We start from the raw sequence: 72089 nt of genomic DNA on the forward strand, positions 1-72089 counted from the left end.
ATTCCCTTGGCTGCTTTCCTGTCTCTGTCTCCTGTCTCTGCAGCTCCTGACCCTTTGCCCTCATCACCTCACCCTCACCCCGTGGTTTTAGCCTGCAGTGGGGGGGACCAAGGACCCCTGTCTGCAGTTTCTGTCTTCCTCCCTTCCCTACCCCCTAGAGTCACAGGGTCCAGGCTCTAACCAGAGCTCTGCCACGTTTTAGCTTGTGTGACCCTGGCCAAATGGCTCAGCCTGTTTTTCAGTAAGAGAGTAGCTGAAGCTCGAGAGAAACATCTTTCTGAGAAGGTAACACTCAAGTGTCGTGCTATATGAAAACAATTGTCAGACTAGGTGGTCCACTGCCAGGAGAGGGGGGCATAGTTTCCTTCCCTTTGTCGACAGCATCCAAAACATACCTTCCACTTGTGTTCAAGGATGTATGATGCTTCTTTAATGCAGAACAATGGTTGTCTTTTGTTGCATTTCACAGCAGATTTTTTTTTTTTTTTAAATAGACCATTGGTGTTGCAGTATGAGGTATGAGGAGAGGGGAAGCATTTTTTTAAAGATTTTTTAAAAAAATTTATTTATTGGACAGAGAGAGATCCCAAGTAGGCAGAGAGGCAGGCAGAGAGAGAGGAGGAAGCAGGCTCCCCGCTGAGCCGAGAGCCTGAAGTGGGGCTCCATCCCAGCACCCTGGGATCATGACCTGAGCCGAAGGCAGAGGCTTAACCCACTGAGCCACCCAGGTGCCCCTCACAGCAGATTTTTAAAAAGCACACTGAGGGGTGCTTGGGTGGCCCAGTGGGTTAAAGCCTTTGCTTTCGGCCCAGGTCATGATCTCAGGGTCCCGGGATGGAGCCCCACATCAGGCTCTCTGCTCCGTGGAGAGCCTGCTTCTTCCTCTCTCTTCCTGCCTGCCTCTCTGCCTACTTGTAATCTGTGTGTGTCAATTACATAAATAAAATCTTTAAAAAAAAATAAAAAGCACACTGAAATTCAGGTCTAAATGACTCAAGAGCAGGTCCATTTATAAACGTGGAGCTGGACTAAGAGGGTAAGGGCCAGGACAGCAATTGCCAGAGACTTGGGCAGCAGGGGCGCGAGGAATGCCAAAGTCGGTCACTTTCGCCAGCACTTGCGGCTGGGAAGCTGCAGGTAGAGTTGGACGAGTCCTGTTTGCCAGCATCTGCTCTGTGCTTTGCAGGTTTGGCAGCAGGCTTCCCAGAAGAGAGGTGTCTCCTTCCCAGATTCTCACCCCCCACACCCAGCACCACCAGGTCAGGGTGGATGAGCAAGGTGCCACCGGAGCGCTGCGTCCTGGGTGAAACTTAAGTCCTGTTGTTGCAGACACAGCATGGGCAGAGCTAAGGGGAACTTAGTAAGGCTAAGACCCAGTAAGGCTCTGGGCCTGGTTCGTCTGAGCAGAGATGTGCCAAAGGCCACAGAGTAGAGAGATGTTCTGTGTTCTGGGTCTTTCCACTAAGTTCCTAAAACCTGAAAAACTTATTTAAAGTGCTCCAATGTTTTTCCATTAAAAAAAAAAATTGCTTAGGGGCGGCTGTAATTGACGAAGATACAGAACACCCCAGTTTTCTACCAAATACCCGTTGGTTTTTTTTTCTGCTGCTTAGAACTAACAGTGAAAATCTTGGCATAGTCTCCAACTTCTTTGTAGATGACTCCTCTACTGAAATGCTGTAGTGAGCGATCTCCCTCGTTTCTGAGGCACCCAGTACGGTCAGGGAGACCTTTTGTGAGCACACACAGTCACAAACACATTTGGTTTGCAAGCAGAGAAGGCTGAGGGCTCAGCAAAGCCACGCAGGATTCCTCCCGATGCTGCACACGGGGGCTGCCCAAGCACTCCCCCTTTTCACAGAGGTGAGGAGCCCCCTCCAGCCCTCAGCCCTGTGCTGGGGTGTGTGGACACTTACATTCCTGTGGGCACTCACACAACTGCCCCCTTTCTCCGAACTCCCGGAACAATTAGCCTGGATATGTTTTTGAAGTTTCTAGAAAATGACCTCACAATTACCTTGGGTCATTATTTGCTATTTCTCATATTTTATCTACATGGTACCTAATAGAGGGCCCAATAAGCATTTGTTGACTTGATTGCTTAATAACAGTGACTTGTGTGCTGCCTGGGTGGCTCAGTGGGTTAAGCCTCTGCCTTTGGCTCAGGTCATGATTTCGGGGTCCTGGGATCGAGCCCCGTGTTGGGCTCTCTGCTCAGCGGGGAGCCTGCTTCCTCCTCTCTCTGCCTGCTTATGATCTCTGTCAAATGAAGAAATAAAATCTTAAAAAGAAAAAAAAAAAAGTGACTTGTATTTGGGCCCTAAGTTCCCCCACCTGCAGTTAAGGCCTTCGGCCTGCAGCATTCACTGCTCAAAGGCCAGCAGGACTCCCAACCTTCGCTCACCATCAATCCCTCCCGGCTGCCACACACTGCCTCTGCCCAGCAGATGCTGTTTTATAGACTTTCAAGCCCGGCTGTGATGTTCATCCTTGTTTCTCCCCACAGTTGGTGCTGAGTTAATTCCTCCTGAGTAGCAAACTGAACAAACCTGTCAAATCCCTTACTCTGTTAACAGATCACATCAAACCACCAATGCTTTCCCTCTCAACTTCTACTGATTCCCCTGTTTGGAATCATTCTGCATTGCTGGGAAATCAGTCCCTTTAACCTCCATGGTGCACATAACTGGGTAGGGCTAAGTTTGTACTGTCTTGTAGAGGATTCCCCTATGAATCATCAGTAAAAGTTCCTACAATTAGGGTGCCTGGGTGGCTCAGTCCGTTGGGCGTCTGCCTTTGGATCAGGACATGATCCCAGGGACCTGGATTGAGTCCCACATACAGTTCCCTGCTCTGTGGGAAATCTGCTTCTCCCTCTGCCCTGCTTTCCACTCGGTTCTCTCCATCTCTCTCTCTCAAATAAATAAAAATTTTTAAAAATAAAAAGCTACAATTATGAAAAGATAATCCTTTAGGTATCTGTTCTTATAGGACAATTATTAGAAAGGAATAAGCCAACCACTGAAAAATAACACTTTAAATCCTAAAACTCCACTGATTTTAAGGTAATTTAGTTTTGCAAAAAACCAAAAAAACACCTAGTTTTAGTATTTGAAGAATGGTAATCATGAAGTTAAACACACATTAAAATTAAACACCCATGAAATTAAATACACATTTCAGAAATGAAGTGTGAAAAATACAGCATCTTGGATTTGAGTTAACATGACTAATGAGCAAATAAATTAAGAAATATAACACCCTTCCTGTGAAATCATCGTATGAACCTTGTTTCACCAAGCTCTGTGATGCTATGTAAAACCACCCTGGGGCATATATGTGAATAGTCCAGGTGGACAGACAGGTAATCAGGCAACTTTTATAAAGTGCTCATGGAAAGCAGGTCTTCTTTTCAAAAGTTGTTCCTCAAATTGTGTGCTCATCTTTGAGTGTGAATGTCAATGTGGTCTTGCTAGAAAGTATCAATTCTCTATTTCTAGATCCAGGGAGGTTGCCATACCCTCCCCGCACCCAATCTATGAGACTCTGGCCCCGTAGAAGAATAGCAAGCTGAGAGAGGCAGAATGAAATGCTAAGGCAGGAAGAGATTGTGCAGCGCCTGCTCTCATGCTAACTGGCCAGAAGAGCCCGCATAATCCCTCCTCCCCCATCAGACCTCTAATTAATTTCTCCTTTGCTTCTGGCACAATATGCTCCTTTTGTAGTTTTCAAGTGTCAGTACTGGGGGAATTTTCTCCAGCTTCCTGAACAGCTTCTTTACAAAAGGCCAAGTCTTCAAAGTCATAGCTTCATCTTTTCCTGAAAAATGGCTTCCATTCTGACTGCTAGCTAAATTGAGTACATTTAGGGAGCACTCCATCTTACTCATTACACTGACCTTAAAAAAACCCTTTGATTTGTAGCAAGAGGTGACCTCAGCAATTGAAAAAAGGAGTTTCTGGTACTATATATAAGAACTAGGATCTGGGGAAGTGAAACATGATTACCACTTATTCTTAAGATACTAAGGTCAATCCCCCCCCCCCCCAAGACTTCATTTTGAGAGAGAAGAGAGTACAAAAGTGGGGTGAGGGGCAGAGGGAGAAGCAGACTTTTCACTGAGCAGGAAGCCAGATTCGGGGCTCGATCCTGGGACTCCAGGATCATGACTTAAGCCAAAGGCAGACACTTCAACTGAGCCACCCAGGTGCCCCTTTTGATAAACATTAAAATTCTAATGCTCTAAAGTATTTTTAGCAAAGTCTCAATCTATTTAATTTGTACAGTGCTTTTGATCCTCAAATAGGATTTCAGATCTGTGGTACTGGTCAAACTTTCCAAGCATAACTGGCTAAGACATTCAACTCTACCACTTCTTCCCAGCCCTAAGACCTTGTGCAAATACTGAGCTTATGGGCTTCAGCTTAGTCCTTGGCAAGATGGGATTAAGAACCTAGTTCAAAGTAATGTTATGATTTATACAAGACTTAGCACACATTATGCAAATATCTGAATCATGAGCAATTAACAGGGTATCTGGACCCTCCTACCATACTGAAAGGACAAAAATCTCAGTTGTCATTCAGTTTCAAGAACTTGAACATGGATATACACACCCTCTATGTAGATGAACAATTTTAAGGGAAATGTGTTTGCCTTTCCCTCCTCCACATGCTAACACTTTAAAGTGCACAGAACACATACGTGTTGTAAGCAGAAATCAGGCTTCAAGGGACTGGTATTTCTTGCCATCCTTCCCTGCTTTCTGACCCTTTCTCCATCACATTCTGGCTGTGAGAAAACACCCTCACTGCCTTTATTATGTGCTGGAACTCTTGCTTAGTCTTGGAAGACTTCCTCCTGGCACACTTTGGAAACTCATTGCTGTGCTCTTAGGACACTTGCCCTAATGGACCCTGGCTGTCTCCCCCGGGTTTCAGTGGCACGGTGCCTGCCACACTCATTTTCTGACTGCATGTTCACAAGAGCATTCTAGGCAAACCAAAAGGGCCTTTATTTTTTGTGTGATTATTATTATTATTTTTAAAGATTTTATTTATTTATTTGACAGAGAGAACTCACAAGTAGATGGAGAGGCAGGCAGAGAGAGAGAGGGAAGCAGGCTCCCTGCTGAGCAGAGAGCCTGATGTGGGGCTTAATCCCCACTTACATAGTGCTAAATGTCCACACATTTTACCCCAATCCTATGATGCTGGTTCTGTTACCATCTCCATTTTACAGATAAGAAAATGGGCACGAGAGGTGAAGTAATTTGCAAGGTCACCTAAGAAATAGGTGGAAAAGGCAGGCTCAATTAAAGGTAGTCTGGAGGTAAGCACCATGGTCCTAATCACACTATATTCTACGTACTAGGTCAGGAAGAGAAAACAAATGAAACAAATCCTCTATTCAAACAGTATGCATATGGGTAAGCTGGAAAAATTATAGACCAATCACCATCTGGCTGAAACCTTTATTATTTCAGAAAGAAGCATCCTATGTAATTTGAGGTGGTAAGAATAATTACTTCTGGATTACTGTAATAAATATTTGTCAAAAATACAAGTCATTTTGATAATCATACATACTTAGTTCATTCATTAAGAACTTCCAAAAATAACTCTTTCATATCAAAACACAAATGTCACAAGAGAGTCAAGTAATAGTCTACGCAGGTGAAGGAAAAGTCTGCTGTGGGAAACTCTAACAAAGCATTTTGCCTATTACAGTTTTGACTGACTGACACAGTTCATGAAGAAAGACTAGCTATGCCCCCCCCTTTTTTTTTTAAGTGCTTAGTCCGAGAGGAACAGAAGAAACCAAGTCCTGGGAGCTGGGAGAAAAACTGCTTTCGTAATCTTATGTGTGAGCCACATAAGGCTTTTCTGATGCCTGAAGTGAGATGGGAAACGCAAGCATGTATTCTATTAATAATATGTCAGTAATATCTCAATAAATATGCACAAAAATTCAGCAATTAGGAACACAGTGTTTGTATATTTGAAAATGCAAGAGTTTTCATGCTTTGAATGCTTTATCCTGAGAAGAATTTTAAGGATATTTTGTTCTATAAGGTTCAAAAATAAAACTTACACATACATAACACGTATCAGGAATTCTCCATACAATTAACATTCTGGACTGTCCTAGCAATGTCAAACAATGAGAAGCCAAACAAAATTATATGGATGTTGTAAAGATAGCACTGAGAAAGAAAGGAACATCAGGAGAATGAATCACCTGTATTTTTGTTTTATGCTCAATGCTTTTGAAAAGTTCAACAGATCAATGTAAAAATAGCTATGATTTGTTTTTAAATAGCCAAAACCCTCTCAGTAGCTCGGCACCAATTACACAAGTGCTACATATTCAAAGAATGACTGCAGGTGACTCTTTGCTTCTCTCTGGTCCCTTTACCAAACCTCTACATCACCTACGAGATTACTTGTAATATTTCTGCATTTCAAAAGATACGCAGCAAAACAAGAGCTGTCTAGTTTTCAGTCAAATTAATTTTAGAATAGAACAGTTAAATTCTCACAACACAAACTTTAGTTTTCACATTCATTGAAACATTTAAGAATTTCTCAAACATGAGCACTAGAAATGTGTGTGCTTATTTGGAAGAGAAATGAATTTATTCTGCAGAAGAAAAAGGAGACCGGAAGCATCACATCACCGGAACAACTGAAACATGGTGACAAGTCTTATCTTCTAAACTTCAGTGAAAGCTGCTTGTACGAACTATTTAATGAATACTTGTCCCTATTAAACAAGCAAGATATCTGACGTATAAAGAAGTCAGAAGCTGAGGCATGTCATTTCTTTCTGTTGCTTCCAGTTGCTAGAATACTGGCAACTCGCATAAATATATTTAATGTATCCATGTAGATTCCCAGCATCCTGGAAAAGCAAATTATGGTCAGTTATAGAGGATGTAATTCTAATAACAATGATAAAAACTATTTCTTAATCTAGACAAGCTATTTCTTAATACTGATTACTTGTCATAGGTATATGAAATGGAAATTAAAAAAAGAAAAGATGTCAACTAAGGAAGCCGTGGACTGAAGTCAAGGTTTTCTGGCAGATTAATCTTTGAAATGTTAAAAGGCAATTTAAAAAATCATTATTCTATCCTCTGACATGTTCTTATGAGTGTAGTATCTTGCCAAAAAAATCCCCTGGGTGATAGACAATGAAATAATCGAGCCAAAACCAAAGAAACACCTTCACAAAAATGTGTTAGACAGAAGTCTAGCATTTTTAAATATATCTCCTCAAGGCAACCCCTCTTCCTACCACCAACCAAAGAAAAGTGTTACAATCTGTGTTAAAGCAGCATTAAAAAAAAAAAAAAATTACACTGAATTTCAGTTTCAAGGAAAAAAAAATTACTTCAAAAAATGTGACAGACAACATGAAACTCAAGAAAGCTAAAACAACCTATTCTGGTGAAGAGTCCAAGGGAAAAGCATTATTATGTAACAGTTGCACCATAAAGCTAATCAACAAAAACAGGTAAATACTGCCTTAACCGAATACCTAAATATTACTTAGTCATGATCTAATCAAATGTTCTGTGGATACTTAGCTTACTGACGAGATAAAAAACAGACCAAACAGCAACAGAAATAAATATGATACAATTTGACAAACCTACTGCTGTGGGTTGAATTAAAAAGATACACTGACATCCTAATCCCTCTACCTGTAAAGGTGACCTTATTTGGAAATAGGATGTCTGCAAATGTAAACAAGATGTGAGTTAAGATGAGGTTAATATGGGGCGCCTGGGTGGCTCAGTGGGTTAAGCGTCTGCCTTCGGCTCAGGTCATGATCTCAGGGTCCTGAGATCGAGGCCCACATCAGGCTCTCTGCTCAGCAGGGAGCTTGCTTCCCCCTCTCTTTCTGCCTGCCTCTCTGCCTACGTATGATCTCCGCCTGTCAAATAAATTAATAAAATTAAAAAAAAAATGAGGTTAATATGGCAGTAGGGTGGGCCTCAATCCCAAATGACTGGAGACAGACACAGAGGAAGAGTGCTGTGAAGACAGAGGTAGAGACTGGGGTAATGTGTCTACAGGCCAAGGAATACCCAGGGCTGCTGGCCAAAACAAACAGCTAGAAGAGAGGCATGGAACAGTCTCTCAAAGACCTCAGAAGGTATCAATCCTGGTCACACCTTGATTTCAGATTTCTCGACTCCAGAAATGCCGGAGTGTCAATCTCCCTTGTTTTACCACTCAGTTTGTAGTCTGTTACAGTAACCCTAGGAAACTAAAATAGATAATTCCACAAACGTACTATGTAACAAAGGGAAGATGTTAAAGACTACTTACGAATTGATGGGATCATATTTTTGAATTCCATACGCTGGTATTATTTCTGCACGCTTGATTACTTTCTGTGTATCATGCAGAAGAAACATACTGAAAAGAACTAATCCACCATAAATTGCCACTGAGTACAAAGTGGCACCAGCCACAGTGGTAGGTGGAAGAAACATAGATCCTGGAAGGGGAGAAAAAAAAAAACTAGCCTCATTTCTATAATTGATCTATGATGAATGTTACTTACGACAGAAACAAGCAAACTTCTTTTGATGTACGGCACAGATAAGAAAAGGACTGACTATACACACTATATAATTTCATGCATATTCAATTCCAAATCCATTATACTCATTCCTGCAGCAGGTCACTTGCTTACATTACAGAAAGGCTCTTGATCAAGAGTAACTTTCATGTTCTTCAGACCAACTTTTCCATTTTAGATGTATTGGGTAAAACAAAAAATAATAGTTTACCATGATGCCAAACAGGAAAATACACTCTAATCAGTATCTCCCTTTTAAACTTTTAAAAGTGACTCTTAATAAATTCCCTCCATTAGGATAACTGAGTACCAACAATGATTTTAGGATACCAAGAGTCTCAAAACACAGCCGCTTACCCAGTGAGGATACGAAGACGAGACCCAGGCCCACTCCCAGGGGTGCTCCCATGTTCAGAAACTTCTCACTGGGTGCACACATGGCCACAGTGGAGAGGCCTCCCACAATGCCTGCTGTATACCACGCAGCTCTGATGAGAAGAGGCCCCCCTAATATCGTCAGTGGAGCCACCACTGCACCCATTATACCTGGAGAAACAGCAAGCAGTTTTTACTAAATAACCAAAAAAAAAAAAAAAAAAAAAAAAAAAAAAAAAAAAAAAAAAAAAGCCACTTTTAGGTGAATATCGTACACCTCATTGTTAAACAACAGGACTACGAAGTCTCTCCCTTATCTAGGTCATACTACCCCTGAATCCCACAACCTAAACCTAAACTTGCGGCTATCCAAATTCGAAATCACAACAATAACACTGTTCTTTTTTTTTTTTTTTCCTTTAAGGATTTTACTTATTTGAGAGAGAGAGAGAAGGAAAGAGAGAATGAGACAGAGAATACAAGAGGAAAGAGGTCAGTGGGAGAAACAGACTTCCTGTCGAGCAGGGAGACCGATGTGGGACTCAATCCCAGGACTCCAAGGATCATGACCTGAGCTGAAGGCAGTCGCCCAACTAACCAAGGCACCTAGGTGCCCCAATAACACTATTCTTAAACTGTCTCAACTCAAGAGTACAAACACTAATCTAGATTTTTAAGTAACTTTATCAAATTCTTTATACGTCATTACCGGGATGTGAGCCTACTGGTATTCTATGCAACAACGACCATTATGTATGAGAATTGAGATTAAACGCCTTGATATGAATAACTGAAGGTCTTGGCTCCTGCCAAGAGGGAACAAGGTAGAGCGAGAGAATGGTATAGGATGCTAATCCTAAAATGCAGGAACTTCAAGGACAGGCAGTGCTGTTTCCTTGTGGAATAGGGAATATCATCTCAGCTTCTGAATAGTAATTTCAGTTGTCAGATATTTACAAACAAGTTCAGAAAAATTACAGCAAAAGGGATCAAAAATTAGCAAACAGAACTCCCTAATTAAAAAAAAATTAATCGTAGACAAGGCATTATTTCAGTGGTAAGTAGAGCAAGTTATCCATCCTCTTAAACATTAAATGTCCATATTTAACTCATGGAATAGGCACAGCTATTGCCATATATAATGTCAACACCAGTATCTCTTTTGTTGAGAGTAACATTTCTAGATTGAGTAGGAAGATATAACTCATGATAATAAATAATTAAAAATATATTTTGCTGTAAGAAAGACACTGGATAAACATTTCTCTAGGAATCTTTACATTTCTATTAGGAATCCCAACAGAGGTGTAGGGGTGTGTGTATGTGTGTATGTTTTTAATTTTCTTGGTTACTCTACTGTCTTTCTTCTAATTTTTTAAATTTTTTATAAACATATTAATGTATTTTTATCCCCAGGGGTACAGGTCTGTGAATCGCCAGGTTTACACACTTCACAGCACTCACCATAGCACATACCCTCCCCAATGTCCATAACCCCACCCCCCTCCCCCAAACCCCCTCCCCCCAGCAACCCTCAGTTTGTTTTGTGACATTAAGAGTCACTTATGGTTTGCCTCCCTTCCAATCCCATCTTGTTTCATTTATTCTTCTCCTACCCCCTTAACCTGCCATGTTGCATCTCCACTTCCTCATATCAGGGAGATAATAGGATAGTTGTCTTTCTCTGACTGACTTATTTCGCTAAGCATGATACCCTCTAGTTCCATCCACGTCGTTGCAAATGGCAAGATTTCATTTCTTTTGATGGCTGCATAGTATTCCATTGTGTATAAGGAATCCCAACAGTTTTACAACAGACAGCAAAATTTTTAGCAAAAAAAAAGTTTTTAAAAAAGATTTTATTTGACAGGGAGAAACATCACAAGTAGGCAAAGAGGCAGGCAGAGACAGAGGGGGAAGCAGGCTCCCTGCTGAGCAGAGAGCCTGATGTGGAGCTTGATCCCAGGGCCCTGAGATCATGACCTGAGCTGAAGGCAGAGGCTTAACCCACTGAGCCAACCAGGTGCTCCCAAAATGTATTTTTTTGCAGAAGCCAAGAAAAACCTTTATTCTCCATCAGGCTCCCAACTTTACTTACCCCAGGTAACTCCCTGTCCTGAGATTTGGATTAAGCCACAGGAAGAGGATGAAAGAGTGTCCTTCTTCCTCCTTTCTCTATACTGATGTGCCAGCTAATTTCTCCAGCTTCCTTTGACCCCATTAGCCACCAATGGCGGGGGGTAGGACACAGAGCTGGTACCAGGGAGCAAGGATGAATGAGGCCCTGTCTTCCTCATGGCCCTTTCACCTCCCACCCCATGACACCTGGTCCTCCCCTGGCTCTCCAGGGTCTAGCTTGGTGGTCCTGTTTTCCATGGTCTGTCCCTCCCATGGTCCTCTCCTATGTAGGCTGACCCTGCCAAACAATTTCCCAGCTGGCCTTGACAACCATGGTACAATCCTCTTTCCGTTCTTCATGGCTAGGTTCACTGGAGATTCTATCTCTGGAGCTTTTATCACTGGGGGGCTGGCCCTTGGGTGGCTTAATCTTCCAAAGATCCTGGCCACCATGCTCTGCCAAGGCCTCATCCTAGACGCCACAGTCCTCTGAGAGGTCCAACTCTCGTGGCCTAACTCTTTGGCAATCAGGCTCGTGTGTTCTGGCCCTCTGGGAGACCTGTCCTCACAGAATGTGGGCACCTGTCCTGGCCTTTTCACAACAGTAGCCCCTAAGTTAGAGGCCTTTGTGGGGAGTAGTCTGGTCCTCCAGGACTTTCTTGTCAGCTGCAGGAAGGTCCCTCCAAAGGTCTGTTCCGCACCATCTGGCTCTTTGGTGAGTCTGTTCTCTAAGGCTAGTTTTCTGATGGTGTAGGCAGCTGTAGTCCAGCCATCCTGCACCTTTAGCAAAACTTTTAGGGAGGCTGTCAGATATCTTTCAATATTTTCTCATACAAATCTTAAATGGTAACAGATGTTTGCTACTTAAGGACATATCAGTTACAGAACAAGGATAGCTCAACATTATTGTGAATCAAACTGGCATTCATCCAACTGGTACAGCCAGTATGGAAAAGTATGGGGGTTCCTTAAAAAATTAAAACTATAACTACCATATCATTCAACAATCCCACTTCTGGGCTTTTAACCAAAAGAACTGAAATCAGGATGTCACAGAGGTGACTGTGCCCACATGTTCACTGCAGCACTGTTCACAATCTCCAAGATCCAAAGATCAAATTGTCCTTTAATGGGTGAATGGATAAAGACGATGTGGTATATATATAAAACAGAGTAATATTCAGATATAAAAAAAATAAACTCTTGCCATTTTTGACAACATGAATGGACCCTGAAGGCATTACACTAGGTGAAATATGAGAAAGAGGGGCGTCTGGGTGGCTCAGAGGGTTAAAGACTCTGCCTTCGGCTTAGGTCATGATCTCAGGGTCCTGAGATCAAGCCCTGCATTGGGCTCTCTGCTTGGCAGGGAGCCTGCTCCCCTCCCTCTCTCTCTCTGCCTGCCTCTCTGCCTACTTCTGATCTCTCTGTCAAATAAATAAATAAATAATCTTAAAAAAAAAAAAAAGAAAGAATAAAAAGACAAACAGCACATGATCTCAATTGTATTAGGAAACCTAAAAAAAATGATCATTTCAGTAATTTCTACATAGTAAAAAAGTCATAGTAAAAAGTCAAATTCAGAGAAACAGAGAAGAGTGGTGGAAATGTGGGGGAAATGAGGAGATAACTGGTCAAAGGGTATAAATTTCCAATTATAAGATGAAAAAATTTGAAGCCCTAACATACATCATGGTGATTACAGCTAATCCTGTATCATATACTTGAATGTTGTTAACAGAATACATTTTTACATGTTCTCACCACAAAAAATAGTAAATGTGGAATGGAGTGTTAGCTAATGCTATGGTGGTAATCATTTTGCAATATATAAATGTATTAAATCAACCAGTTACACATCTTAAAATTTATAGGATGTTATGTGTCAATTATATCCTAATAAAGCTGGGAGGAAAAACACAATTAGAATAGTTTTTCCAATGATCATTCAGTAATTCCTACATAGTATCACTTAATCCTGAGTAAGACCACAGCTGTGTTAACACAATGCTAAACATCTGGGTGAAAAATGAAAATGGAATGCACTGGTAAGTTAATACTCGTCAAAAGCCAACTCTGATGTCCCTTTAATATTGTGAGGGACTGCCTTTGGGTCATCCAAACTCCCTGCAAGTCTCATCTCAATCATACCAGCGAAAGAAAGAGTAGAAGAGAGAGGGCTGGACTCGAAGAAGTAAGTGTGTCAGTTTTGACTGTGGCACCTGCCAGTGTGACCTCACATAGCCTCTATTTCCTCATCCATGAAATGGAAATGCGAATGCCTGCCTGCATGGCTCAAGATACAGATGAAATGTAAAGCAAAAACTGACATTTATGCTGTACAGCGAAAGGTCACCATAGCAAGCCCAAGGTCATCTTTAAAAATACTTGCTTGCTGGGCTGGTCCTTGGCTACTTAAGAACTTGGCACATGAAGCATTCTGTAACTGGCAGGGTTAGACTACTTGTGAAAACAATGTGAGTTATGCTGAAAGCCTGCTTTCCTTCTGGAAATCTGTATCTTGGTAGTTACTAGGAAGGTACTTCTATGATTAGCCCTTAATAAAAACCTCAGCCCTCAGGCTTCAAGTCTCTAATGGGCTTCCATCTCACTGTACTTTTCACTTCCTTGCTAAGTCCCCTCAAAGAAAGCAGGGAGCACTGAAAGCCTGTGGATGAATTTCTCCAGACTCTACCCGTATTTTTTCCCCTTGCAGATGCTATCATGTGTCCTTTTATTGTAATAAACTTTAGCTCTGAGTACAAGTATATGCTTCTTCTAAAAAAAACCAAAAGAACTCTAAACGAATGAATCGGTGGTCTTGGGGGCCTCCTCCAACACATAAAATACTTTGAGCCCAGTAGTTTATAGCACATTAAAGGAGTTTTCTAAGCAACCCAGAGAGCCCTTATTCTAAACTCACACTATATAGCTATTTTGATTTAATTCAATAAGCCTCTAAGTATTTAATACTTATCAGAGATAAAAACACTGAACTTGTCCTCTCAAGGAAAACAGTGTCTAAAATGGGAAAAAGGTGCAGAACTCCATTCTCTGGGTAACATACTAATGCTAAACTCAGATGGTGAGGATTTTGGTGTTTTAATGCAAGATTACATATACCTGAGAGAAGAAAGTTTTGTATTCTACTATGGTATGTAGTTGTTCTAAAGCAAAATAATCCTTAAATATTTGCAGATAGCACTCAGATATTACATGTCATAGAAGTACATGTATCTTGAGTAATTTTTTTTCCTTAAAAGCAGGTTATTGGTACTAGAAGACAATAGACCACCTCCCTCAAACACAAGGATTTTATCTGGTAAAGCTCCCTGGAGAGTACCTACAGTTGAATAACCTCAGACCTTAACAGAAGAGACTTTCAAAACTAAGGCTGTCAAGTCATGCTGTCTCATATTTACCAAAACAAAGACAGCACGGGAAGAATATAAATGACAGTTCACACCAGAAATTTTTCATACTGGATGCCAAATACCTAATTTCCATTTACTGACCCAGGTTAGAAACATTTCCGTCTGTTTCCCTGTAAGTTTCAGGAAAATGCTTATAAAATTTGCCTTGTTTTATTTAAGTGAATAAACGAATAAAAAGCAGAAACAGATCCATAAAGACAGAGAGCAAATTGATGGTTGCCCGAGGGGAGGTGGCAGGGTATGCAAAATGGGTGAAGGGGAGTGAGAGATACAAGCTTCCAGTTACGCAATCAAGTCACAGGAGCAAAAGGCACAGCGCAGGGAACACAATCAGTGATACTGCAATAGTGCTGTGTGTGGTGACAGATGGTAGCTACTTGTGGGGAGTATAGCAAAACATACAGAGAAACTGAATCACTATGCTGTATACTTGCAGCTACTGTAACATTGTGTCAGCGATACTCAAATTAAAAAAAAAAAAAAACTGGAAAAAAACAAAATATGTCTCGTTTTGTGGTAAAGAACATGTATCTAAGTACTTTTGTTTCTGGGTCTAGCTGCTTCTGTTCAACCCACAGTCAGACTCTCCTGGGATACCTGAGAAGGAAAACACGTTATCCAAAGTATTTGTGTCTCCACAATTAAGGGAGGAATCACAACATACACCTAACAAAAGGATATTAAAACTGTCCTACAATACCAAAGGTGGGTAGCCTTCGCCCTGTCTACAGTAACTTTGTGCTAAACCTATCTAAATAATGACTGAGCTAACCATATCAGACACAAATGTGCATTTCCAATGATCTTTTTTACTGGGTTCTTTCTTCCAATGCTCCACTGCAAAATCCTCTACTCCTATTCTTTCATGTGTCTTACCTCCTCCTTTTCTTCTCCACCCTCATTTAAAAAATTTTCTAAAAATACATTAAGAACAATTCTCAGGTAATGTATACCAGGTCTGAAACCCTCCCAGAAGCACACAAAATACATAAAGGAAATCTCTGCATATATACTAGACTGCCATAGGAGGCCAAATGTAATACTGGGGATGCCCATGGTCTAAGCAGCAGAATCATTAACTTTTCAGAGAAGATGTCTGGCAATAAACAACCACTAGTAAGTACAAAAGAACTAGTAAGTGTTTTCTAAACACAAGGTTTTATTAAATTATACACAAGTCATTTACAGTTATGAAGAGCCACTAAAAAAAGAAGAAAAAAAAGTAATGAAGGTTGCTAAGTAAAAAATTAAAATTAGAACATACCAGAATGCAGTAGCCAAGCAAGATGCTTTGGGCCTGGGCTCTGGTCATATGGTATTGATTGTACCATCATTCCAGCTCCAATCATGGCTGCAAAGGTTGCACCAATCGTCTAAAAGACACATTATTACTGAGAAAAATCAATCTTTATACAACAACCAAGTAGAAGCCTACAAGTTCCAAGTTTTGCTAGTCCCTCCAAAACACCCCACTTAAAGGATAGTGAAGGGATCCAAGCAGGAGGCAAGAGTGCCCCCTACTGTCACACAAGTTTTGCAGACACCTTCAAGTGAGTTGAGCTTTGACAGATACCATCTTTTTAAAATTTTATTTTTGCTAGACAGAGAGGTCTAACAAAACCTCTTTAAGGATCCCAAAATAGAGATGCCTGGATGGCTCAGTTGGTTAAGCATCTGACTCTTGGTTTTGGCTCAGGTCATGATCTCAGGGTCATGAGATGGAGCCCATGTCTGGCTCTGAGCTCAGCATGGAGTCAGCTTTGGATTCTCTCTCTCTGCCCCAACTACCCCACTACTCCCAGCCACCCCCCCACCCCCCACCTCCTCAGGCACACATGCTTCATCACACTTATTCTCTCAATAAATAAATCTTGAGAGTGCCTGAGTGGCTCAGCTGGTTAAGCATCTGGCTTCAGCTCAGGTCATGATTTCACGTCCTGGGACTGAGTCCCACATCCTGCTCTCTGCTCAGCAGTGAGTCTGCTTGTCCCTTTACGCCCCACCCCCAACATTCATTCTCTCTCAAATAAAATCTTTAAATAAATAAATCTTAAAAAATAAGAATTCCAAAATATTTTTTTTGTATAGCACAGACAGCATTTTAAAAAAATTAATCATGATACACCAATTAGAATATATACATAATAGTGCATTGTCTTGAACTCCATCATATGCTAAATAAAAACCTAAAAAACTGAAGCACATGGAAAATAGAGGAGAGGGTAAGATTCTACTTATCTATTCTCTTAGTTTTCTGGCTGACTTGGGTCTTCCATCCCTTTTCTTTGCCTTAGATTGCCATATTGTTTTTCACACTTAAATATGGCTTGTGTACATTCACACTTAAATATTCCTTGTGCATATAATAGAAAATGATACTGAACCTTTAAAAAACATGAAGCAGGAACTGCACACCTGCAGCTCTTGGATAAAATGGCAGATATTTTGTAGCCCAACTATTCAAAGATCAATTTATTTCCTCTGCATTACCTGTCTGACCCACGGCACGAGAATGTTCAACCACTGATGTAAAGTAGAGCTGTTTTTTCTCCCATTAATATAAATAAGCACACTGGGTTCTACTTAATCATTTTTTAATGGAGAGATAATTACTAAAAACGACTTCATACATTTCTTCATACTTCATTCAAATGTAAGGCATTTTCAGGATATTTACAATTACATTTTTTTTTCTTTAAGGTTCTTCATGTTCATGACCCAACTGCATTTTTTGCTTTTTACTTTTCCATACTCTACACACTCCAGCTACATGAAATGGTGGAGCTGCAAATAGATCTTTAATTCTATTCATTTTGCCTAAGAAATCCTCTTTTCTATCTGGCTGACTTATCCAAGGGTTACCTTCTCGCATGGGAAGTTTTTCTGGGAGGGACCCTGACTGCCACAAGCCTCTTCTCTGTTCCAAAATCACTTGGTACTAACTTTGACCTTATTGGTATGTCTGTCACCCCTCAAAAGCTTCATCTTCATCTCTGTAGCAGCTGCCTGGCTTTCCAAACTATTTTATTTAAGTAGCCCTAACAGCAGGTGAGTCATCTTCTGCCCACAGGAAGCTGAGAATATGGCCCAAGCACAAAACTTCTTTGAAGTCTTACTTCAGGGGCTGAACTCTTCTGTATTATTTTAATTTTTCTCTTGCAGCCATAGTGTTTTGTTAAAAAGCCCTGTTTTATATTATCTACCTGATAAAACTTACATTTCTGGTGAGAATGCACCATGCTTAGTCTGTGCCCTCATGAACTTCTGGGTTAGGAGATTCATAACACCCATTTGAATTATACTTGTGTCCAAAAGGCCACGCTATCCTAAATGGTTCTCCTTTGGAAAGTGCAGTGGAAATAGTATGGTTTTGGAAGATGGATGGAAGTTAGTTAGATCTGGCTAGCGATGGGACATCTATATGATACAAACTCTCCCCTCCCTCAGTCCCTTCTAGTCTCAAATTCATAGTTCACATTCTTACAATTCCTCATTTCACAGATTTTACAAAGCCGTAGTTGGTATACTCGCTTCTCGTGTCTTTCATTTGAGTTCTTAAATAAAAAAATTTTTTTGCTGTTTCAGTATTTGCCCTGGCCTCTGACTACTTGGGTACTCTCCTCAGTGTGGCAATTGAACATAGACCTCAAATACTCCAACTTCACTCCTGACACTACTGTGAAGCCAGTTTTACCTCAGTTTTTTTTTTTTTTTTTTTTTTAAGGTTTTATTTATTTGAGAGAGAGTGAGCAAGTGAGACAGTGAGCAAGCAAGAAGCAGACTTCCCACTGAGCAGGGAGGTCAGTGCGGGGCTGAATCCCAGGACCCTCAGATCATGTGTGAAGCCAGTTTTAATGACTCCTCTTCTCCTCTGCTCAAGTTGTTCTGCAAACCTTGACTACCTTTGTCCTCTCCTGCAATAAAAAATGCCAACCTCCAACAGTTCTGATGCAATAATGTCTCTTGCATAGAACGTCACGACTGGTCTAAGACAAAAACAGTCTTTCAACTTGTTTTACATTTTCTAATTCCTATTGCTCATCCTTTACCACTTACTCAAGCTCATTTCTTCAACCAGACAATAGAAAAATAGCTATCACTTTTGAATTTTTTTTTTATCTATCAAAATAACAAAAGCTCAAGAAACATAGAATCTAAAACCTTACACAGGGTCAAGAGAGTTCAGAGTGTTAGCAACAAGTATTTTCCACTGATGATTTTGCATTTATTGCCGGCCTCCCCCACCTCCCATTAATCAAACTCTATAAAACACAGGCTGTTTGATCTCTGCTCCCAGGTGAGTTGGATATTCCTTGTAAAGTTTGATTTTCAACCCCTTTGCCACTATTTGAATACAATACTCAACAAAGAATAATCTGTGATTTACCTCAGAATATAATTTCTACTTTGTCTCAGTTGCCTTATTAATTCATAGATCTGAACAACTGTTCAATATAGTAAGGGATTCCCTTCCATTTAATACCCCCCCAATATTTTTGGTTTAATCATTTGATAATTAGTGAAAAAGGAAAACAAATCTGACTTACCACCCAAGAGCCTCTCATCATGAAGTTCATGAGAACAGGAGTTCTGCTCACTGCCAGGGCGGACAAAGCTGTTAAACCAATACTTCCTGCTAAATACATATAGGTAGAATGAATTCTATCCTTCACATACTGAGGCCAAATTCTGTAAGAAACACAACATGATTAATTTACAGAAATATGGATATAAGTTTTGGTTAAATCATTCACAGCTGGGAAACTTTGGGAAATACCAATTTATTCCTCTAGTCTTATTTATTATGGAAATGACGGATATATTGGGAGTTATAAAATTAAATGATACAAGGGACACCTGAGTGGCTCAGTTGGTTAAGCAGCTGCCTTCAGCTCAGGTCATGATCCCAGCGTCCTGGGATCGAGTCCCACATCGGGCTCCTTGCTCAGCAGGGAGCCTGCTTCTCCCTCTGCCTCTGCCTGCCATTCTGTCTGCCTGTGCTCGCTCTCTCCCCCTCTCTCTCTCTGATAAATAAATAAAATCTTTAAAAAAAAAAAAATTAAATGATACAAAACGTAAGTGCTCGGCACATATACAAAGCAACAAATTTCCTCCTTGCTTAAACACATATAACCTTAGCAAAAGACTTACGTTTGAACAGATGCTAAGAAATTTTTTTCATGCAAGTGTATTTCTATATTAGATATAAAACATTCCAAAAGTGGCAAAAGAGATGGATGAAAACAAAACTGGAGCCTTGAAGATAGGAAATGTTTGGGAATGATTTACTTACACAGCTTTTTCAATAGCCCCGATCTCATTAGACATTCCCAAGCCATAGTAACACAATGCTCCAAGACCAACAGCAGCCCCTCCGGCAATAAACCATCTTCCCATCTGATCAACTGCAGAACACAGGGGGAAATGCACATTAATACAGTCATGTCTTGACTAAATTAAACATGCTAACGGTAAGCCCTTTCTAATATTTGTATGGGGAAAATCTATATACCACAGTCCTTTGTAACAGCCATAATTAGAACATATGCGGATATAAGTGGCTTCAAAATTAGGGGACCAGTAAAAAGGGCACTGCTAAAACATAGGTGTAATAATACAAAAAGGACCAGAACTGATTAGCCTCTAATTTCACTCTGAAGAAATTTAAGGAGGCAGTGTGTCTGTAGACATGGGGATATTTCTCTAATACATACTATTTCATTCATAAGAATCTGGGTTATGTCCTCATGCTCTTAGAAAGAAAAAGATGAGGGCGCCTGGGTGGCTCAGTGGGTTAAGCCGCTGCCTTCGGCTCAGGTCATGATCTCAGGGTCCTGGGATCGAGTCCCGCATCGGGCTCTCTGCTCAGCAGGGAGCCTGCTTCCTCCTCTTTCTCTCTCTCTCTCTCTGCCTGCCTCTCTGCCTACTTGTGATCTCTCTCTGTCAAATAAATAAATAAAATCTTTAAAAAAAAAAAAAAGAAAGAAAAAGATGAGAAAGAAATGTTAATAGTTATACCAGTGTATAAAATGCCATTAATGTCAAATAAATAAAATCTTAAAAAAAAATAAAATAAAGTGCCATTAACAAAGATGATGCTTGATGTAGACAAAGAAAAAAAGGAACCAAGGATGTAATCAGTGTTTATGTAGCACAATCAAGGGAGAGGGTGCCCTGAAGAGCAGGTGAAACAAACAACTGACCAACCCTTACCTGGCTGCACCTCACTCCTTTTAGTTTGAATCTGTTCACTCAGAGTACTACTAAGCTATAGTTTATGATTCATGTAATTTATTTTTTAGGGCAAACTTATTAATCAGGAAGAACTGTCCAGATGGATACAGATTACAGCTCTTTCCCATTATATTGACACTTTGTAAGGTCGTTAGCCAGCAAGTGTTCTATGAATAGATTTGGGTAGATTAACAATCTAAACTTGCAAAGATGAAATTCAAACAAACTTCATTAAGGTATTGTTTCCAGGGGGGCGCTTGGGTGGCTCAGTGGGTTAAGCCGCTGCCTTCAGCTCAGGTCATGATCTCAGGGTCCTGGGATCGAGTCCCGCATCGGGCTCTCTGCTCAGCAGGGAGCCTGCTTCCCTCTCTCTCTCTCTCTGCCTGCCTCTCAGTGTACTTGTGATTTCTCTCTGTCAAATAAATAAATAAAATCTTTAAAAAAAAAAAAGGTATTGTTTCCAGGGAGGCCATATATGAACAACCAATTATGAGGACTCTTATTGAAGAGCTAGGCTTTTATTAATATCTGTTTTAGTGATTTTTCTCCTAAAACATTCATAATTACATGCTTGAATTAAGAGTTCATGTAACTTCAACTGAACTTCCTTAACAGATTGTATTTTTTATATCATGGCATATTAACTATTAATCCTTTTTTTTACTTTAATGGTAAAAGTAAAATTTTCTTTAGAAGAAATATGATTGGAATCAATGAAACCAGTGTGAAGTATCAACCTTTTCTGGATCATGAGTTCCTGAAGAATGACTGCCTTTCTTCCCAGAAAACAGTCACATACATAAGTTTGCACACATTTTTAGAAGGCTGTTCATGGACTTCTTAAAACATTTTCACATACTCTAGTTCAAAAACTGAAGACTACTGCTTACTTTTAAATATTTTTTCCACTGATGGTTCCATTGCTGCCTCCTTAATTTCTTGACCAGTTTTCCCACGCCGGATCCCAACTCTTGTCTTGGTGGCATATTGCTGATATACATGAAAACAAAGACAATTGACACATAAATCAAAACAGAATGTTATTAATAGAAGATAATTATATCTCATTATACTAGAAAACTCTATATAACTTGGTACTTTCTATGTATGTAGTTTCATTATAAAGGTCTGTTAGCCAATCTAAAAAATTAAATGCAGACCCTACCTACCTATGGTCTATCTTTGAAGTGATTCACTTAAAGACTTAGTTTACAACTTAACTTCTTTTTTTTTTTTTTTAAGATTTTATTTATTTACTTGACAGACAGAGATCACAAATAGGCAGAGAGACAGGAAGAGAGAGAGGGGGAGGAAGGAGCATCCCCGTGGAGCAGAGAGCCTGATGTGGGGCTCGATCCCAGGACCCTGAAATCATGACCTGAGTTGAAGGCAGAGGCTTTAACCCACTCAGGTTGCCCCTACAACTTAACTTCTTAAAGTTTCAATAATAATTACTTCATTAACTACAGACTTATATCTCCAGAATCATATTTTAAACACTAGCTTTTAAAAAACATTCATGCAGGGGCACCTGGGTGGCTCAGTGGGTTAAGCCTCTGCCTTCCGTTCAGGTCATGATCCCAGATTCCTGGGATCGAGCCCCACATCGGGCTCTCTGCTCACCGGGGAGCCTGTTTCCCCCTCTCTTCTCTCTGCCTACTTGTGATCTCTCTCTGTGTCAAATAAACAAATAAAATATTAAAAAAAAATTATAAAAAACATTCATGCATTAAGTATTGGCTACCTTTTTTTTTTCACCTGGGAAATGGGCTCAAGAAAATTACCTTTCCTTAACATAAAGTCAAAGGGACGGTTGATTATTACTTTTTTTTTTTTTTTTTTTTTTAGCTCTTTTTCAACAGCAGAACAGTTAATTCAAGAGGAAAACAGTTGTCTCTTTTAGCTTATATATATTTCTTTATCTACCTCACATTTCAAAATTTATACTTCTAATCTGAATTCTGGAGAAATCTATTAGAAAAGAAAAAGAAAATCTCTAACCTGATGGATTTTACCACTCTTTAATCAAGAGCTGAAATGACATTATTAATAAGCTACTGATGAAATGTTAATATTCCTGTGTTCTTAAGCTTTTGACTATAGGCTCCAAGATCTCCTTGTTGTACCATACAGCTCTCAATCTCACACAATCACTGTAAATTCTCAGAATGAAACTCTAAAAGCTGTAGGTAAAGAGAAAGTTATAGCAGCTCTTTCTATCTTATATGATAAGGAGGAACACAATGACACAAAACTAATGGGGAGTAAGAGCTGATGTGGGACTATTATCATGGCTAAGTGTTTCAGTAAATCACTAATGGTAGAACAGGGAGCTTCATACAGTTTAAAAAAAAAAAAAAGGAAAGAGTCCCCGTGCACAAAGAGATGGACATAATATTAAGATATCAGATTATCTTTACCCGGCTGGGTGTTAAGAGCCATTGATTCTTCGTGATGGAATTCTTCACAATAGGTGAGGCCTTGGTGAAAGCTGGTTGGAAGACCCTGGAAGGGAGTGTCCGGAGACACACAAATCTTGCTGCCAGCATGATGGTGCACCAGGTTTACCAAGCAGATCTGAAATGCTAGTTTGAGACACAAACAAAAAATAACCCATTAACCAACTAAGGGAATGGCACAGAAAAGATGCAGAGACACAGAAGGGCAGGTCAATCATGTTTTAGTAGAAAAATGGAGTAGGGACCTTTTAAAATTTAATGATGAATTGTCGGCTTATTCCTTGTTATTTCACAATTGGGTTTCCACAGAACCCAATTTGGGATGATCACCAAAACAGAATTAAATCCCAGCTTGAACAGTATGGTGTATGACTTGTCTGTGCAGATGTTAATATCTTAATACGACTGCAGTGTATGTGATGGCTTTTATAACTGTGGTTTTAAGCATTCAATGGGCAAATTTAAAACAAGACTGTATAACTTTTGAGCAGAAGAAAAAAATGTCATCCAAGGAAGAGATTAGTAACTCTTCAAGGTCATGCTGCACCTTAAGGTTTCACAACAGTAATCAAACATTTAAATTTCTGCTAAACATGCCAAATATTACTTCCCTTCAAAATGTGATAAAAATACTCAAGGCACTGACACCACCTGGGATGCATCTTAAAATACAGATGCTGGGTCTTAACTCTAGTTCTAATGATTTAACCTCTAGGACCGGGACCCACGAATGTTTTACCTAGCATTCCCCCAAAGCTAAGAATCTTCGCTAAAAAATACCTAACCCAGCGAACTTCCAGCTCTGCCCCTGAATCTATACCGGGTGTACACCACTGAGAAAGTACCGAGACCTTCTACAACTTTCACGCCATTACATCATCTCAGCCTGTGGCGGTTTACCTCCTTCGGTAGTTAACACACTGACCCGGAACGAGGCCTCGTTGAGTGGCCTGCATGTCGCGCAACAGAACGAAATGGAAATCTGCCCAAAGTGGCCTCGTGAGTGTCTGCCCTCCGAGATTCAGGTGCGTTGGCTATAAAACGGATGAAGTATGACCGAGCCCAGACGCCCGGTCCCCCGAGGAAGTTCACCCAGCTCTCCAGATTCGGTTGAGAACTCGGTAGCAAGCGTCCAGTCTCCCAAAGTCAACGCATAACCCTACAACACCCTCGCCTCTAACACCCCCACTCCCGCACTCCCTTATCTGAAAGGGCGGCGGCTGTGCGGCCCAGCCGCTGGGTGATTCAGCACCTCTGCCCGAGGGAGAAGAGGGCAGCGGGGACGAGCCCCTGCCCGCCAGCCCAGGCCCCGCCGCCGCCGCCCCCTTTCACCCGGTCACCCGCAGAACGATGACCCTAACGAGCCGCCAAGCTGTGGCACCGCCAGGCTGTGACGCATCCAGCAGCGACGCCGCCTTCAGCCCATTTCAGATGCACCCAACGGCCCCACGAAGCCGATCGTCAGGGCAGCGGATCTCCGGTGCTAGCAGGCCCGGAGTAGCCATACCTCAGTCCCCAGTCACCTCAACCGCACAATTACCCTTCCGGGCCGGCGAAACGCAAACGCGCACACCTCTCTGGACCTCCGCCCGCTCCTTACTGCCTCTGCGCGCGCAGTTTCCCCTACTCACTGAGTGACGCAACATCCGGAGAATCGCCAAACACTAGGGTCACCCAATCATGAGCAGATCTCTGACGGAAGGGCTGGTACAGTAGGCAGGTGGGCTTCCGGGCCAGAGGGAAGCGTCATAGTCGGAGTCCATTTTGGGTGTGGGCAGCGAAGGCATTTCAGCCATGTTAGCTATGGGTAGCGGGGCTAGTCTTCTTTTTTGTCTGAACAGTTTCACTAGCGGCACTTAACAAAAACGTAAAAATTGAAAAAGAATATTAAATGTGTGAGAACTAAAAATTTTTCCGTTGCCCCTTTACTTTCCTCATGTTGCTTTTTTTCTCCTTTTGCGAGATGGAGAGTGTGCCAAACGTGGTAGTTTCAGAGTGGAGCCAGTCCGTTTCTTGGGTCTGACGCCTAAGGCTGGCTCATGAAATCTAGGAAGGGGTCTAAATCACACAAGGTCACCGGCCGGATTTTAGCAGGGTTTCCTCCCGGTTGCTCTGATCTTCCACGAAACATTTTCAAGCTTCAGTGTGTACTTGTATTACAAGCATGATACAACAGTCTCTGCATCTTACTTTGTCCTGAGGACTGTGAAGATGTTTTCATTACACATAATTTATAAAGTGAAAAGCCACGTCTCGGCTACACGACAGAGATTTTGTTTTGTTTTTTTCTTTCACTATCTTTTATCCATTATACAAATATTTGCTGAGTCGCACTTTGTACCAAACACTGAACTAGGGATGTATACAAATGAATAAAACACAACCAATACTGTTGTTTGGACAAAACAAAGTCCTTGCCCTTACTGTGTTGACTTTCTGGTGGAGACAAAAAATAGACAAAACGTTTGGTGGTGATAAGTACCATGGAGAAAAATAAAGCCGCATAAAGCCTTAGAGGGATGTTATTTTAGATAAGATGATTAACAACATGTAAAATTCATGAGCCTTATCTCCTCAGTTATTGTTAATTGTGATTTATGATAATCCTCTAACCATGTAAATCTTGACAAACATAAAGGTTTACATTTTATGTGGATAATAAAACAGTTTGGCAGCTCACAATTTTTATATCTGTACTTTGAAAATGGCAAGAAAACACTGTAGAGAAGCTGTCACTTAAGATAGTGAACAGGTCAAGCAAGATCAATTTAATCTTTAGATCTTCACCCAATTTGATTAGCTAGCAAATGGATTCTTTGTTTAGCTACGTTAGTGTTTTTTTTCTTCTTCTTCTCCCTATAGCTTCTGTTATCAGCAAAGAGAAGGGATTCACAACACAGTACCTGAATAAACAATATGCCTTTTTAAGTGATTTGTAGGATTCTTTATTTCATTTCATTTCATTTCTTTTCATTTCATTTATTTGAGAGAGAGAGAGAGAAAAAAGAGAGCCAGCACAAGCAGGGGTAGGGGCAGAGGGAGAGGGAGAAGCAGGCTCCCTGCTGAACAGGGACCCTGACCTGCTCCTTTCCAGCATGCGGGATCATGACCTGAGCAGAAGGCAGATGCTTAACCAACTGAGCCACCCGGGCTATTTATAAGATTCTTATTAATTAAAGCTTATTCTCCTTATAAAGAAAAATACATTTCTGATTGCATTATTTTCTTTTCTCGAGTATGGGGTTTGTATTGTTTCCACAGATGTCAGATATTTTGAAAAAGGAGTGTTACCTGGTCACATCATTGGGAAGATATACTGAGTGTGGGGTGGGGAGAGATTTCCTTGACTGGAAACTAATTAGGAATTTATTGCAATTGTTCAAGCAAAAGGTGTTGAGGGCTGGAATTAAGAGAGTAGAGGGACAGAGAGGGGGTTTATGACAGAGATATATGACTAAGGAGGAATATCCAGGATTTAATGACTGATGGAATATAGCTGATAAGGATGAGGGAGGCACCCAGGGTAATCCATGTATTATGAATTGAGTGAAATTGGGTGGATAATTACACCATTAATTTAGAGATAGGAGGGGGAAAGAGATACAGATGTGGGGGAAGTAGGTAAGTAAAAGTTGGTATTGAGACAGGGAATTTGAAGGACTCCACGAAAATCTATGTTTTTGTTTCTTTTCCTGCTTCTATTCTTGCGAGGACCTGCACTTCCACCCCACTTTACATATGCCTCGTAATATCCTCCTTGTAAGGGACAAGGAGTTAATGATTTCTTTAGAATCAATAATATCTAAGGAAGGACAAGGTGACAATAGCTGGACAGAGCAATTATATGGATATTCCAGACCACAGTGCTAGACATCTAGAAGCCAAGGCCCCCTGGCTCCAAGGAATAACACCTGGGCCCCCATTTTGTTCTAACCAGTTCCTGGATGCCTGAGGGGACATGTATACCATACCACCCTCCTCAGTTAAAACCCCCAGACCCTGAACAAAGAAAGACAAGACTCATGGTCCTTTCCTTCCTGTGTCTCCCAGGACACTCCCTCTCTATCTGCTTGCTCTGTATCTTCCATAAGGTCTACTCTCACTTCCTGCTGGCTCGCAATTAATTTCCATCTTACAGGAAACCAAGGACCCTCTTGGCTGGTCCTGCAGGACCCCCTCTAGATCCCTGGACCCTGCCTGCGAGCATCAGAATGAAGTATTAAACTCTAAGTTCTCAGGTTTTAAGGCCTTGGAGCATAGGACGGAAACCAGAACACGACTTGAGTCATGAATCCTAATGCTGTATATCCACCACTATTTTTACTGAAGCCTGCTTACTGGTTCCTTATCCTCCACCTGCTGACTAAATGAAAACTGCTGGGTTGTAGAGGAGAAAAATCAGATTCAAGGACTGAAGAAAAAAGAATTTCTTTCTTTTTGGTTAAAAAGATTCAAGAGGACTGTGGAGATGTTTTTCCCTTTCCCCCACTAAACTTTTCGATCAGGAGACGTGGGGTAGGTGAAAGAGAGTTGGAAGGGGAGTTTGTGAAGGTTTTACCACTGCTCTCCCCAATGTGCTCAATGTGTCTCCATACAAAGAAAAGGTGCTTCTCCCTGAAAGGTTGGTTATGCTTGTGAACATGGGGGGCCAACTGGTAGCTGCTTTTCATATGGTGTTTGTTAAGTGGCAGAAAACAAAGCAGGTGGGAAGGGGTCAAGATCTTCCCTCCTTGTTTTGTCTTGGATTTAAAATTTGCCAGGTCAGATTCCTAGAATTCTTGAGACCTGGATAAACCCAAGAATGTAGCTGTGAGTATGGGCTAGCTTGTTTGCACCCTTTAAGACACTGTTCATCAGTGAGGCAGTCCCTTTCCAGAAATACACTTAGATGGGCACCAGCAGATCATGGTGGGTGATACACAACAGAGCCAGCATCTCTCTGTCTGAGTCAGAGATCCAACTGTGCCAACCTCAACCGAAGAGAAATGAAGCCATAGCTAAGAACAAACTGCTCCCTCTGGGCTCTGCTGGAAGGATTACTTGGAAGCAGGTACATTGACCAGAAAATAGAGTGGAGGAATAGAAAGCAGTCCACACCTGTTTCTTCTTGTTTAATGTAAAGTTTCTCAGCCATAAGGGGCCCAGGAGAGGAGAAAATTCTTTGAACTGGAAGGTGACTGGTAATGAGATGTCCTAAATCTGACTAATAAATTGTCAGACTGTCCTGAGCCTACCAGAATGGAATAGACTAAGCTATGTGCTTTAGGCCGACTGTTGGCTCAAAAGCAACACTGATTCCAGATTAAGGAAGAATGTAGTTCATTTTCATACTCATTTCACTGGCAGTTTTTCAGTGTATACCCCTCACTGAGATGCATCCAAATACTGCATATGGATCAAAAGAGCAAGTTCATTAATGGGATAGTATCTGTGAAGGGGCAGAACATTGGGGGAATCTTGAGAATAATCTCACACTTTCTGGTCAGATTGCAAAGAGGACACTAAAACTCATAAATGATGTTAACTCAAGTAAACACAGCAAGGTAATGGTAGATCTGGGTCTAGAAAAAGCATTCTCAACGGGGGTTAAAAACTGGTTCTTGGGAAAATACATTATATGTTTATTAAAAAAACTAAAAAAATTAAAAAAAAAGAAAAACTAATAAAATTGTTTTCTAGTAACCCCCCCCCCCCCAGCTGGTTCTTGGGGCATCTGGGTGGCTCAGTGGGTTGAGCCTCTGCCTCTAGCTCAGGTCATGGTCTTAGGGTCCTGGGATAGAGCCCCACATCGGGCTCCCTGCTCGGCAGGGAGCTGGCTTACCCCCCACCCCGCCTGCCTCTCTGCCCACCTGTGATCTCTCCCTTCTTATCTCCCTTCTTATCACTTAGGAAATTTTAAGGTTTTTAGGAACTGTGTGCCAGTAATCATGGCCACTTAAATATATATTTTTTGTAAATCACAATTTACAACAATCCTAACAAAAAGGGAGGATATCAAGAAATCTATATGGTGGTAAATCTTAATTTTGCTTGAAGTGGTAAATATTAAATTCGAGTCAATTGTGAAAGTTTGGTATGTATATATTGTAAGTCCCAGAGCAACCACACCAAAACAAAAAAGAAAATAAAACCAAAGCAACAACAGCAAATCATACAAGGTTATATAGCCAAAGAGTCAAGGAATAAATTAAAATGGAATGCTAAAATATAGTCAAATATTCCAAAAGAATGCAGGGAGGGGAGAAAAAAGGAACAAAAAAAAAAAAAAAGAGGGGACAAACATATCAATATTAACTTATCAATACAACAAATACAACCATATCAATATTAACTGGGATATAAATGGTCTAGATACCCTAATTAAAGATACAGATTTTCAAATTGTATTTTAAAGACAGAAGACCCAGGTACATGCCATCTGGAAGGAACCCGCTTTAAATAAAATAACATAGATTAAACGTAAAATGATGGGAAAACAAATACCTTGCAAACATTAAGAAAAAGAAAGGTGAAGCAACTATTTTAATTTTAGACAGAGTAAACTTCAGAATAAAGAAAATTACCAGGGATAAAGAGGGATGTTACATACTGACGAAAGGCTAAATTCATCAAAAAGGCATAGCAATCTTGGATGTGTGTGTCCCTCCCACAAAACAGAGATTTAAAAAACCATGAAGAAAAAGGGATGTGACTGAAAGATGAAATAGACAAATACCCAATTATGCTTGGAAACATCAATACTGCTCTTTCAGTAAATGCTAGAATACACAGACAGAAAATTAGAACAGTTATGGGAGACCTGAACAACACTAAAAACAATTTAATCTAATTGATACTTATAGAAGACTCCACCCAAGAATAGCAACCTACACATTCTTCTCCAGTACACATGATAGATTCATCAAGATAGACCATGTTCTGGGCTAAACCGTAAAGAAGTTAAATGAGTTAAAATCATATAAAGTGTATTTTATGACCATAATGGAACTCAGTGCGGAACCAATAACAGAAAGTTATATAGAAAATATTCAAATATTTGAAAATTAAACAATATATATCTAAGCCACCCATGAATCAAAGAAGAATTCTCAAAGGAATATAGAAAATATTTTTTAATTGAATTAAAATAAAAATGGAACATAGTACATTCGTGTGATGCAGCTGAAACAATGCTTCACAGAGATGGACTGATCACCTTAACACAAGAAGACAAATTTTGTCTGCCAATCTTTATTGATGGGAATATAAAAGGAAATATTTCCTACATTAACTGTTACCTACCAGCTGCTAGGGTGTTTGTGGTTGCTACAGTAAAGATACTATATTTGGTGGAGCCAGACAGCATAATGCTAAGAGAAATAGGTCAGTCAGAGAAAGACAAATACCATATAATTTCACTCACATGTGAAATTTAAGAAACAAAACAAATGAGTAAAGAAGAGAGAGAGAGAGAGAGAGAGAGAGAGAAACCAGGAAAAAGACTCTTATGGATAGAGAAAAACTAATGGTTACCAGAGGGGAGATCGGTGGGGGAACTGGTAAGATAGAAGGTGGGGATTGAGGAGTGCACTTGTAATGAGCCCCTGTGATGTATGGAATTCTTGAATCACTACATCATACACTTGAAACTAATGTAGCACTGTCTGTTAGCTATACTGGGATTTAAAAAAGATACTATATTTGGAACTTCAGGCACACTTGACATCACCACCTGATTAAATTTATGATAATTAAGAGTCATTTCCAAGGTGTAGAAGACTTTCACACCAGCTATTTTGGCAGGTTAAATGGAGATATGAAGAAATTACCACCCTTGGGTCTTACAGGTCTTTGGGAATGACATTATTCCTGCATTTCTTTGGGAATGCATATTGCTTTTTGTTTACTATTTTGGCGAGGAGTATTCCAGGGGCTTCCTCTTGACCCTTCCATAATTTGTGTGAGGAGGAAAGCAATGTGTAGATTCTTCCAGTTATAAGTAGTTTCTTTACTCTATGGTTCAGTTCTTGGGAAACAACCACAGGATGTGTCTATAGACCTGTTGGACTTACTGTAAGACAGACTCAGGCTAAGATTCTACATAGCACCTGACCTCCGTAAGTTTTCATGCTTAACAGTGGATCACAGCAATGTTGTGATTCTTCAGGGATTAGTGACACTTCAGAGGCAGTATCTAATAACGTGCAGAATGGCTGGGTATTTTTGTTTCTCTAGTAAATGGGCATAGATCTTTCCAAAGAAGACTTCGAAGGAGAGTCATAGTCCATGCTTATGGCTGTATTTCAAGATTGTTCTTCAGAGGGACTTAGTCTCCCATTCAAACAAAGATTTCTGAGTCTGTTTAATGGTTTTGGTCCAGGAACTAGGCAAGAAGCACTGAATCTCCACTAAGGCAACTTCAATCTGTTGTCCACTTATCGGACTAAGACATTTTCTGTTTATATATTATGAAACAACACTTCATTAGGCTACTTGTTCATTTCCAGGGACTGAATGGTCCATTTTGTTAGTCACATTTGTCCACACGGCACTACTCTGAGTACTACTCTGTCTTTGAGGTTTTTTATAGCAATTATTACCATTGTTACCTAATTGCTAAGGATCAAAATCTGGCCTCTAGTGCACTGGGATATCATCATTCCCATTCCCATTGAGATCAGGGAGCACAATTCCATGTTGACATCACAAAATTGTCGTCTCTAAGCTGCAGAGGACAACCACCATGGAAATTCCGAGGATGTTGGGTATCCTCTTACCAAAACACTTTCTGTGAGTAGGACAAAGTGGTGGTTCAGCAGTTGCACATAATGGATATACTCCAATGTTCTTCTTTCCCCTAGTCTTCAGATTCCTTTATAGTAGTGCTTCTCAAAGTGTAGTCCCAGGTCCCAGTGCTGGCAGCAGTGGCATACTCCCTGTGGTTGTTAGAAATGCAAATTCAAGGACACCCTCAACCTACTGGATCAGAATTTTTGGGTGTGAGATCCAGGAAACTATTTAAGCACATCTCCATGGGATATTGATGCATGTAAAAATGTAAGAAAATCACTGTAAAAATGTAAGAAAATCACTGTTCTACAGCATGCCACAGAAATTTTGGCATCTCAAACTCATAGACTATAGGCTGTTGTTGTGTCTAAGCTTCAGTCTTAGTCCACCAACTAGAAACTATAAAGGCACTTTCATAAGCTTACACTAACACATTTAAATCTCAAATTCTGGGGGCTCCTGGTTGGCTCAGTCAGTGGAACATACAACTCTTGATCTCAGGGTTATAACTTTGAGTCCCATGTTGGGTGTAGAGATTACTTAATAAAACCTTTTAAAAAAAAAAACCCCAAATTCCAGCAAGTGCATCTATATTGAAACTCAAAACACATATTTAATTTTCCTTAATATAATACTCTTGGGGTCTACATCCATACATGTTAACTGGAATCCTGATGATACTAGTTGGTGATATCCCATCACTCCTTTTGGTATATGATATGTCTCTCCAGGAGCAGAGTTATACTGCTCTGTTAGGACTATGCTTAAATCTAACTTTTATTTTAGGTCCAGAGCCAATGAGGGACAGCATAGGTGATGAGATTCTGCAAATCTAGTGAGTCAAGTGCTTCAGGAGTAGTTGTTGAGTTGTATTTTTTAAAAAATTATTCTTATTAACACATAATTTATTATTTGCCCCAGGGGTATAGGTCTGTGAATCATCAGGCTTACACATTTCACAGCACTCACCATAGTACATACTCTCCCCAATGTCCATAATCCCATCCCCTATCCCTACTCCCCCACTCCCCAGCAAGCCTCAGTTTGTTTTGTGAGATTAAGAGTCTCTTATAGTTTGTCTCCCTCCCAATCCCATCTTGTTTCATTTTTTCCTTCCCTACCGCCCACAATACCCCACCTTGTCTCTCAAATTCCTCATATCAGAAAGATCATATGATAATTGTCTTTCTCTGATTGGCTTATTTCACTCAGCATAATACCCGCTAGTTCCATCCACGTCATTGCAAATGGTAAGATTTCATTTCTTTTGATGGCTGCATAGTATTCCATTGTATGTATATAGCACATCTTCTTTATCCATTCATCTGTTGATGGACATCTAAGTTTTTCCCATAGTTTGGCTATTGTGGACATTGCTGCTATAAACATTCGGGTGCATGTGCCCCTTTGGATCAGTACATTTTTATGGTAAAATTCCAGTAGTGCAATTGCTGGGTTGTAGTGTAGCTCTATTTTCAACTTTTTGAGGAACCTCCATGCTGTTTTCCAGAGTGGCTGCAGCAGCTTGCATTCCCACCAACAGTGTAGGAGGGTTCCCCTTTCTCCACATCTTCGCCAACATCTGTCATTTCTTGAATTGTTAATTTTAGCCATTCTGACTGGTGTAAGGTGGTATCTCATCGTGGTTTTGATTTGTATATCCCTGATGCTAAGTGATGTTGAGCACTTTTTCATGTGTCTGTTGGCCATCTAAATGTCTTCTTTGCAGAAATGTCTGTTCATGTCTTCTGCCCATTTCTTGATTGGATTATTTGTTCTTTGGGTGTTGAGTTTGCTAAGCTCTTTATAGATTTTTGGACACTAGCCCATTATCTGATATGTCATTTGTAAATATCTTCTCCCATTCTGTCAGTTGTCTTTCGGTTTTGTTAACTGTTTCCTTTGCTGTGCAAAAGCTTTTGATCTTGATGAAGTCCTAATAGTTCATTTTTGCCCTTGCTTCCCTTGCCTTTGGTGATGTTTTTAGGAAGAAGTTGCTATGGCCGAAGTCGAAGAGGTAGCTGCCTGTGTTCTCAAAGATTTTGATGGATTCCTGTCTTACATTGAGATCTTTCATCCATTTTGAATCTATTTTTGTGTGGGGGGTAAGGAAATGGTCCAGTTTCATTTTTCTGAATGTGACTGTTCAATTTTCCCAACACCATTTGTTGAAGAGACTCTTTTCTGTAGGACATTCTTACTTGCTTTGTCGAAGATTAATTGACCATAGAGTTGAGGGTATATTTCTGGGCTCTCTATTCTGTTCCATTGATCTATGTGTCTGTTTTTGTGCTGGTACCATACTGTTTTGATGAGTATAGCTTTGTAATAGAGCTTGAAGTCTGGAGTTGTGATGCCACCAACTTTGGCTTTCTTTTTCAAAATTCCTTTGGCTATTCAGGGTCTTTTCTGGTTCCATATAAATTTTAGGATTATTTGTTCCATTTCTTTAAAAAATGGATGGTATTTTGATAGGGATTGCATTAAATGTGTAGATTGCTTTAGGTAGCATAGACATTTTCACAGTATTTGTTCTTCCAATCCATGAGCATGGAACATTGTTTTCATTTCTTTGTGTCTTCCTCAATTTATTTCATGAGTACTTTATAGCTTTAGATTCTTTGTCTCTTTGGTTAGGTTTATTCCCAGGCATCTTATGTTTTGGGTGTAATTCTAAGAGGGATCAACTCCTTAATTTCTCTTTCTTCTGTCTTGCTGTTGCTGTATATAAATGCAACTGATTTCTGTACATTGATTTTGTATACCGACACTTTACTGAATTCCTCTATGAGATTTAGCAGTTTTGGAGTGGAGTCCTATGGGTTTTCCACATAAAGTATCATATCATCTGCAAAGAGTGAGAGTTTGACTTCTTCTTTGCCTATTCCGATGCCTTTTATTTTTTTCTGTTGTCTGATTGCGAGGCTAGGATTTCTAGTACTAGGTTGAATAGCAGGGGTGATAGTGGACATCCCTGCTGTGTTCCTGACGTTAGGAGAAAAGCTCTCCATTTTTCCCCAATGAGAATGATATTCGCCCTGGGTTTTTCATAGATGACTTTGATGATATTGAGGTATGTATCCTCTATCCCTATACTGTGAAGAATTTTGATCAAGAAAGAATGCTGTACTTTGTCAAATGCTTTTTCAGCATCTATTGAGAGTATCATATGGTTTTTGTTCTTTCTTTTATTAATGTATTGTATCACATTGATTGATCTGCAGATGTTGAATTAACCTTGCAGTGCAGGAATAAATCCCACTTGATCATGATAAATAATCCTTTTAATGTACTGTTGGATCCTATTGGCTAGTATTTTCGTGAGATTTTTTAAAAAAAGATTTTATTTATTTATTTGACAGAGAGAGAGAGAGAGATCACAAGTAGGTAGAGAGGCAGGCAGAGAGAGGGAGGAGGCAGTCTCCCTGCTGAGCAGAGAGCCCAATGTGGGGCTCAGTCCCAGGACCCTGAGATCATGAACTGAGCTGAAGGCAGAGGATTAACCCACTGAGCCACCCAAGTGCCCCTTTGGTGAGAATTTTTGCATCTGTGTTCATCAAGGATATTGGTCTGAAATTTTCTTTTTTGATGGGGTCTTTGTCTGGTTTGAGGATCAAGGTAATATTGGCCTTATAAAATGAGTTTGGGAGTTTTCTTTCCATTTCTATTTTCTGGAACAGTTTCAGGAGAGTAGGTATTAATTCTTCTTTAAAGGTTTGGTAGAATTCCCCTGGAAAGCTGTCTGGCCCTCCTCTCTTGTTTGTTGGGAGATTTTTGATTACTGCTTCAATCTCCTTACTGGTTATGGGTCTATTCAGGTTTTCTATTTCTTCCTAGTTCAGTTTTGGTAGTTTTACATCTCTAGAAATGAATTCATTTCCTCCAGATTGTCAAATTTGCTGGCATATGGTTGCCCATAATATGTTCTTATAATTGTTTGTATTTCTTTGGTGTTGGTTGTGATCTCTCTGCTTTCATTCATGATTTTACTAATTTGGGTCCTTTCTCTTTTCTTTTTGATAAGTCTGGCCAGGGGTTTATCAATTTATTAATTCTCTCAAAGAACCAGCTCCAAGTTTAGTTGATTTTTTTTCTACTGGTTTTTGTTTTGTTTTGTTTTTGTTTTTGTTTTGGTTTTGGTTTTGGTTTCTATTTCATTGATTTCTGCTCTGATCTTTATTATTTTCTTTCCCCGCTGGGTTTAGGCTTTCTTTCCTGTTCTTTCTCCAGCTCCTTTAGGTGTAGGGTTAGGCTGTGTACCTGAGAACTTTCTTGTTTCTTTCTTTTTTTTTTTTTTAAAGATTTTATTTATTTATTTGACAGACAGAGATTACAGGTAGGCAGAGAGGAAAGCAGAGGCGGAGGGGGTGGGAAAGCAGACTCCCTGCTGAGCAGAGCGCCCAATGTGAGGCTCTATACCAGGACCCTGGGATCATGGCCTGAGCCGAAGGCAGAGGCTTTAACCCACTGAGTCACCCAGGCACCCCAGCTTTCTTGTTTCTGAGAAAGTCTTGTATCGCTATATACTTTCCTCTCAAGACTGCCTTTGCTGTGTCCCAAAGATTTTGAACAGTTGTGTTTTCATTTTCATTTGTTTCCGTGATTTTTTTCAATTCTTCTTTAATTTTCTGGTTGACCCATTCATTCTTTAGTAGGATGTTCTTTAGTTCTTTCCAAATTTCCTCTTGTGATTGAGTTCTAGCTTCAGAGCATTGTGGTCTGAAAATATGGAGGGAATGATCCCAATCTTTTGGTACTAGTTGAGTCCTGATTTGTGACTCAGGTTGTGATCTATTCTGGAGAATGTTCCATGTACACTAGAGAAGAATGTGTATTATGCTGTTTTAGGAAAGAATGTTCTGAATATATCTATGGTGTCCATCTCATCCAGTATGTCATTTGAAGCCTTTATTTCCTCGTTGATCTTTTGCTTAGATGATCTGTCCATTTCAGTTAGGGGGTTGTTAAAGTCCCCAAGTATTGTTGTATTATTGTCAATATATTTCTTTGATTTTGTTATTAATGGCTTATATAATTGGCTGCTCCCATGTTAGGTGCATAGATATTTAAAGTTGTTAGATCTTCTTATTGGACAGGCCCTTTAAATATGATATACTGTCCTCCCTCATCTTTAATTATAGTCTTTGGCTTAAAATCTAACTTATCTGATATAAGGATTGCCACTCAAGCTTTCTTTGGATGTCTGTTAGCATGGCAAATTATTTTCCACCCTCTCAATTTAAGTCTGGAGGTGTCTTTGGGTCTAAAATGAGTTTCTTGTAGACAGCATATTGATGGGTCTTGTTTTTTAATCCATTATGATACCCTGTGTCTGTTGAGGCATTTAGTCCATTTACAGTCAGGATAATTATTGAAAGATATGAATTTAGTGCCATTGTATTGACTGTAAGGTGACTGCTACTGTATATTGCCTCTGTTCCTTTCTGGCCTATTACCCTTAGGTTCTCTCTTTGCTTAGAGGACCTCTTTCAATATTTCCTGTAGGGCTGGTTTGGTGTTTGCAAATTCTTTTAATTTTTGTTTGTCCTGGAAGCTTTTTATCTCTCCTATTTTCAGTGACAGCCTAGCTGGATATAGTATTCTTGGTTAAATATTTTCCTCGTTTAGTGCTCTGAATATATCATGCAAGTCTTTTCTGGCCTGCCAGGTCTCTGTGGATAAGACTGTTGCCAATCTAATATTTCTACCATTGTATGTTACAGACCTCTTGTCCCGAGTTGCTTTCAGGATTTACTCTTTGTCACTAAGACTTGTAAGTTTTACTACTAGGTGACAGGGTGTGGACCTATTTTTATTGATTTTAAGGGTGTTCTCTGTGCCTCCTGGATTTTGATGCTTGTTCCCTTTGCCATATTAGGGAACTTTTCTACTATAATTTACCCCAATATACCTTCTTCCTGCCCTCCCGTCTCTTCTTCTTCTGGGATCTCAATTATTCTAATATTGTTTCTTTTTTTTTTTTTTAAAGATTTTATTTATTTATTTTACAGAGAGAGATCATAAGCAGGCAGAGAGGCAGGCAGAGAAAGAGAGGAGGGAGCAGACTCCCTGCCGAGCAGAGAGCCCGATGCGGGACTCGATCCCAGGACCTTGAGATCATGACCTGAGCCGAAGGCAGTGGCTTAACCCACTGAGCCACCCAGGCGCCCTAATATTGTTTCGTTTTATGGTATCACTTGTCTCTTGAATTCTCCCCTCATGGTCCAGTAGTTTTTTTGTCTCTCTTGCTCAGCTTGTTTATTCTCCATCATTTAGTCCTCTATATCACTAATTGTCTCTTCTGCCTCATTTATCCTAGCAGTAAGATCCTCCATTTTTTTATCACACCTCATTAATAGCTTTTTTGATTTCAACTTGGTTAGATTTTAGTTCTTTCATTTCTCCAGAAAGGGATTTTATTTCTCCAGGAAGGGATTCTCTAATATCTTTCATGCCTTTCAAGCCCAGAGATTCTCCAATGTCTTTGCCCCAGGTGGAATTACATGGCCTTTGCCAGGGGCCAGGCAGTTTTGCTCTCTGGAGCTTTCTGTAGAGCTTTGGAGGACGGGAATGAAAATGGCGGCCTCCAAATCCCTGGCCCAGAGGAGCCAAGAGCCTGGGGCCCCACTCCTCCACATGCTCTCAGAGAAAAGAAATCAACCCCTCCCATCTCCTTGGTCTCTGGCCGCACTCCATGCTCACCTAGCCTGTGACTGAGCATTTCTATCTCTGGCGCACGGCCTCATTTGGAGTCTCCAAACCCAGCCCATTACTGCTGCATGGTCCCATACCACTCCTCCTGGAGGAGTTAAGAGGGGGGTCTCTCTGGATCTGCCACTTGTGGGGTCCCTACCTATACAGCAGTGGTCCAATTGTTCCTTGGATCATGGTTTAAGGTAACCCCAAGCTGAGAGCTCACTACTTGGCTCTGTTTCTGCAGCCGGCTTCCCTGCTCCAATACCTGAGAGCTCTGCCAGACTCAGGCATGCCTAGTCTTTCTGTGGCCCCGCAGGTCCTGAGACCACACTGTCCCCGTGAGGACTCCACTCTCTGCTTAGCCTCTGGAGCAATGTCCCTTAGTGCAACAGACTTCTAAAAGTTCTGATTTTGTGCTCCATTGCTCCACTGCTTGCCAGGAGCTGGCCCCTCCCCACGTCTATCTTCCTGTCACTTCAGATTCACTTCTTCCATGTCCTACCTTCGAGAAAGTAGTCGATTTTCTGTTTCTAGAATTGCTGCTTTTCTTTTCTTCTGTCTCCTGTTGGGTTTGTAGGTGTTTGGAATGGTTTGATAAGTATCTAGCTAAACTCCTGGGACCCAATAATATTCCAGTCTCCTACTCCTCCGCCATCCTGCTCTCTCCCTCTTTTTTTTTTTCAAATGGTGCAAAGTCTGCTTTCATTAGATGAGGGCCAGGTGTGTATGTGTGTGTGTGTGTGTGTGTGTGTGTGTGTGGCTACTGTTGCCAGTAAAATAGATTAAGAGGTATTCCAGTAAAAAAAATTAAAGGGTAATTAGGGGTTCAAAATTCTTAGGCTTGTTAGTATCTGCCCCAATGTTGCCACACCATTCTCTCTACACCAATGTCTTTACTTTAGTATGAGGGACTTGGAAGATTTTCCCAGGTAACTCACGCTGCGGTTTCATAATCCTTCCAATCAGGCCCTGAGTTTGATCCTCAACTAAATTTGTTCTGTGGTCATAGGAGAGAAGAGATTCCTTTCATAGTTGTATTTTGGTTTTACACCCATACTTGAATTTGGATTTCAAAGTTTCAGTGTCCTCTTCTCTGCATAAGATAGTCAGAAATAGCCAGCTGGCCCCACGGTCTTTATCATGAACTCACTTACCTTAACAAACAAGTGCCACATTTTTTTCTTAGCAACTAAATGCCATACCTACCTCTCAACTACTTTCCCTGGACTCATACCTGATCCCTTGCTACTATGAGTAATGATTTCAGTGACTGTGAGGCCACCTTATGTCTGGAAAAGAGGTTATGTGTGCTTTCATCAGATATGTGAGCCATTTCAGAATTATGTTTTGAGAGTCTGTCTCCTGGGTACTACTTACTGTACTAGCATCCAGTAGGAAACAGATGGCACATTAAATAGACAATTGAAGAGAGTCTAATGAAGTCACTTTCTGCAAATGCATATACTGGGATAACACACACATGGGGATAGTAAAGCACCCTGGAATTAGCAGTAGTGGGAAGCTGTTATCACCCTGGGCCTGAAAGGATAAGAGAGAGGAGATGGTCATAGTGGACCATGGCAAGAATTGCAGGTATAGTAATACATTGTAGGTTAATAAAAAAATAAAATAAAATGGACCATTTGTGGGGGGAAAAAAGAATTGCAGGTATAGGAGAAGGATCATCAAACAGGAGTTGTGACTTCCATTAAACCCATGGCATGGCAGGGTGGGAGCCAGGGGGATAAACACTCCAATTTCCCACCCTCTGATTAGTGGCTGGCTGGTGCCTCCCAATGATGGAAACCGACTCTAAGCCAGAAGAACCTGGGACAATACAGTCCCCGGAGGTTAGTTTTTCAGGGCCCATGGTGGTGTTGAGAAATGTGAAGAATGGTTCTTGACTTTCTTATTCATTATAGGCCGACTTTTGTCTCCCCAGAATCCTAGGTTGAAGCTCTAACCCCTGAATGGGACTGTATTTGGAGATGGAGCCTTTTAGGAGGCAAGTTAAATGAGTTTATAATTGTGTGGCATTAATCTGACAGGACTGATGTCCTCATAAGAAGAGGAGTATAGGGGCACCTGGGTGGCTCAGTGGGTTAAACCTCTGCCTTCAGCTCAGGTCATGATCTTAGGGTCCTGGGATCGAGCCCCACATCGGGCTCTCTTCTCGGCAGGGAGGCTTCTTCCTCCTCTCTCTGCCTGCCTCTCTGCCTGATTGTGATCTCTCTCTCTCTCTGTCAAATAAATAAATAAAATCTTAAAAAAATAGGAGAGGCATATACACTCTAACTCTCATCTGAGAGTGCAGTGGGAAGGCAGCTCTGAGCCAGGAAGAGAAGTCTCACCTGATACCAACCTTGCTGGTCCCATGTCCTGGACTTCTAGCCTCCAGAACTCTGGGAAAGTAAAATGCTCTTGTTCACACTACCCAGTCTGTGGTAGTTTATAATGACAGCCCAGACAAACACATCACCCACATGACAAAAATTGTAACATGTGTCTCACGGGGTTCCCATTAGGATTAAGTGAGGTAACATGTGTAAAGTTTCTGAGCTGAGTGGATGCACAATAATTATTATTTTCATTATTGGTATGAAGAGTTAAATACTGAGAGTCTCATTTTATGATTTTTAGATACCACTCTGTATTTTTTTTTTTTAGCTTCAATTATCCTTCTTGAGGGGAACCAAATAGGTCTTCATACATTATATATAAAATGTGGTTTACGATACCTTTTTACATTCTATTTACAATCTGCTTTTTAAAATGTCTTAGTCCCCTCCCCCTACCACTGTAGCACATTGGATTAGTGTCTCATTTTAGCAGTTTCTAATATCTTCTTTACTAGTTGATAACAGATGGTTCTGAGCTCATTACTCTATAAATATAGATTATATGTATATATTTTTTCTGAGTGGATTACTTTGTATTAGTCTCTGATGAAGCTCACCTGCCATGTTTCAAAATGTTCTTGTCAAACAGCAGAGCCAATGCTATTTTCATTTTTATCTTCTGTGTTTTACATTTTGCCTTGCTTGTCTTTTTAGCACATAAATGCTTATGGGCAGAAAGCACTCATTTTATGTCATTTTATATGTCAGTTTCAAGCATCAAACACACTGATAGTTTTGAAAAAAGTAATGAAAATCCTTTCAGGTAAAAAAAACATCACATTTTAGGATTTATTTAGATTTACTGAAACAGTGGTGTGCTTGTAATAAAAACACTGCCGTCCAAATATTTCAGTGCTGGGTTCCATGATCAGAAACCCACAAGTGTGGTGCCCACACAGGTCTTTTAAAAAAGGATAATGGTGGAAAATGGTTTGTTAGTTATTACAATTATACTGTTTTATCAATAATACAGAAGTAGGTCACAAGAGTAGTTTAATAATGGCCACAGCGTATTGAATTCACCATGAGCAGACATTACTAGTTGACGGCTCTTTTGTACTTATCACGTTGTGTTCTCTTATGAGATGGTCTCAGAGGTTTGACCTGAGCTTTACCTTGTTACCCCACCACTAGCAGCATTAAATCACTTGACTGGATTTAACCATGGGTCGGGGCTTTTCCAGGTGAGCGTGTTGGAGGTAAAAATAGATAATGAAATGTTTTCAAGGGAGGGATTATAATGATGGGCCATAGGATGTAGGCTGGGTCAGGGTAGACGGGAGAAAGATGAGAGAAACTAAGAAACTGGTATGGTTAATGGCTTGGATGTTTTTGAATTTGAATACTTGTTAGAGCTAGTGATTTCAATGAAATGGGGTTGTGGTCAAAATGTCTGGATATTCTGGGTGCCTGGGTAGCTCAGTGGGTTGAGGCCTCTGCTTTCGGCTCAGGTCATGATCCCAGGGTCGTGGGATCGAGCCCCACATCTGGCTCTCTGCTCAGCAGGGAGCCTGCTTCCCTCCCTCTCTCTTTCTCTGCCTCTCTGCCTACTTGTGATCTCTACCTGTCAAATAAATTAAAAAAAAAATGTCTGGATATTCTGAAATTCAGATTTTGGAGGAAGTGTGGTTGTAGGTAACATCAAGGTCATAAATATGAGCATGGAATAGGTGACAGAGGTAAGGCAAAAGATGATTAAAGTGACAGAGAGCTGAGAGGTCGAAGTGTTGGATGAATCTTCCAATGGACGCAGATGCCCCAAGTATGGTGCTAGGACAAGAGGCGGAAGGGGAGGTGGTGTGGTAGGAACAGTAATGGCTCCCTAAAATGCTCCTGTTCTAATCTCTGGAACTGTGAACACATTACCATACATGGCGGGACTCCGGGACCGTGACCTGAGCCAAAGGTGGTTGCCCAACCAACTGAGCCACCCAGGTGCCCCGGGGAGGGCCAATTTAATCACAAATGTTCTTACAAGTGTGAGGCAATAGGGTCAGAGTCCGAGAAGGAGATGTGATGACGTAGGCAGGGGTTGCAGTGATGTGGGGTGATGGGCAAGGATTGGGGCAAGCTTCTAGAAGATAGAAAAAGGCATGGAAATAGATTTTACTCACCAGAAAATAGTGCCTCTAGAAGGAACCTAGCCCTGATGAAATTGTTTTAGACTCCAGAACTTTAAGATAAGACATTTTCTGATGTTTTAAGTCAGTGAGTTTGTGGTAATTTGTTATTTAGCAATAGGAAGCTAAAACAGCAGGTATTAGAGTCCTCAGTGAATTAGGGAGAGTGATGGTAGTGGCTAGGAGGTAGGGCAGTAAATGAGAACTAAGGGGGGTGATGCCTGATGCAGACATTTAAATACTGCTGGGCTTTCAGAAGGAGGAAGGGATTTTATAGGCGATGCAGCATGAATTCCAGGGTCATGATGGAAGGTTTGGATATGGTAGGAAATAGAATCAGATTTAGGTGTGGCCTTATCATTGTAGCAATATATTGATGGAGAACCTGGGGAGTTTGGGGTTCTGATGGCACCTGGATAAACAAGGAAGAGAAGTGACAGTCTTTAGGGTCTCTTATCTCCAGATACTTTCATTTACTCATTCAACACCTATGAGGTGGCTCTAACATGGTCATGTGTGGTTGGACGGACTATGGGCAAGTGAGTATACCCTCCTGGGGAATCCTGGGGGCTGTCCTCTCAAATGCCAGGGATTTGAATTGCTCCAACAGCTTTCTTTCTTTGTTCTGAGGTAAAGTAGTATGATAGATTTGGAAGGTTGAAGGGAGAATGAAAACAAAAAGATGTGGATGGGAGTGTCTTCGAATAAGAAGCTTGAGAATTCCACTTTCTCTGGTGGCTTGATGGGCAGGAAAAAGACAAGCCACGTAGAATGGAAGAAGTACTAGACAGGCATCAGACTTCTTATCCACAACACTGGATGTTGGGAGCCCATGGAGAGTGCCTTCAGAACTCTGAAGGAAAAGGACTGAGAACCTAGAATTTTATATCAAGGAAGGAAACAAATCAAGTGTGAGTCAAAGCAGGAGTTTGCTGTGGGAGGGGTTCCTTGCTTTTCTTCTGCTTTGAATTGCAGGGGACTGGCTCTGCAGGCTGGATTTCTCAGGCTCTTTTATTGGCTTCTGATTGGGTTCAAGCAGTGAGAGTGCAGAAAGAATGCAGAAACTAGGGTAGAATTCCTCCTGCCCCTATGCCTCTAGTGGAATCTGATCTTTGCTGTGTCTTCTCTGTGGTTCTGGTTACTCTTGGGATCTGCTAATATTACCTCTTGCTTTGTCTCTCCAGTTTAAGGATGATTGTGAATGTCTACTGTCTGTAATATGTGGGTTGCCTTTTCTTTTGTTTGGTTTCCCTTGTTTTGGTTTTTCAAGTATGCAACCAATTTTCTTCATTGAATTCCTTCTGTTTAAATGCTTTTAGTGGTTTCACTTTTCCTATTGGGAATCTGAGTAATATGTAATAAGACATTTTTGGAGTTCATGGAGTCAGAAAGCTTATGAACATCATAATTCTGATATAGACAGGTATAGACCCAGAAGGGGTTCCTGCAGGACAAGCCAAGAGGGTTCTTGACTTTGCACAGGATAGAAATCAAATATGAATAAGAAGGAAGTGAGAACAGAGTTTACTGATGGTACAGAGAGAGTGCAGGTACAGACAGAGCATCCAGGAAAGGAAAGAAGAGAAAGTCTTGTCTTTGCTTGGGGCCTTAGGTTTTTGTTAAGGATTGTGGTCTGATGTATGTGTCTTCTCAGGCATCTGGGAACTGGTCAGAACAAGGACAAGGGTCCAGGTGACCAATTGGTGACCAATCTTCCTTCCTTCCTTCATTCCATTTTTTCAGATTTTATTTGCTTATTTGGGAGAGAGAGCGAGAGAGAGAGATAACAAGAGAGCATGAGCAGGGAGGAGAGGGAGAAGCAGGCTCCCTGCTGAGCAGAGAGCCTGACACTGGCCTCAATCCCAGGACACTGAGATCATGACCTGAGCCAAAGGCTGATGGTTAACCAACTGAACCACACAGGCATCCCTAACTAATTTATTTCTTAAAGTAAGGAGGTCTTGGCATCATGATGTCTAGCACTGGTGGTCTGGAATACATACAAGATGCCTTCCCTGGTCAACTTTGCCTGGTCATTTCCTAGATATTATCTATTGTGTTGGATAAGAGCTGTGCCACAGGCCTGGAGACAAACATGTCAGCTTGAAACAGAAGTATGGAAGGCTCCAAAATAGACAGTTTAAAACTCATTCACCCAAACAAAATCACAATAAGATCACAAGTTGTTGTGATCCAAATTTGAAGAAAAATATGATATGCAATGATTTTAAACACAATTAATGGAATATAAGAGAACCCATTTCACCTTGATGCAAGGATCATTCCCCTCTCCATGGCCCAAGTGTTGTGACATTAGGCTTGTAAAAAAAAGAAAATGTTCTCCTAGCATTATACTTGGCCTTGCAGTAAAAAATTATTTAGAGTCATGTTAATGTAAATGCTGTTTATTGGTTTTTTAGCTCTTGAAGTCAACCTAAATACAAAGAATAAAAGACTTGATTGTGGTTGCAGCAGAGAATATAAATGTTAACAGCCTTGTACTGTAAAAGGAAACGTGCAGTTGCAGAAGGTCAAGGGAGGCCAGTTGAAGGGATGAATAAGGCATTAATAAAGGCATTACTATTCTCATTTTGCAAAGGAAAGAATGAACTATCTCAAGCTGATAGAATAAGCAGAGGACTACTTTATTATTTAAAATAATTAAGGTAACTAATAGTAGATGTAAAAGCAATACCGAAATTTTCAAACATTAAGCGAAAAGGAATAGCATACAAAATTCCATACATTTTGCCTATGTTAAATCTAGAAAAAGGCTGCCTAAGGGGGTGAGAGCTAGGGAGTAGGGATGGTGAGGTAGGCTGTTTCTTTCCAGCCTAAGCTCTTTTATTTTATTATTTTTTTAATGAGAGACAATTAAAAAAAAAAGATTTTATTTATTTGTTCATTTATTTATTTATTTATTGAGAGAGAGCAGGGAGGAGGGGGAGGGAGAGGAATCAGCAGACTCCCCAGTGAGCAGGGAGACTGACTTGGGGCTGGATCCCAGGACCCTGGGAACATGACCGAGCTGAAGTCATATGCTTCATCAACTGAGCCCCCCAGGTGCCCCTCTTTTATTTTTTAATTTGTTATCATGAGGTTTTACAGCACATTGGAATGAAGCAGAATAAAATGTGAACAGTGTTTGTCTCTGGGAAGTAAAACTATATTCCCTGCCCCCTCTTCTTTTTGCTCTATCTTTTGAGTTCTCTGAAATGAGCATTCATTTCCTTTTTCATAAAAGCATTTATTTCCTTAAAACGAAACAAAACAAAACACAGAAACTTCTCCATTTTTCTTCATCTTGGGGAGAATTGAGTCCAAACTCCCAAGCAAGAGTAATAGTAATTAGAACTCCTTAGTGGTAGTGATGGGGGTGGTGATGAACTTGGTTCCAACCTTCTCAGCCATGGGGTCTCTATCAAGTTAGGCAGCCTCATTGTATTTCAGTTTCTTACCTGTAAAACCAAGATATTAAATATGGTACTGACCTCTTCATATTATGGTACTGACCTGTTCATGACCGTTCCGAGGATGTCATGAGTTCATCTATACAAAGCTTATGAACTGGTATGTGGCACAGTGCAGACACTATGAAAGTCTTTGCTAGTCAGGGGTAGCCTTCCAAATGTGTCTCTCTCTGCTTTCTTTCTTACACAAATTGTATCTTCTCACTTTTCTGTTTCACTTTTCCCTTCTGTCCCACTTAAACTTCCTTCAAAGTCCAGCTCACATACACTTAGCAGGCAGCTTTCTCTGATCTTGCAGCTGGAAGTACTTCCTCTAGGTACTCAGTTTGTATCTGAGCCATAAGAGTCTTACGATACTTAATACTTTCTATGCTGTATTCCATTATTTATATACATATGTGTGTATTATTCCAATTAGGTTGAAAGCATCTTGAGGCCAACGTGAGTATTTTATTTTCAAGTACTTGGCAGAAAGCAGAGGTCCCCAAAATATTTTTAAATAAGTCAGAAAAGAAAAGGACAAGCAGTGTGGTATATTAATTATAATAAAAGCCTCAGTACTCTTTCCCTCTCAGGAGAATTGTTACCCTTTTCTCACTTGTGTTTTTCTCTTATAATAGGCTGGGATAAGACTTAGAAGCAGCCTTGATAATACACCACGTTTTACATTTCCAATAAATCTTTAGTAGCTCAGTGCCGAGGCTCATTAGAGCAGTGCTCTTTGTTTACCAAACAAAGACCACAGTTTTTCACTAAAATGCTGATTCATTCCTTTGTGATGTTTGATCCAGTTCAATTGTTGCAGAAACAGCCTCCGGGCTGTCGGGACAGTTCTTCATTGTTGTTCCTATAGGTGGCGCTAGCTGCGTGTGTTAAAGCCACGCATTGGGCTACAAATTAACCTTGCTTAGACATCATTGAATGTCCATTTGCTTTTCATCCTTTCTCTCAGGCATTTTGCTACTTTGTATTTATTTGCTCGTGGAGAATTTCACTTAGCAATGTTCTGGAGATACTCCTCTTTAAAACCAGGTCCAGTACTATGGGATCATTGGCAACATCTTTGGATAATTTAGGTTTTAAAGAAAACATCAATATTTAAAAAAAAACTTAACATTATTAATAGATACTGAATCTATAGTGCTGTAGCATTAATTTAAACAATTCAATTACTCATCATACTTGGTTAAATGCAGAATGGCTATTAATATCAATGAAAGTAGTCCTAGCATTTCATATTTTATAATATTTCATGCCTAACCTCCCTTTATTTTTATTATACCTCTAAGTAGAAATGCTGACATTTCTCCTTTCAATATTCTTTTTGTATTATGAATGTGAGAATTGGATATTATTATGCTTAAGGCAATATTTTATGTTTGAAAGATAATCTACAGCAGCAAGTATTTAAACGTGAGCATCTCCCGCTTTGGCTCAGAAGTCCAAGGCTTCAAGAAATCCAGCAGTGAGCTTAATGAGATTGAGTAAATCCGAGTCAGTGTTCTCTGCTTTTTAAAAAATGCATTTCCTGGGTTCTTGACACAGATATACCCACACATCCACACCCACACAGGCTCAAACATACACTGTCTCTATGTAAGAAGTTGAGAGCAGGGTAAAACGAGAGAAATCACAATGGATTCTTGGGGAGAAGTATAGTTATGACATGGCACTGAGTATAAGAGAAGGCAGAGATGTCTTTACGAGCGTGTGACTTGTGCGGTCACTTAAGGACCTCCACTTAGAAGTATCCAGTGCTTGGTTTAATGCTCTGCTTTTGCTTTTGTAAAAAATATTCAAAAGTTATTAAGAATTTCATTTTGCATTGGACCTGGCAAATCATGGATGCTGTCTTCTCTTTAAAAGCCATTGCGGGGCTAGAATACAGAAATCTGTAATAGATGCCATACTCTATGTGACTATCTTGAAGGCTTTGAGATTTCATGAAATGGAGGCTCAGTCAGACATTCCCTGACAATGGTCCCATCACAGGGTCATTGTCAACGGACCACGGAGGACACTTCTTTGTAGAGCCTCAGCAGATGCCACACGAAAACTCTGCCACCAGCGTTCACTCACCCCGATTTCAAAACACACACTCAGCATCCTCATGTTGAGAACTTTTTGGTTAAGGCTTTTTGACACGTGTCCAGAAATTCTCATATCACCTCGCATTGCATTCATTTCCCCGATGGATGTATCAAAGATTTTTCCTGGTAGGTGGAGCACGTTTCCTTGCCATTCCTGCTAAGACAAAAAAAGATAGAACTAAGTCATTTATATATTTAGCAGAGTGAAATGGCAACAAATCTACAATTCATTAGCAAATAGGGTGGTTTTGAAACTTGGAGCTGGAGCTCATAACTCCATTGCTGGCATCCTTTCACAGGGAGAGAGGACTTGATCCGCTGTTCACATGGCTATGCTCATCAGCAGAAAATAAATGAGTCTGTGTTTAATACAATTTCTCCTTGGGTAAAAACCAGAGCATGCCATGGTTTTGGCTCCTGCACTGCATTCTAGATACCTCTCTGGGCACGGGTTATAGGGCTTGGGGGCTTACCTAGGAGAGCTAAGTATATTTACATAATCATATTTATTTAAAAAGAGAAACTTCTTTGTTCCAGCCTTTATAATAAATATCCAAACAGGGACATATGGAGATAGCACCCATATCACCACGGACTTGGGAGCACAGTTGCTGAGAACATGATCTAATATTTAGCATGTTGGGGGTGCTGAGCCTTGTTCTTAAGAGAAACCAGAATAATATTTAGATCCAAATCCTTCTTATGTAGAAGCATTGATGTTTATTATTCATTCATACATTTATCTCTATTTACTTTTTTATTTTTAGTCCTTGCTTTAGAAATGAAAAGACATTTGTAGCTTGCAGGTTTACACTGGGCAAAGACTCTAATGTCGAGGTCCCGACAGTTGGAGCTAAAGAGATCCTAACATTCTGCAGTGTGACCTTTCCAGGAAAAAGAAGGAATTTGTTCAAAGCTATCAGTTTGTTAGTATCCAGTTGAAATATGTAACATCCTTTGAGGCTAATTTCAAGGAAAGAAGTCATTATATATTTCAGAACTGTCAAGTTCCCTATAGCAGATGGGAGCCAAACACTTTGCACATTTGCCACAAAATCTGACTTATTAAGATAGTGGGAATGTAACATTTGCTTCCTATTGCCTGGTTGTGGGCACTCATGAGCCTGTGCCTCTGAGTGGTAGGGTTGGGCTTTTGGTTCAGAAGTCCTGATGACACTGTTTGTGAGGAATCAGACTTCTGAATAAATTTCTAAAATTTATCTTACAATTTCTGCAAGAAATCATGGTACTCAATTATATATATTTTTAGCCGTTGAGGTTAGTAAAGGCAACTTGCAACAACTGTTTGTTTCACCGAATTACAGATGTAAGTTAACAAATATCTCTAAAATAAAACTGGGGTTAATATTTTTTTCCTTATTTAGAGTTCCCTTAATGTAAAGCATAATGCTGTTCTTACAGTAAAGCAATTCATTTGTAATTTTACAGTCTCATTTAAAAGATGATTAAAATAATAAAGGAAGGTCATGTATAAATATTTGGAAGGTAATTGTCAAATAAAATCAGTATTTCTATAGAAATACATGCTAAAAGCTCATTTTTCTGTTAACAAAAGCACTTTGCATGGTACCCAGATCCCTGTTTGATCTCCTTTGTTCCCGCTTTAGTGCTCTGTAACAATATCCTAGATCCAGGAGGGACAGTTCATCATTTGGTTTAATCTTTTTCCTAGCAAGGATGCTACCTAGAGCTGGAGCTTCCAATCACTGACCAACTTTACCTGAAAGACCTAAGAAAGTAAATGCTTGACAGAATAAAAAGGAATTAAAACGAAGTGACCATAATCCCAGTGATCAGAGATAAGCACTGTTAATACAATGGTTATATAAGTCTAGAACCTTTTCTATAAATGTAGATTAGTCACAGTTGGTCTATCCATCTATCTCTTTCATCGATTTATCTTTATATTCCCCTAATATGTATGTTACCATAATCTCATTTTTCTACTTTTAGGATAGTTGCTGTTCTCATGTACTCTGCTGACCTCTCCATCAAAGAAGGGATTTGTTGATGGTGGGGGGGGGGAGTCCCCAAATCTTCCCCTCACACCGTCTCCATTATCTCTGGTGGTTTTGCCCATGAAAGTAAGCCTATTTGGGAACTGTCAGCTCCTTGCATCCAGATATACAAATCTATGTCAGGGCTTTGGGAGACCGAAAAGTAGCTCTTACTTCAAAAGCTTGGAATCCTCATACATGGGACTCTCAAGGAAAAGGTTGTTTACTTGATTGTGAGCAAATTCTGGAAGAGTCCATCATGAGCTTTGTGTGTATTTGCTGTGATTCTTTCCAGCCAGGCAGTGTGGCGTCTGGTCCTGCCTGTGAATTGCAGAGAGCTCCATGGTGCTCCCCAGCACCCTACGAAGACAAGCTTTTGATAGGATTATGGTCTTTTCTGTCCTGCTATGATTGCCTGCCTGCTTCTGTGGCGTTAGTTGCTCTTTTCCTCACTTGAGTAAGAAATTTCCCCTTCTGCAACATCGACTTGCTAGTCTTAAAAAAATTCAAAAAAAGTAAATAGAGGTTGGTGGTCACTCTTTATCTCCTCAACCAAGGAGAGATTGGAAACACAGAATTAATTTCTTTCTTTCTTTCTTTCTTTCTCTCAACTATTTATTTAGGGGGGCCTGGGTAGCTCAGTCAGTTAAATGACTGACTGACTCTTGGTTTCAGCTCAGGTCATCATCTCAGGGTCATGTGATTGAGCCAGAGGTGGGTTCTGTGCTCAACAGGGAGTCTGCTTATACACTCTCTGTCCCTCTCCCTCTGTCCTTCTGGCTTCTCTCTCTCTCTCTCTCTCAAATAAATAAAGATTAAGTAAGTGGTACACTTTATTATTAATAACAGTTAGTTCATTTATTAGAGAGAGAGAGCGAACACACGCACATGGGTGGGGGGATGGGCAGAGGGAGAGAATCTCAAGCAGACTCCCTGCTAAGTGTGGAGCCTGCCTGGGATCAATCACAAGACCCTGCGATTATGACCTGAGCCAAAACCAAGAGTCAGTTGTTTAATGGATTGAGACACCCAGGTGCCCCAAAGGTGTCTCTCTCTCTCTATATATATATGTATATATATGTATATATATATTTACTTATTCCTTCCTTCCTTCATTCATTTATTTATATTATTATTATTTTTAAAATAAGCTCCTTGCTCAATGTGGGATTTGAATTCATGACCCTGAGATCATGACTTGTGCTGAAATCAAGAATCGCATGCATAACCCATTGAGTCACCCAGGTGCCCTTTGAAACCCAAAATTTCACTTAGTATCTTCATTTCTTTTATTTCAGAGCACTTCAGTTTCCTCAAGCTCATATGCCTATATTCTCTGCCCTTTCTACTAAGGTGTCAACTTTGATAGATTTCCAGAAAGGGTTTCAGGACCCTAAATTGGATAGGACCCCAAAAGTTAATACACACATATACAGAAGCTAACCAATCTTGATCAACCTCAAATGAGCAGGGATAACACTTGTCTATAAAGGAAGAGCTATTTCAACTGTTTGCCAAAGCCTAGATCTACGAGCCATTTTATTTGCCATCTTTACAGACACTGTGCTATTAAAGTCATTCACCTACTGGGAATATTTTCCAAAAAATTTATTCCCCCATGGGAAATTATGAAAAATTTAGAATGGCACATTATAACTACTGAATATTAATGCAACCTTTCCTAACTACTAATAAAAGAATGAAATCCCTGTTTGTGAATATATTAAAAAGTTAGGCCAGGCTGTTTTATATGCACCAGTAATTTTTTCCCAGTAACATTCATTTTTTATAAGTACTTGCAAAACAGTCTGGGTTTGTTTTTTTGTTTGTTTGTTTGTTTTTTACTTTATAATTAGGAAGAGTTTTAGACTTACATAAGAGTTGCAAAAATAGTGTAAAGTCCAATTGTTATTCACCAAGCTTCCTTTAATGTCAACAGTTTATACATTTATCACAACCAAGAAATTTACATTGGTACAATACAAATGATTATAGACTTTATTCAGGTGTTTATCACTTTTCCCACGACATTAAAAAAAATTTCTCTTCCAAGATCCCATCCAAGATACTACACTGCATACATTTTATTGTCATGTCTCTAGTATTTTCTAATCTGTGACAGTTTTTCAGCCTTTCTTTGTCTTCCCTGACCTTACATGTTTCAAAATCACAGGTCAGTTATTTTGTAGAATGTCTCTCGATTTTGGTTTCTCTGAAATTTCCTCACGATTAGATTGAGGTGATGGTTTCTTTGGCAAGAATACTACAGAAGTGATTTGCCCTTCTCAGTGCATGATATCAGGTGGTATTTGATGTTGATGTGCTTATTATTGGTGATGCTAACCTCTTTCACATGGCTAAGGTTATGCACCTGGAAGTTATTATTTTTCCTTTGTGATTATTAAATATCTCAGAGGTATGCTCTTTGTCGCCATACAAACGTCTAACTTCTTAATTGTTTGCCCATTAATTTTAGCATTTACCCATGGACCTTGCCTGGATCTACTATGACTGTGGTGTTCAAATGGTGATTTTCTATTCCCATCATTTCTTCTATATATAGTAATTGTAGTTCTTCCGTAAAGAAGAGTCGCTGAATTATTTTGAGTAATGACAAGATTACCATGCTTTTAATATATGGACGAGAGAATGAAAGAAGCAAGACTGGAAGCAGAGAGACTAGTTAGGGGATTTGAAATAATTTAGGAGAGATGAAAAGGGACGAACTTAAGCAAGGACAATGCAAGTAAGCAATTAATATGAGGCATATCTAAGAGGTCGAATCAAGAGAACATGGTGAATTTTTAGATGTGAACCGGCAAGGAAGGCATCAAGCATTGTATCAGGTTTCTGTCTTGGAGATGAGGAATATTGTAGGAATAAATGGTTTTGGAAGAAGAGAGCCGAGACAAAATTGGCAATGGACATGAAGAGTTGAGGTGCCCCCAGGGAACATCCATGGACAATTGTTTTAGAAGTTAGTCATATGAAAGGCTGGAGCTTAGAAGAGAGGGCTGTAATAGAAACACAGATCTTGAAGTCCTCAGTAGGTAGGTGCATGTTGCAATCATGAAAATGTATGAAGTTTGTCTAGGAAAAGTATATGAAAACAGAGAAGCCATAACAAGCTAAGGAACACCAACATAAAGGCAGAAAGAAGAAAAGGAACTCACACCAAAAGAATGAAAATACGCACCTGGAACAGTAGGAGGAAAACCAACACGGTGGGGGAATGCAGGTAGAGGAAGGTCTCATGGAGGAGGGAATGTTCCCTGGCATGCAAGTTACAGAAGAGTCAAGACAGGCTGAAACAGTATGGTGACTAGGAGTTAATGTGTAACCTCAATCAGAATCACTTCAGCATAGTGGTGAGGGCAGACCCTACAGATTCCTGTGGGAAGTGAAGAAGGAGAGGCTCTGTATAGATCACCCTTTCAGTGGGTTTGAAGGAGCCTGGAAGGAGATAGGATGGTAACAGGGGAGAGGGCACCAATTTAGATTATTATTAGACACGCTCCCCTTTTTACACTCACAGACTAAGGTTTCAAGTTTTTTTTTTTTTTTTTGGTACATTAGCACAAGCAAGCCCCCTTATTTCTCCAGGTGATTTATATTAAAACACACAAACACACACACACACATGCATGCACACACACCCACAATGTTATCTGGTGGTATACAAGATAATTCGTCATTCCATGTCAAAGAATGTGCTTTACCTGGCTGGCACAGAATCACCTAAAAACATTTCATTATTATATCTCAGTTCAGCTCGTTTGAATTGAGTATTTGGCCAAGGTCTCAATGTGCTCAGTGGACAGGTCAATTTGCTTTACTTGGCCAGGTTCCTAAGTGCCCCCAATCCCCAGCCTTACAAATGCTTCATCATCAGCTGAATGGAGAGCAAGGTGAAAGGAGATAGAATAGTTCAGCTCAAATTTATCCCCACGAGGGGAAAAACAATTCAAAACACATGTCCTGCTCACAGAGGAGCAGGAGCATTATCTTTGTATAACATTAATTCAACATAGAGGTCAAATTTTCCTCAGTAAACTAAATTACTTTCTATATTCTATCTGGAAAGAAAAATATTTGCTTCTAGAACATCCTTTGAACATTTGAAATTAAGCCTGGAATGAGTCATTTGAGCTAAAAGTACAAGATATTCAGGAAGCTGAGTTTGGCCTTGTAACTATTTATTTACATTTTATAAAGAACTCCTTTTTTTTTAAATAGAAAGCTTCACTTTTTTAAAAAACAATTTTATTTATATATTTGAGAAAGAGAGAGAGAGAGAGAGAGAGCAGGGGTGGGAAGGAAAGGGAGAAGCACTGCAGGGAGCTGGGTGTGGGACTCCATCCCAGGATCCTGGGGTCATAACAGGAGCTGAAGGCAGAGGCTTAATGGACTGAGTCACTCAGCCACCCCATTTTATAAAGAACTTCTTTTCATTTTAAAAATGATGTAGGGCTGTCTGGGTGGCTCAGTGGGTTGGGCTTCTGCCTTCAGCTCAGGTCATGATCTCAGGTCCCTGCTGGGCTGGGAGCCTGCTTCCCCCTCCTTCTCTCTCTCTCTCTGTCCCTCTCTGCCTACTTGTGATCTCTCTCTGTCAAATAAATAAAATCTTTGGAAAAAAAAAGATGTAATAATACTCTAGAATGTTAAGAAACAGAAAAGGGAACCATTACTAAATTCATTAACATAGTTACTATCCTTTTTGACTATTTCCTTATTTCTTTCTATATGCCTCCATATTTTTTATATAATTGCAATCACACAGAATATATAGTTTTATCCCTGGATTTTTCACTTAACTCATAAGCATTACTCTGAGTGGCTAGGTACTCTTTCTCATTATTCTTTTTTACTGACTGCATAATATTCTGTGGAGTGTTTGTGCTGTAAGTTGATTAAGTATTCCTCTACTGTTGGACTTTTAGTTTCTAATTTATCACTTTAAAAAATATTACAAAATATTTATCCTTATATTTTATGTTATATTCTTAGGATATATTTTCAAAAGTGAGATTACTAAGCCAGAGGGATGAATATTTAAGCTCTCCATATTTACTTTTATACTGCTTTTTGAAAGAGCTCACAGATTATGATGTCACCAATTGAGGTCTGCCGTGTGGGTGGGAGATCCACAGGCCAGAGCAGGGTCAGGTGGGATAGGTCTCCCCATGGGACACGAGGTGGCAAGGCAACACAAATTCTGTCTAGGGATTTGCTGGTAGTAAACGTTAGTGAAGCTGAAATTCTTCTGTGAAGCTCAGACTGGAGGTGGAATTCTAAATAAGAGAAACAAAAGGAAATAGGAAGTAACAAAAAAGGTCAAAAGTCTGATAGATAACTTGAAGGACTGAAAAAACAGTGAAGTGGGAAAAGCCAAAAGGGGCATAAAGTACAAGGCAATTTGAGACCTTAGGTTTGAAGCCTGTGTTGATTATAGGCTATATATGTGCAGAAGTAATGCATTTCAAGCGCTTCAGACATGTACACTGACACTGCATTTGGCAATAAGGAAAGCTTACTTAGTTTTCACTGTCTGTCAGAGACTGCCTTAAGTTTTTCATGGGTTCCCTCATTTAGTCTTCATTACAACAGGTGAATCTTCATTAACAGGTGCTATCATTCCTCCCATTTTCAGGCAAGGAGGAGGAGCCAAGGAGGGGCTTTTCTAGGATGACACATGACAGCCATGTCAGGGGATCAGATGCCTGAGCTTTGCACCTCCATGCTCTCTAGTCCACTGGCTTCTAACCTTGTGAACATACTGTGAGTACAAATATACCTCATTCTTCATTTAATTTATATTTCTAGTTTCTTTTTTTTTTTTTTTAAAGATTTTATTTATTTATTTGACAGAGAGACAGCGAGAGAGGGAACACAAGCAGGGGGAGCAGGAGAGGCAGGCTTCTCGCTGAGAAGGGAGCCCAATGTGAGGCTTGAACCCAGGACCCCTGGATCGTGACCTGAGCTGAAGGCAGGCACTTAATGACTGAGCCACCCAGGCTCCCTATATTTCTAGTTTCTAATCATGTTTAATATCTGAATCAGATGCTTAATATAAGAACTGGGAGTTGAACAACAGGATCATTTACACATTTAAAAAATGTGCCCATAGTCAAGGAGGTAAACATATTCCAAATGAGTACTGAGTCAGCACAAAACTAACTGAAGCCATTCTGTTTTTAAATTCAAGAATGTTTGCCTAACACTAAAGCTCTTTAGATGTGGCTATTATTTATTGTAAATATTCCCTCTTTAGAAATAAAAGTGATGCTTTATTATTCCAGTGTGCTGGCCACATTGTGCATGGAATCAGATCTCTTCAAACTTAACTGTTATAGGTAAGAACAAAATTATCTGTGGAGTTGAATGAACTAGGGATCAAATCAGGCCCTTCTACAAGAGGGCTATGGATGTCTTAGGTAGAAATATTATACCCAAGCACCTGAATTTTTATGTTCTTAGTCCTATTTCCTAACAAAAGTTCCGAGGAAGGTGCTTCAGTGGCATAGATAGTCTTGGGTTTGGAAATGCCAGTAGAATTTATTTTCTTTCTATCCCAAACTTTCCTTTATGTTAGACTTCCTCTCCTATTGTGTTTAGATTAACATTGGAAGGACTTCTGGTTCACCTTCTACATGTGAAGACCTTGGAAACACAAACTGGAAATAACACTTTGGTGATAATTTTGGTAAATTGCTGGAGGTTGAGTGTGGACTAGCAATTGCAGCTCTAGTGGGGGGGGGGTGTCCTTCATAATTTCATAAGTTCTTTTTTAAAAAATTGTTTGTTTGTTTATTTATTTATTTTAGTAATCTCTACATCCAATGTGGGGCTTGAACTCATGACCCTGAGATCAAGAATTGCAAGCTTTTCTGACAGAGCCAGCCACACTTCCCCTTTACCAAGTTCTTGTGGTGGGTATATGAGGAAGATCCTCTGTAGCTCTGGCAGGGGGAAAGTAGCCATTTTGAAACATGCCCATAGTCTTCTTCAACATGCCTTCTCTCTAGAGGTAAAGATTTTGTCAGGGCCTTCCCACATCTGGAGCAAACATATTCCTTCCACTCCATTCTCCTCTAGCCTTTTTGTCTTACCTAAGAGGGTAAAACACAGTCAGCAGAGGTCGGGCTTCAAAGAAATAGACTAGAAGTGCTACAGCCAGAGAAGGAAAGGGGAGGAAGCTATGCTTCAGAGAAACACTTGTGAAGTTCATAACCCTGGGTCCTAGGCCCACTAAAGTGCAGAAATTTGATCATAAGGCTATAGGACATTTTCCTCCCCATACTTTGTCAAGACTCCAATGAAATAACAAAGATTACAGATGAGAGATCAGGAAGATACAGACTTCTCTGAGGAGGAAGAGTACTTAGGGAAGTCTAAAGTCAAGAGGTGCTACAACACTAAGGATGTGAGAGGAATTTGACGCCTCTGGCCCCTACAGCTAAACAAACATTAAACATAACCTGACTCCTACCCTGTGACCATAAATCTTCACATTAAGGACCCATTTACCTCAGTTCCTATAACCTGATATGGCACATCTAGCTTTCAACATAAAATTACAAGGCATACTGAAAGGCAAAACAAAACTAAATACACATATTGAAGAGAAAATGCCATCCTTGGATCCAGGCTTAAATATGACACAAATTTCGGAATTATCAGACATGGAACTTAAAATAGCTATGACTATATGCTAAGGGCTCTCATATAAAAAGTGGACAACTTGTAAGAACAGAGGACTAATATAAGCAGAGAGAATGAATCAAAAGGAGATTCTAGAAAACAAAAAGCACTGTAACAGAGAGGAGGAATGATTTTGGTAGGCTCATCAGTAGACTCGAAACAGCCAAAGGAAGAATCACTGGGATTAAACACGGGTCAGTAGAGACTTCCCAAACTGAAATGCACAGAGGAAAAAAGTATGAAAACAAACAAACAAAAAAACCCAAGACAGAACTGAACATTGAAGAACTAAGGGACAATTTCAAAACATCTAATACATGCATTGTTGGACTATCAGGAGAAGAAAGGGAGTGGAACAGAAGAAGAATGAACAGCTGGTAACATTCCATTTACTTTTCCAGAACAAATGACAGACTCCAAACCACAGATCCAGGAACAGAGAACATCATGTGGTTTAAAGGAGCTCCCACTCTCGATTCCAAACAAAACAGATATCCCCTAAACAAAAAAGCATCTCTCATCTAGGCATATTTAAACTGCAGGCAAAAAAAGACAAAGAGAAAATCTTGAAAGGAGCTACTGGGTGGGCAGTGGTTGTGGGAAATCACATACCTAGAGAAAAACAAGGATAAGATTTATGCTGGATTCCTAATCAGAAACCATGCAAGTAAGAAGAGAATGGGATGAGATATATATATATATATATATATATATATATATATATATATATATATATATAAAGGTGATGAGATATATATATATATATATATATATATATATATATATATTTTATTTATTTATTTGACAGACAGAGATCACAAGTAGGCAGAGAGGGAGGCAGAGAGAGGAAGGGAAGCAGACTCCCTGCTGAGCAGAAAACCTGATGTGGGGCTCGATCCCAGAACCCTGAGACCATGACCTGAGCCAAAGGCAGAGGCTTTAACCCACTGAGCCACCCAGGCACCCCGGAATGATATATGTTTTTAAAAAGATTTATTTACTTATTTTGGGGAGAGAGGGAGCAGGCATAAGTGGGAGGGACAGGGGGAGAGACAGAGAAAATCTCAAGCAGACTTTTGCACTGAGTGTGGAGCCCAACATGGGGCTTGATCTCATGACTCTGAGATCATGACCTGAGTTGAAACCATAAGCCATTTGCTCAACTGACATGCCACCCAGGTTCCCCTGAAATATTTAAGGTGTTAATCAAAACATCCTCTAACCTAGAATTCTAAATCTAGTAAAATGTGAACTTCATAAGTGAAGATGTAAAGACTTTCAGAATAGCAAAAATTGAAGAAATTTATTACCACCAGGATTGTCCTATGAGAAAAGTTAAAAAGAAGTTCTTTAGGCAGAAGAAAAATGGTATGTCAGAGACTTGGATCTACATAAAGAAAGGAAGAGCATTGGCAAAGGAATCAAGATAAAGTCATTTATTTTCTTACTCTTTTAAAGATTTATTATTTATTTGAGAGAAAGAGTGTGCATGCATTTGAGTGGGGCATAGGGCAGAGGAAAAGAACCTCAAGCAGACTCCCCACTGAGCGCAGTACCTGACCTGGGGCTTGATCCATCAACCTGCGATCATGACCTGAGGGGAAATCAAGAGATGAGACACTTACTGACTGAACCACTCAGGCGCCCCTTGTTTTCTTATTCTTACTTGATCTAAAAGATAACTTTTAGAGGCAATAATAATAACAGCTGGGTGATAATTAGCATATGGATAATTGAAAATAAGGACAACAATGTCACAAGGGACAGAGGAGCCGAACCAGTAATGCTTTGCAATCAGGAGCTACACATGAAGAGGTATGGTGTCATTTCAGAGTAGATTTAGATTAGGTGAATATGTATATTGTATGCTCTAGAGTGAGCACTAGCATTTTTTTAAAAGAGGTATAAAAAAAGAAATATAATTGATACACTGATAAGATAAAATTGAATCATGTGAAATGCCAATTGGAACCTGAGAAGGAAAAGAGGGACAAAAAAAGAAACAAAGGAACAAATGCAATAATGGATACCAGTTACAAACATGGTGGAAATTAATCCAAATATACCATTTGTCACTTTAAATTTAGATGGTCTCCGTATACCAACCAGAAGGCAGAAATTGTCAGAGTGGAGAGTGTATTAAAAAAAAAAAAGACCCAACAGTATGTTGTCTACGAGTAATACACACACACACACACACACACACACACACACACACAAAATCTTTAAACACAAAGACTCAGCTTAAAGATAAAAGGATGGAGATTAATACTGAAAGGCTTTTGTGAATGTGTGTGTCAGGGGAGCATGTGTTAGGGGACTGGACTCTATTTAAAAGTCTTGTTGGGGGCTGGGGTGGGCAGGCATCCAGGAGTAATTTATCCTCACTCACATGGATGACTGGAAGGCATCTGTCCCTTCAGCAGGAGGCTTTCTGGGCCTGGGGTTGCTAGAGTAGAGGCTCTCAAGCTGTGGGCTCTGAGCCAGCAGCATCAGCATTACCTGGAAATCTGTTAGAGACGCAGATTCTTGAGTTCCAACCCAGACCTACTAAGACAGAGCTCTGGAGGTAGGGCGCAGTAATCTGCATTGAACAAGGCTCCCAGGTATTTCTGATCAGCACTCAAGTTTGAGAACCTCTGTTGCTGTGCATGTTCATATGAGTTTGGTCATGGACCAAGCTCTGGGCATTATCAAGAACAGGTACTCTTTCTTCAGACATAGGCTTTCTTATACTACTGACTGTGTAGGGATACATTTATTTTTCTAGCCATACTGTAACCTCCTGGAAGAACATGGTATGTCATATTTATCTGTAAATGCTCGGTGCCTCGCTTTGCAAGGGTTGGTCCAAGATCAGAAGCATGAGAAGCACTGTATCACCCCGTGTCAGGTGAAGACTGTAGCATCTTGAGCCCCATCCTAGTTGAGTTGTACTGAATCTGCATTTTAACACGATTCCCAGAGAATGTTATGGAATATCTGATGAATAATTGGGTAGAAAAAGTGCTTATTAAGGAAAGCATGCATTAAAAATTGAGTAAAGAAAATAAAAATAACCATTTTTATTTGTTTGTTTTTTTTTAATCAAGGGGGGGACGTCCTAGACAGAGATTCAGGGCTATCTGGTTATATCTGGAAGAAATATGGTGCCTCCTGGACTGAAAGCTACGTGAAGGGAGAAGGGAGCAGGAAGCATTAAGTCTTGAACCATCCAGAGCCACGGGGATGTGGCTGAGAGGATTTTGAAGTGTTTGTCACTTTGGTTCTTGTCCAAGTCCTTACTCACTAGGTTTCACAGAAGATGGGAGTCCCTTGGAGAACAGGTGTGTTATCCATAAAATCTGATAAGGCTGTTTCTCTAAGACATTAAGGCATAAGCCCCACAGCTTTGATACTCCCACAACAGAGCGAAAGAGAAAGGGTGGGGGCCACTGTGCAGCATTGGTGTCTAAGGGGTTCCAGGAGTTCAGCTGTGATGGGAAAGGGGACATCTGGTGGGAGGCAGAGGGACGGTAGCAGCACTCATATGGGGTGGACATGTCCATAAATATACCTGAGATATCCCTGGAAACTCTAAGAAACACTTAAAGTGCCCTGCAAGAGGTGCCCTGCAAGGGTATGACCCAAGAAAAATGAGTTATTTCTGCTGGTGTCCCCCCACTAGCTCCCACAGGCTGTGCAGGGATGGCTAAAGTCCCACTAATTTTTCAGAACAGTTTTGTGTTTGCTCTCATTCTGATTGTTCCTTTAACTAGCCTTTTGGCTAGCCTGCAGAAACATCTAGAACTCATATGAGAAAAAGCCCAGGAAGCAATATTATGTGGGATAAGTTTTCTTTGTCCTGTGATTTGATCTGTTTCTCTGCTTTTCTTTATTTTGAGAAACATGATTCATTAATATCTCCTTGAAATAGATAATGTGGGCCAGCATATTTGTGAATTTCTTTGTCCCGTCTGGGCTTTATTCTCTTTGAATAATAGAGTTTGAAATTGGTTGAACTGCAAACTACCCACGTTTCTCAGCTTTTATCTTATACTTTACGAGTTTCCCCCTAAGAACACTGTATTTGCTTTCCAGGACTTCGCTGTGTGCTTTATTTCCTCTATGGAAAGACCCAGGTAAAGTTTAAATTACAGTTAATTGATAGAGGCCAAGAAGGTAGATAGAAAAATTTAATTAGTTTCCCTGCAAAGTAATGTGTATTAATCTGACTTTCCACACTAGAGACTAACATATTTTAACTTAAGGGGCACACGAAGTGTTCTGTTTAAATATACAGGGTCTGAGTCATTCTCCCAGCTTATTTTCTGTCTAGACAGAGAAGAGAATCAAATCCCTTTTAAATTATAAAATTGTTCTGTGATTAGATATCACGGCTGTCTCCTGAGGCACTCACGGAACATCATAAATAGTTAACACTGTTAGAACTTCATTGTATAGGAGGCACGAAAGAGATGCTGTTGGGGTCCTGGGCTGTGTGCCCTCAGCCTCCCTCTGCGTTCAGCTGCAGGTTGATGGGAGCACTCAGGAAGCCACCTCCCAGCTTGAGCACTCATGAGTGTCAGCTTTCTGCCCTAGTACTTCTCCAAAGTGCAATGAGCTTGCTCAGCACAGGTGCTCAGGCCTGGAAGTGGGGGAGGGAGTTGGTGTCTGCCCAGTGACCAACAACCACTGGGGGTAACATTTGGTGGATAGATGCCCCAACCCAACGTAAGGTGTGGCGCTCCTAGGTGCAAACTAAGTGGGGTAGGAAGCTGGGCTTCCTTCTTGAACTTTGGAGGAAGAGTGATTGTTGTTGTACTTCAAAACAAAAAACACTTTTAGATCAATTTGAAAAAGAAATGAGAACTTTTCTGTTCATGGGGGCTTTTTTGAATTTCATGGCCTGGGTGGGCCAGCCTTCACCCTGTTTATTCGTTTCCACCTTTACCATATGGAAATTCTAGAAGCCAGAATTTGTAGTAAGCAATTTGGCACCTTCTCTTGTGCGGGGAAATGCTGAATCTTGAGCCCCACTGTTCTTGAGAGAGCTTAAAAAGCCCTACCATGGAACCTGCATGAGGTGTGTGCGGGCAACCGGCAGGGGTTCGTGGTTGTGGCAAACCACTTGGAAGACAATGTTGTAGGAGGTCACGGAGAGGACGCAAGCCCCGGTTTGCCTGCGAGCTGGGTGGGGCAATCAGGGGCTCCTGACCCCCACCCTTGTTTGGAACACGAGTCCTTTTACCTTCTCCAGCTGCAGCCTGCTTCAGGTGCACGACCTCGTTGAGACCACCAGGATGGTCCAGGGGCTGATGCTGCGACGCGGCTGTATAAACTGGCAGACGGCCGCTGGCGGGAACGGAGTTACTCCTCTCGCTGCTGCCGGGGACCAGTGTCGTAGGTCAGTTCCGTTGCGGTTAAACCTCCAATCTACCAGTCCGGCGTGGCCTGTCTCTGTCTTGTGTCTCTCCTTGCTGTGTACACGGGGAAGTTTCAGGTTTCACTCCGGGAGCCCCCAGGGCTGTGGATGGGCAGAGAGTGAACTAGCCTGAGACCAAAGAAACCAGCCTCGGAAGAGTAGGCCTCCCCTGGAGGGGGCAAGGTGGGGCGGATCCTGGGTTGGTTATATGTCTTTGTGTGGGGGAGGGCTGGCCTGTACCCCTCACTGGTGCTTGTGGACAGCCACGTGAATGTTGGGGTGCCCCGGAACCACCAACCAGCTTAAGATGGACCTTTGAGGCCCCGGGCAAAGTGCAAAGCAGAGAAGGGAAGCAGGTGGTGCATGGAGGGCTAGCGTCTCCTGTGGGCAGGTTAGCCCCGATGCCCAGCTCCGGACTGAAGTCTGAGTTAGAAAGTTGTAAGAAGAGCTAAGGTTAAAGAAGGTGTCCGCAGGGCATGTGGGTGGCTGGGTGGGTTGAGGCCTCTGCCTTCCGCTGGGATCGTGATCCCAGGGTCCTGGGATCCAGCCCCGCATTGGGCTCTCTGCTCGGCGGGGAGCCTGCTTCCTTCTCTCTCTCTGCCTGCCTCTCTGCCTGTCAAATAAATAGATAAAAATCTTAAAAAAAAAAAAAAAAGGCATCCACGATGTTGCAGGTGTCTGGGCTGGCAGGCTAGGTGGGAGAGCGGGGTAAGCTGGGAAAACTTAGTGGGCCGGTCTGCAAAACAAGGATGACTCCGGTTGTGCAGGTTAGGATCTGGAGCACTTGTAACAAAACTTTCTGGGGTCTCTCTTTGTTATGTTCAGAACCACTTTCAGATTTCATCAAGGAACTCCCGGAGTTACAAACCAATACGTGCAGAGATGAGCTTGAACAGAAGGGATTCTGAAGCCCTTCAGGTCTAAACATGTTGCCTAACAGTTGCCTTTTGAATTTGGTACTTCTAATGTTTGCCGTTTATACCTTTGCAACTGGGAAAGGGAAGGTGGAGAAAAGCAGGCAGACACAGTAATCAAACTCATTTGTAATCACTTCAAAATTATTTTAAAATTATGATCATTTTAGGGAAAAGTGGCAGTTTCCTCTTCTGCTTTGCTTGGGAGTGGCTAATATTGAATTTCTCATTTATGTGAGGTAATGGCTGTCTGGAATCCATGTTGAGAAGAATTGTGAGCCCATAAGCCGGTGTAACAAGGGAATTAGTAGGACACTGACTATCAAAGCCAGTCATCTATTTAAGAGAAAACCGCTGTTTTTCTATAACCTATTTGACATCATTGGTCCAATGTCATGTTAACAAGTTGCACTTATCAGGTGAGACCACTTGAAAGTCTTTTGGAGTTTTAAATTTACTAGGTTTTAATATTCAAGTTCTTGGTTGTAAACAACAGGAACTTAAGCAGAAAACAGCTGCATTGTAGGGCATTGGGTAATTCACTGAATCTTCACGAAGACTGGAGAACCCAGCTCTGAAAATGGGCAGCAATCAAGATTAGCCAGGTATGGTCACATGTAGGTGACTCTAGTGCCATGAGGTGCTCGCCACTGCCTCTGACATGACCACTGCTCTAGGACATTGTCTGCAGTACTCTTGGATTTCTAAGAAGCTTAACTTTTTATGAAAAACTTCAAGCATACGTCATAAGAATATAATGAATCTTCATGAATCCATTCCTAGATTCTTTATTACAATTCTGCCAACCTTAATCTATTCTCTAAAGCATTGTTTTCTTGCTGGAATATTTTGAAGCAATCCTAGACATCCCAATAAGTCACTTATAAATACTGCTTTAAGCTAATCAGAGGAGTTTAAAAAAATTTCCCCACAGCAGTATTATTCTAATTTGAGATACTGTCTTATAAATCTTAATAGGATTCTCCTTCTTAATAAATCCTATTACTCCAAGATTCATTCTCACATGAGTACGTTCTTGGAGCCAGGTAATTGGGGGAGGGAATGGCCATCCTTTTAGCATTCATGATGGAAGACTGGGCCATCCCTCCCCCTTCCCCCAAACTGTCTTGGGATTATTTCCTAATAAGAAGGGTGTATACATTCTGGGCAGACAAAATGGTAGATAAAGCCTAGTAGAGATTGGAACGTGTTCACACGACCATCAGGTGAGTAGCCACTTGTCAAAATTGCAACTTACATTTCCCAATTGCCTTTGACTTACAGCCTAGCATTGTTCTGTAACTCTATAAAAATACTTCAATTGTCATTAAGCTTTGATTTAAAGCAGTATGGTTTCCACCTGGATGGAAGGCTATTTTCTTCTTGGGAGGTTTATTAGCAATAACATATGTAAATCTATGCACACTTTCCTTTGATACATTCTCTTGGGAAAAATTACACCAAGAAATTATTAATGTACACGAAAACAACAGTTAAGATTCCCAGAGGATAATCGAAGCACTGCATATTTTTACATATTTTAAGGCATCCACTAATATTACTGGAGGGTGGCAGGGTTGAAGAGAGGCTATTAAAGTAATTTTCTGTGTTGATATACCTAAAAAGACTTGGTCAATGAATGGGTTTATACCAGAAGAATTAAGGTGTTTCCAGCATGTAAGATGGAAATAACAGTAGGCTCTCGGCTTGATCTGATAGTATCCTTAATGCAAATTTATAATCTTGTATGAGAAGTGAGCTGCTGGGGTGCATGGGTGGCTCAGTTGGTTAAGCCACTGCCTTTGGCTCAGATCATGATCCCAGGGTCCAGGGATGGAGTCCCACATCTGACTTCCCCTCCTCCGCAGAAGGCCTGCTTCTCATTTGCCCTCAGCCTGCCACTCCCCCTGCTTGTGCTCGCTCTTTCTCTGTCAAATAAATCTGTAAAAGGCTGCTAATCTTTCTCATTTTGAATCAAATATTCACTTTTATTTGCACTTCTTGTGTCTTTCATGGTTTTTGTCCCTCACCAGAGATCATGACTGGTAACTACAATCTAATTTCTAACAACCGTCACTGGGGACCAGAATTAGAAAATAAACGCAAATATCTGTTGATTGGTATTGATCTAATCACTATGGGGATAGAGGGCATAACTAGATACTCCCATTCTCCCAGGAGATCAGGGGAGATGAGTAACAAACATAGAAGATGAAGGTATCTGTAAGGAGCTAAAGCAAAAACTTAGTGTTTAGAGAGGGGCAAGAATTTTGCCTGAAGGGATCTAGGAAGGCTTTCTGGGATGGCATTTGAGCTGGAGTTTTAATAGTTTAAAACATTTTATGTGGAGGAAGAACATTCAAGAAAGTACAGGCGGGCACTAGGAATTGCCCAGTTGGATAGAAAGAGCGAGAGCGAGCAAGAGAGAGAGTGTATAGACGTTATCCCCCTGGTCCGATTCTGACTAAAAACCAGACCTTTCGGAGTTCGTTTGCAAATGCTAAAAGCAAAAAAATGTTTCCAAGTTAGTAATGAAAACTATACAGAGAAATAGTCCTTGTCATACAATCTTCCTAGTGGAGGGGCACAGGAGCAGAGCTCTGACAGCCCCAGCTCCATGGAGTGGGCAGACACTGTGGGCCCACAGCCCCACGGGGAGTTGGTCTGGGGACCAGTACTCCCAGGCTATCTGAGCTGGCCTCCGCCATGTTTCTTACCTATATTCCTCTCTGGTGGTGACTTTGGGGCCTGCTGTTTGCCAGCAGAAGGCTTTAAACCATACAGAGTCCCAGGGCTTTGCAGCTGGATCTTGCCTGTGGTTTTGTGTGAAAATCAGCTAAAGCAGGCTCAAGCACTCCTTGTATGTGTACCTTTCCAAGCTGTGTGAGGGAGCTGGCCATTTCCCTGGGTGTGGATACTGGCTCCAGTGCTTAGAAATCCGATTTCAGGCAAGTTCATTCTGTTTTCCCCATCTGTAAAATGGTGGTAGCGGCCTTGTTTTCTTGTGGGGTGGTTCTGTGTGAAATAAGTATGAAGTACTTAAAATAGTGATACGGAGTGTTAGCGCTCACTGGGGGCACCAGGGGGTGTGGAGGGAGCCGTGGGTGGTGAAGGGATGCTGGGCTCCTTCGTGCACAGCCTTGAGAGTGAGGCCAGGAGTGGACAGCAAGAGCCCCGCATTCTGGAACCCCTGGGCTTGGCCTGGATGAGGGTCCTCCTTTCTGAGCTTGAGATTATTTGAAGGGGTTAACTGCTCCCTTCACTACCATTCTAGCTGCTGCAGGGGAGCTGGGTCCCTCTTCTATGTTTCCTAAAGGCCGGCCTGGAAGAGGTCTTTGGTGTGGCCCCAATGTGACTATGTCTGCATTAGCCTGTCCTACAATGAAATGCCATGCAACTGAATCCGCGGAGTGGGCAGCCCCTGCAGAGGACAGGTGGGACATGTGAAGGTGACCCCTATGGATGGACTCCCTGCGCCAGGAAACTTCCATTCTAGAGCAGTTCACGCAGTAGCAACAAGGGATTACGGGATATGAAAGCATGCAAAGGGAGATACACTTGTCAAGCGTTAAAGACTAAGATGATAGAGGACTAAGAAGTGAAAATTCAGGCAACTGTAAATCTTTGAGCCATTTCGTGTACCTCGAAGGCATTGCCTTCGTCAATACAAAGCCTTCCATTGCTGTGTTGAATGGGTTTTGTGGAGCAGAAAACATAAAAGTTAGATTACCTCTGAGGAAATCAGTGCCTGGAACCCAAGCGCTGCCGGTCACACTGCCGATTACCCAAGGACTGCCATGCTCACGGGGCCAGACCAAGCTTGACCGGATGAATTAACCTCCTCAGTGCTTCTGGGCTGAGTCTGTGTGTCCCTAGGGGAAGCCGGCCCGCTGGGATTTCCTTGCCCATGTTTCCGCTGAACAAAGTTGTGACACCATGTTTGAGGTGAGCCCTTAGTGCTCATATATTCAAGGGCTGATTTCTTTTCCCAGGGCAGGAGAAAGGCCTCTTATCCTTTCAGTCCTGGGTGGGTAAAACATTTTTTCTTGATGGTTCCTAGCTTCTCCTCCTCTTCCCTGGGGACTCCTCACAATGGAGCTGCCCCTCTGAACTGTTCATGGATAGCGGAGTCAAAACCGTGGAAAGAATGTCCGTTTCTGGGGGCACAATGGTGGCTCAGTTGGTTGAGCGGCTGCCTTCAGCTCCGGTCATGATCCCAGGGTCCTGGGATCTAGCCCCCCATTGGGCTCCCTGCTTGGTGGGGAGCCTGCTTCTCCCTCCCCTGGTGCCAGCCACTCTGTCTACTTGTACTCTCTATCTCTGTGAAATAAGACTTAAAAAAAAAAAAAAAAACAGTCAATTTCTGAAGATGCCTTAGAGACCACATTGTCTAGTAGTTGCTATTTTTTTCCTCCCCAGAGAATAACCAAATTTAGAAAGATTTAGGACTACTGCTTACTTTCTATTCTTGCTAGAGTATTACTCCACAATGTCTGTCCAACCGTAGCCTAATAGGCTCCAGTCTGATCTAGCCCACTTCTAAAAGAAATATTGAGTTTCAGAGATGGGGAGCAGTTTACCTGCAGGTCCCTAACTCAACCTATAAGTGGCAGAGGTGAGACGGGTGAAGGAACCTCAGGTTCTGGTTTTCTATCTTTATATCATTTCCACATGTGCTCAGATTCTCTAAGCTGTTTACATATTGTAATTGCCTTAATCTCTTCCCTTTATCTGTTTAGAGAGCACCAAATATTACAGGTCTCCTTCTGTACAAGCTGACCACACTTGGGGGACATGGAGATCCTATAAGGGAAATGGAAGCCTCTAACAGCTCTACTCTGGATATTTCCAAATGTCTCCCGTGATGAGCATTTTTTTGAAGAGAAAAGCCTAAAATAGGGTAGAGTATCTTTCCATCAGGAAAATACCAACAGCTCACAGGATCCATCTTAGCCTTTCTGACATTTCCCAGAGAACCTGCAAGTTGTTCACCGTGATTTGGAAATAATGAAGGACGTTACACGTCTTGCAGTAATACGGGTTTTCCCAAATGTGTTACATTTATCAATGGTATAGAAGATGACTTCAGCCTAAAGATCAAACCTTTTATTTTAATAGGTATAAATAGGTATTTAACGTATGCAATAAAATGAGCACGACAAACCTATATAACATTTTATTGCTTAGAATGGAGCTAAATATAAAAGCAAGGGGACTTAAAGAGAAATGTTAATATAAATAGCAACCAAATTTGGCAAAAATTGGAACAGTTGTGTCCAATGTTCCATCTACAACTACAATTTGGGAAACACTCATGAAGGCCATGTGTAACAGGTGTACATCGAGCCATTATAATGATCTTCAAAACCTGGGAGCACCACAACAGATCCCACAGTTTATGACTGTAAAGGAGATTTTCACTCCCATGAGTGGGGGAAGAACTTAGTCCTGAGCCTTTCTCAAATAGTAAACATGATCAGGGGCTTTTCCCAGGTGGATTCAAGATTCTTTTCTCCATTCCAGAGTGGTACCCAGATACCTAGCTGTGGCCGCCTTCTTCCCGGCACCCTCCACCTCCAGGAGGTCCCTCTGGTAACTGCTTACTGGCTGGAAGAGGAGAGGAGAGCCGTTTTCTTCTGGGTCGCCTGTATTTCCCCTGCCAGGAAGGGCCTTGTCCACATGGCTCATTCAGCCTGTGGGCTGCAGGGGACCTCACTCAGTCTGGCCCGTGATGCTGATGGTCTGTGCTGCCCAGCGGCCCCTCCTATGTGTGCAGCAGCTTCCCCTCCCGCTGTGTGCCCATCGCCCTCCTCCCCTCCCCTCCCGTGAGTATTCACATACAGAATCCATACACCTGGAACTTTCCTAAGCCCACTCGATCTGCTGGACCTCAGATGGGTCTGAGGTTGTTGGTCCCTCTCCTCAGCTGTGCTTTTTCTGCCATCTCCTCTCCCTTCTTCATACCAGGTACCCCTGTGGGGATTGTTGCTCTGCTCTTCTAGTTCCACAAGGCCAATCTCCAATATTGGACGGGAGGTGGATGCCCAGAGGCTTCTTCTCTCATTGCCTTGTTTTCCCTGCCATTCCCTCTCTCCCATACTTTTTAACTTGTTTTCGATCTTTGTGCCCTGGCTCCCTTGGTGACTCATCCAGTCTCACGGGTGGCAGGTCAGATGAATAGGACTGAGTGGTACCTGTTTTCATGAACTTTATATCCCATTTGGGTTTAGAAATTAAAAAGGCAAGGGACACCTGAGGGGCTCAGATGGTTAAGTGTCCACCTCCTGATTTTCAGCTCAGGTCATTGTCTCAGGGTCGTGAGATGGGGCCCTGGGTCTGGTTCCATGCTAGGTAGGAAGTCTGCTTGATGATTCTCCCTCTCCTTCCCCCTTTCTACCCTCCCTCCTCTGCAAAATAATAGGACATTAACATAATACAAACTACGAGTTTTTAAAAAAAGGGAGAGAGACTGTGATAGAAATAATGCTAAAAGGAACACCATTTACTCACAGTTTTGCTTATTCAGAGGAGCAAAGATTAAGTGTAGAATTATTAGGGAAAAACTCTTTGTTTTCAAAATTCTGGAAACCTCTCCAGGTGTTCTAGGAGAAGCTGGTAATTCAGGAGGCTTGGGGGCATGTTTCTAATATTTTGAGCTGGGAATGAAAGGAAATAGTCATTAAAATAGTCTGGGTCCAATTAGGAGACAAAGCACACTGTAACTTGAACAGGGCAAGCTTAATAAATTAACTGTGCCTAGATATTACCTACTAAGGTGTTAGAACTATAAAGAACACTGGAAGATAAAGGGAATGGTCTCTGTGTCTAGGGCTGTGGCAGAGCACCAGGGAAGGAACCACACTTGAAGGAGTTTTTCTTCCTTCCTGCCCCCATTAGGGCAAAAATCTGGATCTAATCAGGGAGGGCATGGCTGATGCCAGCAGGGTGGTGAAGTAGGTGGAGATGTACCTGTGGCACTCTCTGGGCCTCTACCCTCTAGGGTGCCAGGGGAAGTGGTCCCCAGGGGACATGCCTTGCTGTAAAACTTCCTGGGGAGCAACTTGTGAACCAGGTGGAGCAGCGCTTTCCTCCTCCAGGGTCTCTCCAGAACCTTCTATTGGGGAAGTTTAATGCCATGCCAGTTGTTGGAGAAGGGAAGGAATGCTCTCGAATCCCAGGAAGCCAGTGGAGGGTAGCTTTGGAATGGAGAGGCAAATCAATCCCCTCCCCTTCTTTTATGGTTGAGGGTCACTTCTGGGGCCTTCATTCACCAGCACTTTTGGCTTTGTC

At 41.0% G+C, this 72089-nt stretch overlaps 1 protein-coding gene across 2 annotated transcripts; it reads right to left on the reverse strand.

Annotated features, from left to right (window-relative positions):
• Positions 1 to 5459: 5459 nt before the first annotated feature.
• Positions 5460 to 40532, reverse strand: GHITM (growth hormone inducible transmembrane protein). Of its 2 annotated transcripts, none has more exons than XM_059169736.1 (9): positions 40522 to 40532; positions 23180 to 23346; positions 21650 to 21749; positions 19819 to 19930; positions 19073 to 19214; positions 15790 to 15898; positions 8956 to 9144; positions 8343 to 8514; positions 5460 to 6903 (listed from the first exon to the last, which is right to left on the reverse strand). In XM_059169736.1, the coding sequence occupies exons 2-9, from the start codon at positions 23306 to 23308 to the stop codon at positions 6819 to 6821; spliced, it is 1038 nt and encodes a 345-aa protein (XP_059025719.1). In that variant the 5' UTR covers positions 23309 to 23346; positions 40522 to 40532; the 3' UTR covers positions 5460 to 6818. The 2 variants fall into 2 exon arrangements, with proteins under 2 accessions (XP_059025719.1, XP_059025718.1); XM_059169735.1 differs by lacking the exon at positions 40522 to 40532 and adding an exon at positions 24726 to 24879 and having other exon boundaries at positions 23180 to 23344.
• Between the last annotated feature and the right edge of the window lie 31557 nt (positions 40533 to 72089).

This window comes from Mustela lutreola, chromosome 4, assembly GCF_030435805.1.
Source record: "Mustela lutreola isolate mMusLut2 chromosome 4, mMusLut2.pri, whole genome shotgun sequence".
In the NCBI taxonomy this organism is placed as follows: domain Eukaryota; kingdom Metazoa; phylum Chordata; class Mammalia; order Carnivora; family Mustelidae; genus Mustela; species Mustela lutreola.

Excerpts from the sequence above, each read along its gene's own strand:
- GHITM (XM_059169736.1), bottom strand. The coding sequence starts at position 23,308 with ATGCTGGCAGCAAGATTTGTGTGTCTCCGGACACTCCCTTCCAGGGTC. Across the intron at positions 19,931-21,649 it reads AGTGGAAAAAATATTTAAAA|TTGATCAGATGGGAAGATGG; the intron begins GTAAGCAGTAGT and ends TGTGTTCTGCAG. Across the intron at positions 19,215-19,818 it reads GGGGCTATTGAAAAAGCTGT|AATTTGGCCTCAGTATGTGA; the intron begins GTAAGTAAATCA and ends TGTTTCTTACAG.